Source organism: Chelonoidis abingdonii, chromosome 20 (assembly GCF_003597395.2).
Source record: "Chelonoidis abingdonii isolate Lonesome George chromosome 20, CheloAbing_2.0, whole genome shotgun sequence".
NCBI lineage: Eukaryota > Metazoa > Chordata > Testudines > Testudinidae > Chelonoidis > Chelonoidis abingdonii.
Genome location: NC_133788.1, coordinates 18,083,548 through 18,155,636, shown reverse-complemented (window position 1 = coordinate 18,155,636; position 72,089 = coordinate 18,083,548). Strand labels below are relative to the sequence as shown.

Here is a 72,089-nt window from a genome sequence, read left to right as displayed (position 1 = left end):
CAAATTGTTTCAGTGTTAATTCCAAAGCAAGGGTCAAGCCAAGACTAGACAGACTCCCATTTTAATTACTAAGATATAAAGATGTACATTTCTTTTTCATCCTGCTAAATGTAAACTAAAGACATAACAGGTTGTTACAGGTGCATCTACAACCACAACACCAGATGGTCAGACAAATGATCCTAACTTTTTCTGTTTGTTTGTGGTTTGTTTTGTGTTTTTAAGTATGAAGCTGAATCCACAACTGACTACACAACTATTCTCATGTGGCCATTTCCCCAGTTAACTCTTGAGCTGCAGCTAGTTGCCTTGAAGGATACACTGCACTAAAACAGCTGTGTTAGATAACTGGTGATTCTCACAGTAATTTCAGATTTTCTGTAGTGTATAGAAGCCAGGTGCTGACACATAAACCTAACCACACCTGATCTGGCGATCTGGAACTGAGGCTTAAGTTCAGTATTTGTTTCAGTGGGATCACAGGTCTCAACAGGACTTCAGTAGCCTGCCACTGAGTATTATCTCAACCCAGCAACATGCATCTTTCAAGCTTTTTTTTCCCCCTTTCATTAAGCGTACACATGAAATGTAAGACCAAGTTTCCTTTTGACAAAACAAGTCCAGTGCACTGTGTTTATACCAGACTCCAATATTCCAGATAATCCAATATGGTGGACAAAAAGCTATTTTTCCTAAATCTGATGCACTGAGAGCACATGCCACTTTATCAGTTAAAAGGCATAATGCATTGTTTGTTCTGGACAGCATTAGGTTTTCTCCCTGTCCAAAACGCTGCAACAGCTTCCCAAGCCCCTGGTTCCAACTGCTGCTATCCCTCATTCAAAATACTGCCATGGCTCCCATATGTTCCTTGAGTCTCCCCTCCTCTTCCCTACCTGGCCACTGAGAAGGTGCCTTCGCTCAATTACGCTATCCTATGAAGTCTATATAATCTGTTTTAAAACCACACACAATGCATACCAGGGGTCTTAGTAATGTTCCTTTAAGATTGAGGGATTGTCAGTAGGATTCTTTATAAATAGGGGGTTTTCTGACAGTTATAGGACTATTGCAAGGCAAGATCAAGATGACCCAACTATAAAGGCAAAGTTGTACATCAAGTTGACAAATTATTGACCACTTTATTGTGCACTAAGTTGACAGTGATCAGAAGAGGAATACTGAGATGAGATAACAACACACAGTTGCATTCACCACTCAGAATTATACCCGCACTGCCTGTAAACAACATAATCTCTCCTACATGTTCAGCAACAGAGGAACAACGGGAAACTGCTGTTCCGTCCAAGTAATGTAATTCAACAATAGTTTTCTCGCTTCTGTGGATCTGTATCCCAACATTTAAATTTAAATCATATAATTATATTCTCAGTGTCAACGTCCGTCTATCACATAGCTGTAACTGTGCACTAACACCATCACCTGCCTGATAGTTATAGACACATATAGCTCTTCCCACACAGTATCTGTTTGTTTTAAAAGGAGTTAGATTTTGGGATGTCCTTAACAGCAGAAGACAAATGTGCTAACATGTACTAATACTTTTGGCACAGACAGCCCCCAAATTAGAAGTGGGTAAACTGGTTCACAGTGTTAAAAAATCTTCATCGGGCTTTTTATAGACAAGGCTACATACAATACTATACAGCAATGGGCCAGAGCAATTTAGGAACATTATTTTGAACCATTACGGTGACGAATTTTAAATGGGCAAGTTGAAAACTTGTTTGGAGACATGTTAAGACAGGTACCTACTCTTTCCACCTGTGAAAATCCTTCCGGGCTTGACAAACTAGAAATTTACTCATTACTACAAGTTAGTATTAAACAGGTGTCACACATACAAATACCCCACCCCAACTGACAAAACAGACACCACCTTGGAGTTTGTATTACAAAGGAGTGCAGCCAGCCCAGTGTGCACAATAGTGGGCAAAAGAGAAATGTTGAACAAGAACAACAGAACAAAGCCCGTCTCTTGAAGAAAGGACCTTGTGGTTATTCTGTTTTGTTTTTTAAACACATTCATTCAGACCAAAACAGGATCTCATTGTTTAAGATCTCCTCCAAAAGACTCAGACAGCAGACTACACGGAACTCAACCCACATACCTTGGAAAGCATGGAATCAGATAAGTCAACTCTGTCAGGAATGGAACAGCTGGTTCCAGGGAATGCAAGTGTTCTAAGCCTGCCATTAAACTACACATAAGCTAGTTGTAGTCACTGTGTAGCAAGATATTTAATAAAACAACAAGATGGGGAGTATTGTTTTCACACACCCCCAAGCCCTTCTTCCTTCCACACAAAATATCACTACAACCCTACATAAATTGTGGAACGGTGTTGGTTTGTTTTTTAAATGGGCAAAACAGTGTTAGAAAAACTAATAACGTTACTACAGTTGTGCAACTACATGGTAGAGTATTAAAAAATAAACTTTTGTTTCTGGTCTCCCCATGCTGGTTTTCTGACCCTCTTTCCTCATCGATCAACAAAGCATTTGCTACACACTGCCGCAGTTTTATAATCCAGTGTAATGCTCCTCTACCTCAGCTTTACTCTGCCCACAAAACAAAGACAGATCCCTCTTGCAGGACCCTGGTCGTAGGCTTGGAAATATCTGAGTCAATGGCTTATTGGCTGTAACCATGGACAGTCACTCAGGGTATGTGTACGCTACAAGCACTACAGCGGCAGCCACACTGCTACAGCGTAGTTGCTTCCTACATTGCTGGGAAAGGTTCTTCCCATCACTGTAGTTAATTCACCTCTCCAAGAGGCTAGATTGCTGGTATAATTCTTCCATCAACCTAGCTTTGTCTATATTGGAGTTAGGCTGACTTAACTATGGAGTATTTATCTGAATATTTTATTAAATGAAAACCTCTAGTTTTCTTGCACCTGCCGCAAAAGCTAGCAAGTTTGTGCTCCAGAAACCAGGGAGGACGGCCTACTGCAAAACTTAGAGAGGAGTTATAGAACTACCAGCAAAAGGCAGTGTTCTGTCTTTTGCTGTCCTTGAAAACAGTTTAGAACAGTTATACATCAGAAGCTCTGTTTGTTACTCACCAGTTGTTGCTCATAGCGCTTCCTACATCATGTCAATAGTTGTTTGTTTTTTTTTTTTTTTTTTTTTTTGGGGGGGGGGGGGGAGGGTTACACACGCTATGAAAACCACTCTTGGTTACCACACTTAGCAGGGAGACAACTAGAAAACAAGCTCATGATCTTTTTCCTCCATTCTCTCTCCCCATTGTTTTGATCCATATCACCACCCTGCTTCCCGTCATGCAAGCCCATAATCTGGGGGTTACCTGCCACTTCTCTCTTTTCCCCAATATCCAGGCTTTGATCAAGTTCTGCTACTTCTTCCTCTATAATAGTTCTAAAATCCACTCCTTCCTTTCTGCCCCAACAGCCACTTTTCCCCCACTCCAACTATGGCAACCTGTTTTTTTCAGGATCTTTCCAACACTTATCTTACCCCTGAAAACCCTGCTCTATCCAAAATGTTTTTGCAAAAGTCTCAACTGTTACTTCAACCGTGTCATTCCCTTTGAATCACTTCATTGGGTCCCTGCTGTGTAAGTGCATGGAAGCCTAATTTATCCTGGACTTCAAGGCCCAATATTCACAGTGCTCCTGCCAACAACTTTGACCTGGTCTCATTGTGTGTTCCCTCTCCCTGCCAGCCTTCATACCCCCTTTGTCTTCATGCTTTTCTTCCATGATGTCCCATATGCATAAAGCCTCCTCAGACTAATCAGTAAGCCACAATCCTCACCACATTTAAAATCCTCATGAAATTTACTTCTGCAGTCTCACCTATTAAAGGAAACATCACATGCATGATAACATCATCACCTAAATTTTTCCCTCTTCTCTTGCATAATTAGGACATTCACTTATGTCATGCTGTATTATTAGCTTGTACGGTCTTCAGGGTAGGGACTGTGCTCTTTGTTGTGGAACATACCAAGAATATTTCCGGATATTCAAATAGTACAACAACAAGTAACAAATAATAATCCCGGTTGCAGCAGGCATGTTTTGAATCCTTCCATCAGCAATTAATGGGCAGAACTGGAGAGGGAGCAATTGAGAAAAAACGTCAACCAGGTCCTTAGAAAGGGACCCATTTGGTCTCAGGGCATTCTAGGAAAGGAAAACCTGGAAGTGACCACATGCACAACTCCATAAAATAACAAGATCTAGAGAACAGATTTAGCAGGGGTTCCAACTTGCATTGTTAGCTCAGCTTCACAATCACCCTCTCCTCTTTTATCCAAAGCCTTTACCTAGTGCCTTTCTATCCATCACAATGTCTATCCATCACAGCATGGGGTCCTTTCCCTTCCCCATATCATCTTTACCAAATGTCTTGATTGAACCAGAAAACCATTTTCCCCCCAGAGACACATTTGCAGCCTCTCCACATGTAGACTGAAACAATTATAATGATAGAGTTAGTGTCCTGTTTCCAGCAACAACGGAGGGAAACTTTGCAAGCATGTAACTCACCAGTATGTTTAAAAAAAGGGGGGGGGGGATCGAAAGTGAAGGAAGAAAGAGATGGCTGAAACCGGGGTGTGTTTCCCATTCTCACTAATAGCGCATAGAGAAACTTGGTGGGGTCTTGTTCTCAGTGCAGGATAATACTGATCTGTTTCCAAATGGTGTGAGAATAGGACAGCACGGGGGGTAGACAGGTGCTGCCCTTTTACGCCGGGTCGAGGGTGTAAATTGGAGGGAACAGGGGGAAAGTAGCAGGCAGAGAAGTAAAAAGGCGACTGCTCTGCTCCTAAAAGGGGGGAGCGATCACTGCCCAGCCAATTCCCAAATGGGAGGGACAGGGGGGAAGCAGGAAGGGGGGAGGCTACCGCCCTGATAACGGTTCGGAGGGGCGGTGAAGATTAGGAGCAGAAGCTAGGGAGAAGTTGAACAGATCTGGCAGCGCCTGTAACTTACGCAGCTTTTTCCACATGGCCCAGTGGCAGGCAATAAAGCCTTTGCGCAGGGCCGCGCACACCTCGGTCGGCTCCGCGGAGCAGAATCCCTTCTGCTTCTTGATGAAACCCCAGAGATTCTCCCGAGCGAACTGGGCCGCCTCCCTGCCCCCGTGCCCGTCACACACGGCGAAGAAGGCCACGGATCGGCGGAGGCACTGGCTGGAGCCGGGGGACTGCTCTTCCTCTTCCGCCGCTTTCGGGCTAGCGCCTCTCCTCCGGCAGCTTGCGGACAGGGGGTCGTGCCTCCCCCTGGACTCGGCCGCCCGCTGGCTTCCAGGCACCGATCCGCCCTTGTAAGGGGGGCCCTCCTCCCCTTCGGCCGGCAGCTCCGGCTCCACCACGATCTGGGTCACATCCTCCATGTATTTCCTGCCTCCCTGGTCGGAGAACACGCTCACCCCCAGCGAGTACAGACCCTCCATGGGGGGACGCGGGAAAGGGCTGGAGCCGCTTCTCCGACGGTAGCAGGCCCCCAAAGAACCAGCGCGGGGTCTCCAGCCGAGCGGCTCTAGCGCGCTCCCCCGCCAGCAGCTCCAGCAGCGGCCGGTGACTATTGTTTATGTTCGAGGCGCTGTTTGGGCATGTCCGAGATACCGAACGCTGCGCTCATGTAACAATTCCCGATGGAACCTCCAGAACCTGAGAGTTCCGAGGCGCAGCGCCCCCTGCCACACGCCAGGGCTAACTGTACCTCCCGCGCCGCCCTTCGAAACAGCGCCCCCTGCGCCAGTCCGCGACTCGGGCCTTGCAACAATCCTCTGCAGTGCCCCCTGCAGTGAGCCGCGGGCAGCGAGGGGCTTTGGCCATTTATCCACCCTGCGTTAAAAGCTTCTGCTGGTCCCACGTCCACTTCAGAGGCTTCTCTATAGGGTGATCAGATAGCAAGTGTGAAAAATCAGGACAGAGGGTGGGGGGTAATAGGAGCCCATATAAAAATAAGCCCCAAATATTGGGACTGTCCCTATAAAATCAAGACATCTGGTCACCCACTGACCAGTTAACAAGTATGAAAAATCAGGGCGGGAATAGGCCCCTGTACAAGACAAAACCTCAAATATTGGGACTATCCCTATAAAATTGGGACATCTGATCACCCTAGTTCTCTATTAAGATTTAAATTTTAATTTAACTGAAGATTGCTATAGTACCATAAATGTACAGGCATTTTACAAGGAGGGAGTACAGCTTTATTCAATAGGATGCCAGCTACCAAGTCAAAGTCCTGAAACTTACTCCTTGCCATTGGCATCTTTAAAAATCTTTCACTCTAGTCCCTGATGGCTTTACCTCACCTCACTTTGAAGACTGACTCAGCCTTGCTATCACAGTAGTAGCTCCTACAGGGCCCATGGAATAGGGTCCTCAATGATAGACTGAACTGCTAGGGATGGATCCTTGGTTATATAACAGAACAAGATCTGTAAAAAGCAACAGAGTGTCCTGTGGCACCTTATAGACTAACAGACATATTGGAGCATAAGCTTTCGTGGGTGAATACCCGCTTCGTCGGATGTGGGTGTTCCACTTCGTCGGAAGCAGGGGTCCCCAATGCGGTGTCTGTGGGCACCATGGCATCTAAATGCACCCGCATACTTGCCAGTGGATGAGCATACACTGAAATGCCGCTGAGAAGCAGTGTCATCCAGAGGCTTCGCTGCCAAAATGCCACACTCCTGAGTACTGTAGCTATACTGACCTAACTTCTGTTGTAGACACAATTAGGTTGAAGGAAGAATGCTTCCGTCAAGCTAGCTCCAGCGCTTGGGGAGGTGGTGTTCCTACAACAATGGAAAAACCTCTTCCATCACTGTAGGTTGCATCTACACTACAGGGTTATGCTGGCATAGTTATGGCACTATAGCTATGCAGCTACATGGCCACATTGTACATAGTCATAACGTAGGGAGGGCTAGTTTCTACAAAGGGGTTTGCACCAGTTAAAGTACATTGGTTTAAAAATAGATTTAAATTAAACCAGTGCAACATTGGTGTTTAGACAAGGCCTAAGGTGTGCTCTGACATTTTGTGGTAAGGTAACCTGTAATACTATTGTTTTAGCAGCTCAAGCCTGGTTTACACTATGAAGTTTTCTGGTGAAACTTGCCTTCTGTCAGCATGCGTCCATCTTCAGTTCTGATAAAACCCTATACTTCTGCCAGTAAATGTAGACCCCAGCAGCATAAGTTCTCTACCAGCACTCTTCCACCAGTACAATGCCCGTGTGGACACTCCATGGGCTGTACTCCAATAAACAGCCCTCCAGCAACAATCCCACAATGCCACTGTCCCCACATTAGTAACCACCTCTGTGACATTTTTGAACTCCTCTACCAAGGGGTCACAGCAATCAGAAGCTACATACGTACACTTTTAAATCCCCAGCATATTTTGGAAATGCCTTTCTTCTTGCTATCCCATCTTTGCAAGCAAACAGGTATAGCTCCATGTAAAGCTAAAGCTAAAACTGCAGCTAAACCTTTTGCTTCTGCCTGTTCCAGGAAAGAAATCCTGGATTTCCTCAGTTAATGGGGGAAGGAGCAGTGCAAGCACAGCTGCAAAATTCCCACAAGAGTAAAATGTTGATTTGAACAGTGCCAAGGAGATGCAGAAGCTGGGGTACAGCAGGGATGAGTTCCAATGCTGAGCAAAGGAGAAGGAACTCCAACAGTCCTACCAAAAGAAGGGCAACAAAAAGGTCTGGTGTTGCTCCCTAGAGCTACTGCGACTACACAGAGCTAAATGACATACTGAGCGGGAACCCCACCACCAATCTGTGAGTGGCAGTGGATCTTCTGTGATTTCTGGATGACGGCACTCCAGAACTGTACAGATGAAGAGGAGGGAGGACATAGAAGATGCAGAGCCAAGAGAGAGCCAGGGGCTCTTCTAGTCCCAGCCAAACCCAACCCAACCCAAATGAACCCAGAGACTGAACCCACTGAAAAAGAAGACTCAGGAATGTGTAATTTAATGTTCCAAAGGTGTGAATGCTGGTATGTGTTGCCAGTCCTTTCCCCAATTCAAGGAGTATTTGACCTTGGTAAATAAATTCTCAGTCCTCTTTTCTTTGGTTAAATATTTTCCAAGCCTTCCACGTTATATATGATAAGTGGTATGCAATATATTCAACTCTAATTCAAGTGATTACATCTCTAGTGATAGGGAGAGAGAGAGGATATAAACATTTTGAGTTTGTATTGTTACTAATTTAAAAATAATGAGGGACTAGATGCCTTAGGGGTTTTGCAATGGGAGATGGAGCCTTTCACCTCTAGAAAACTGGTGTTCAAGTTAGCTAATTAGCAATTGGTGCTTTGACAACAGTGAAGTGCAAATGTTAAACCCAGCTAGGTTGATAGTGGCCAGAGGTTATTTATCCTCTAATTGTTGCTAGGTGGCCTAAGTGAAGTGAGTTGGAAGTCTCGGTAGAATTGCTAATGGGCAAGTATCTATGGGTGCATCTACAATGCAAATTAAGAAATAATTGTAGCATGGTAGGCACACCTACACTAGCTTTAATCTAGCTAACATGGATAACAATAGCCGTGAAGATGCAGCAACACAGACCCCATCATAAGTAGCAATTTGAGTATATACCCAGGGTCCCTGGCAGACTTGAAGTGAGGCAGCTAGCTCACACTGAAGCCTGTGCCACAGCATCTTCATTTCCATTGTTATCCACATTAGTTAGATCAGGGTTTCTCAAACAGGGGTCACCACTTGTATAGGGAAAGCCCCTGGCGGGCCAGGCCAGTGTGTTTACCTGCCCGTCCACATGTCCGGCCAATGGCGGCTCCTACTGGCCATGGATCGCTGCTCCGGGCCAATGGGGGCTGCTGGAAGCGGCTGCTTCTAGCAGATGCCATTGGCCCAGAGCAGCAATCCGCTTCCAGCAGCATTGGCCCACAGCAGCAATCCACAGCCAATGGGAGCCGCGATCGGCCGGACCTGTGGACAGGGCAGGTAAAGACACCGGCTTGGACCGCCAGGGGCTTTTCCTACACAAGCGGTGATCCCTGTTTGAGAAACCCTGAGCTAGATTAAACCTAGAGCACATATGCCTACTGGCTCCACAATTACATCTTAAACTGAAGTATAGGCATACCTTTAATCACAATTACCTCCACTAGGGTGACCAGATGTCCCGATTTTATAGGGGCAGTCCCGATATTTAGGGCTTTTTTTAATATGGGCTCCTATTACCTCCCACTCCCATCCCAATTTTTCACACTTGCTATCTGGTCGCCCTAACTTCCACAAATAGCATCCCTCCCTATTGTTAATCTTCCTCAGAGAAGCTAAGGACTGGAAAAGCCTGGAAACTGATCTCCACCTTGACACCCTTCCCTGTCAGGGTAGGGATGAAGTACAATTAGTATGGGGACGTTTGTACTACGTGTTCTTTGGACAAGATGTTTCCATCTCGATGCTGGCAGTTGGACACTGCACCAATCAACTGCAGTAATTCACTATTTTAAATAAACACAAAATACAAGGTCACATACAGCTTCCTGGTATCTAATTGCTTATATACAGATAGAGAAAATTTCACAAGAAATTTGAGAGTAAAATGATTGAACTGTTTTCATCTCACTGCTTAAAAATTATTCAGAAAGAGGTACAAGATGTCCAGGTGGCCAGACTACAGAAAGACAGCAGTTTAGATTCTCTTTTCTCCACTCTAGAACGTTCTATATGCCCGAAGATCAATGCATTCTTCTCTTACTATGCTGACATTCTTTCTCAACGTCAGCATAAAGAAGAAAACTTTTTCTGACAAGAGGAATGTTCACACAAATACTCTCCTTTTCTTTGTGTAATTTTTATGGGAACCAATGCATCAGACTGCTGGCCTACAGCTTAATTATTTCCTGTTAGAAGCTTACAATTTTAAACTGCCAACAAATTCCCCATAATAGTTTTAAAGGTTCCTGTAATGTCCACATCAAGAAGATAGAGCTCGTCCATATGTTAGGCATGTAAATGAAGTTCCTTCCCCCTTCAAAATAAGCAGACTATGTTACAAATGCAAGTAGAGTATTTTTACATTTTTCCTAGCAAGTGAATCCAATAGTTTAAATATCTCTTTTAACACAACTGCTGAAGTATGAACAAACATCTCAATCATACCAAAGCTTAAAGCCCTCATCTTGATTAAGAAGCTTCAGAGAAAACACAAATATGGGAGAATATTGTCTAAACATTTTGAGAAATCTCACTTTTCACTGGCATTTTAATGAAATACTTCAATTATACATGGGTATAATCTCATCTATGTCAATATGTCAACTGGCTTTATGCAAGTATCTTACCTTTAGAAAATGAATGTAAGGAACAACATTGTTTTGTCAGGAGATGGACTAGGTGAGGACTTTTCCATCTGTAATATCCAGGATTCTTTTTTCCCCTGTGAAACAGACAAAGCACTTATAGAGCACCTTTCACCAAAGAATCTCAAAATACCTTAAAAGTTTTTGTCTTTTTGACCCAAAGTAATCTAAGGACCATGATAGGTATTCTAATTACAGCATACTTCCTGAATGAGGGGAGTTAAAGAAGCCTCCCATTTCTTTCTGTGAAGTAGATATTAGATCTATTTTACAAGTCGAAGAAAGTGAGGCAGAATGGTTAAGTGATTTAGCTAAGGTCACAGAAATAGTCAGTGACAGAACTAAGAAAGAAGCTAAGAGTCCTGACTCCTAGCTTGCTGCTCTAACCATGAGACTCATGTCTAGCTTCATAATAGCTCTTTAGTATCCAGGGCTGCCCAGAGGATTCAGGGGGCCTGGGGCAAAGCAATTTTGGGAGCTCCTTCCATAAAAAAAAGTTGCAGTTCTATAGAATACTATGTCTTTGTGGGGGCCCCTGTGGTGCCTGGGGCAAATTGCCCCACTTGCCCCCCTCTTTGAGCAGCCCTGTTAGTATCTATTTCATACATGCATACATACGTCTTCAAAAAAATCTCTATTCACAAACACACATATATATATATAAAGTGGCAACTAAAATTATATCGATGTAATTTGTTATATCGATATAACTTGTGGTATTAGTTTTTCAGGAACCATCACTTTGAGTTCAGTGCCATGGTAAAAAACAAACTCCCCTCTTCTTTCTAGGCTTACGTACTAAGTGGTAGAACATTAATTCAGTTGTTCACAATGATTAAACTTTCCTCCACATTGCCAAAAGTGATCTTTTTCCCCCCATGTACATCAGCTGAGGTAGAAAGGGAAACCTGAGCCTAACAGTTCCACCAGCTTGTCCAACTTTCAAGTACGTAAGGAATGAATTTAAATAGTCCAATGTTAGCCAGAAGTGATAACTTTTTAGTGATCTAATCTTAGTTTTGGAAAACTTTAGGTCATAGGAACAATAGGTTCAAAGTACATCAGCATGAACTCATGCCTCTATATTTCCACCATAGAATCTCTCTGTCTGCAGTTATTCCAAGGGGATTTAGATGATATTGTGGCAATCAAGGTTTCATTTGCACTCAGAATACATTATAACCAGAAGGTTGTGATCTGGTTTCCTTTTATGACATTCCCATTCTCCTCAATGTTAGGCTGATCAGTTTCTTCGCTGATTTTTCAAAGGCCAAACTGAAACATGGAAGAGTAAATGAAGACATGAGATGTGATATGTACTTTGTATTTTTTAAAAATTAACTTTTCATAATCCAAGGTATTAGGGAAAAAAGGAACTTTGTTTACAAAACATTTAAAAGATGACAGCATCTTTTGTCTTTGTTTATTTCCTATTTATCTATATAAACACACTTAAAATACCAGGGACTATATAAGTAATGGAACTCTTTCTCCTCTCACATACCACAAACTCACGTAAGGCTCTTTCTGAAGATGGGTCTTTGCTCCACAGTCAAAGGCCTGATCAGTACTAGCCTGGAAGGAATGGCAGAAGAACTACTGACTTCAGTATGAAAAAATATGCCCTTGACTGACACAGTTATGCCAACCTAACCCCCAGTGTAGATACAGCTATATCAATGGAAGAATGCTTCTATCAACGTACCTACCATCGTTCAGTGAGGCGGTGTTCCTTTACCAATGGAAAAACCCCATCGGTTGGAGTAGGTTGGGTCTTCACTATGGATTATGTCTATGTATCTACAGAGACTCCTATAACTTGTATTATAGTAATAGACCATTGATGTTGATTTTCAATAAGTCCTGGAGCTCTGGGGAAGTTCCAGAATACTGGAATAACACCAATGTGCCAATTTTTAAAAAGGGTAATCAGGATGAATATTATAGGCCTTTCAGGCGGACATTGATCCTGGGCAAGATAATGGAGCAGCTGATACAGGACTCAGTTAATAAAGAATTAAGTAAGGGTAGTGTAATGGAAAATAGATCCCATCAGACTAACTTAATATCTTTTTTTGACGAGATTACAAGTTTGAGTGATAAAGGTAATAGTGTTGACTTAACATACTTAGACTTTTCCAGGGCATTTGACTTGGTACTGCATAAGATTTTGATTAAAAAACTAGAACAATATAAAATTAGCCTGGCACACATTAAATGAATTAAGAACTGGCTACTAGGTCTCAAAGTAATTGTAAATAGGGAATTGTCACAGAGCAAGTATGTTTCCAGTGGGATCCTGCAAGTATGAGTTCATGGCCCTATGGCAGTGTTTCCCAGACTTGGGACACTGCTTGTGTAGGGCGGGCCGGGCCGGTTTGTTTACCTGCCGCGTCCGCAGGTCTGGCTGATCACAGCTCCCACTGACCGCTGCTCCAGGCCAATGGGAGCTGCTGGAAGCGGTACGGGCCGAGGGACATATTGGCTGCTGCTTCCAGCAGCTCCCATTGGCCCAGAGCAGCGGTCAGTGGGAGCCGCGATCAGCCAGACCTGCGGACACGGCAGGTAAACAAACCGGCCTCACCTGCCAGGGGCTTTCCCTACACAAGCAGCGTCCCAACTTTGGGAAACACTGCCCTGTGGTATCTAACATTTTTATCAATGACTTGGAAGAAAACATAAAATCATTGTTGATAAAGTTCGTAGATGACACAAAAAATGGGGGAGTGGTAAATAATAAAGAGGACAGGTAACTTATTCAGACACATGTAGGTGCAAGCTAATAATATGCATTTTAATACCACTAAATGTACATGTATACATCTAGGAACAAAGAACATTGGCCATGCTTACAGGATGGGGGACTCTATTCTGGGAAGCAGTGACTCTGAAAAAGACTTGGCAATTGTCATGGATAACAGTCAAATATGAGCTTCTAGTGTGATGCTGTGGCCAAAAGAGCAAATCGATCCTGGGATGCACAAACAGGGAATATTGAGTACAGGTATAGAGGTTATTTTATGTCTGTATTTGGCATTGATGTGACCACTGTTGGAAAACTATGTCCTGTTCTAGAGCCCATAATTCAAAAAGAATGTTGAAAAATTGGAGAGGGTTCAGAGAAGAGCCACAAGAATGATTAAAGGATTAGAAAACATAACTTATAGTGATACATTCTAAGATTAAAATCTATTTTGCTTAACAAAGAGATGGTTAAGGGGGCCTTTAATACAGTTTAAGTACCTACATAAGTGACATGATATGCCGGAATAGTCTCTGTACTGTAGACGTACAGACTTTGGTAACTTGGGCATGCATAATTGTTATTAATATACCTGCATCAAAGAGGTCATTGAATGATACCCATTCTACTTATAAATTAATAATATGGCTTAAAGGAATATATTATTTTTTAGCAACCAGAAGATTATTACAAAATAAAAACAGATAAGCAGTGTATGTAAGCATTGCAGAACAGTTACAGTGAAGAAAGTAGGTCAGCCAGTTTCTATAATTAAAGCCACCTAAACGAAGAAAGCAGGCATATTTGTCAGACATAATAAGGCCAAGTGACAAATCTCAAACAACAGAATTCATAGAGATGGAACATAATGCATGCTAATAAATTGAGACCAGGAAAACAAGCTCAAAGTCAGACTTGGATAACATTATTAGAATTAACCACACTCCTGCCAATTGAACATTTTCCAGAGAGTTAAGAAATGTATATTGTACATTTATCAATAGTGAGAAACACACAAGTACAGAAAATCCACAGACAGCCTTTCTAACAAGGTTAATAACCATTAATGTAAAATTTAAAATAGTAAAAAAAACAACTGACTTGTTGTGCAATCTTTATTTTGGAGAAGTTCTATGGCCTGTGTTGTACAGGAGTATAGACTAGATCAGTGGTTCTCAAACTTTTGTACTGGTGACCCCTTTCACATAGCAAGTCTCTTGAGTTTGACCCCCCTCAAAAATTAAAAACATTTTTTTATATATTTAACACCATTATAAATGCTGGAGGCAAAGCAGGGTTTGGGGTGGAGGCTGGCAGTTCATGACTCCCCATGTAATAACCTCATGACCCCCTGAGGGGTCCCTACTCCTAGTTTGAGAACCCCTGGACTGGATGATTAGTGCTCCCCTCTGGCCCTGAAATCTATGATGCTTGGGCACGTCAATTGCTTTCTCTCAATCTGTGAAATGGATAGGATAACCTCACAGAGCTTTAATGAGGGTTAATTAATTTTTAAGTATTTTGAGGTTATATAAAAGACTATTCATAAAGTCAATTAGGAATAAAGTAATAAGTATTATTAAATGTACTGTACTTGCCCTCTGTATAATTCTATTGTACCTTAATTCATTTACTCTTAAGGGGTGAAGGATATGCTACAAAATCCCAACAGGGGAAGCTCATTCCTATCCAGTGAGGATGTATCCTGTTATCCACTCTGCAGAATTATCAGACAATAACAGACATATGCAAGCCAACATTTTGAGAGACAACAAAAGAAAGGAGAAGAGAAATAATGGTTACTGATACTCTATCAAGGGAAAAAATCCTAAACGGAAAATATCCTCTTGCAACCTGTATTTGAAAAAGAAAACCCTTTGACAGTGACATCTACAAGATTATTGGAAACAGATGAAAGCCCAATCCCTTGGAACTTTTAGAAAGGATAAAGTAATATGTTGTTGGCAGCAATCCTACATTGGCCATGGCAGGTTGGACTAATCCTGGATCGAGGCTGAAACACCGTTTCTGAACAGTTATAGCTACAGGGCCAGCTCTAGGTTTTTTACTGCCCCAAGCAAAAAAAAATGTTGTCTGCCCCCTACTCCAGCCCTGGGGTCCCCCCGGCAGTCCCCTACTTCCTCAGCCCTGCGTTCTCCCCCACACACATACTCCCTAATGCCCCAGCACTGGGCTTTCCCCCCAACCTGCACCCTCCTGCTGTCCCAACCCTGGATCACTGGTAACTCGCTCCAAGGGCAGGTCATTCAACAAGAATTTTGGAAGTGCACAGAACACAGACAGGATTGGTTCCCATATGGTTACAGACTGCAGTAAAGTGGAACAATTTTCAGCTTGTGTGATTGGAGGATATCTGGATGCATATTATAAGACTGTCCTACATAAATGAGGAAAAGTTGAGGTGCCTTTATTATTCTTTTGTTCCACTCTTTCTTTCTATGGGGAATTTGCCAATGCAATATTACTGTCTTCCTTGTAAACAAATAAAACTAAAAGGCAATGGCTGTTGAAAATAGCAATTCCAGTCCTAAAAACCACTGGGAAGCATTTCTTGCTCAATTTTATCCTACTTTTTCTACAGCAAGTTACAGTGGATCAGTATATTTGATTTGGGAGAAATGAAGTAACAGCTGCCCGAATTGAGCTTGAGCACTGCTGAATTCTGAGGGTGTTCAAATCTGGAAGGCAGGTGCTAGATTCTCTTTCTGAATATTAGCTATATCTGGAAAGGAAAAGTCAATTTCTACTTCCATGGCTCAGAAGTTGAAATCCTTCTAAGTGCCTGGTACTGTATCTAAAGCTGCCCAGGTCCAGAGCTTCCCCTCCCTTACTTTTCATTTTAAATTCTAGTGAGATCCATGTACCTCCCTTGCTAGGGTTCAGATAAAGAGGAGCACTGTCCATTTACTCCACCCAATTCCTTCTTTGGGGGCTGCAAGGTGAGGTCAAACCAATATCCCTAATCCAGTCTGGGGAAGTCTTCTGAAGGCGGTACCTAGGGCAAAGCCTTCTACCCCTTGGGCATACTTGTTTCCCATTCACAGTGCCACCCGTTTCGACTCACAGTAAGCTGCAGCATAGCTCAGCTACCTCACTCCTTATCTCTCCCTTTCCTGTTGATAGCTGCCAAGGGATTGCTGGGAAATGTAGTTCTTTCCCTGCTCCAGGGTTGGCTCTGTAGGCAGGGAGCTAGGCAAGGAACTACAGCTCCTATGCTGGATCCCAAGCCAGGGCTTTTTGCCGCCCCAAGCAGTGGGGAAAAAAAAAAGCCACTTTCTTCTTCGGCAGCATTCAGCAGCAGGTCCGTCCCTCTGAGAGGGACCAAGGGACCCACCGCTGAATTGCCGCCGAAGAGCCCGACGTGCCACTCCTTCCCCTTGCCCACCCCATGCACCTGCTAGCTGAGCTGGTGCCTGGAGCCGGCCCTGTATAGATCTGTGATTTTATCTATCTATGTTTGCAATAAAAACATTTACAATATAGAAGTCTCTAACTCAAAAGTCATGGTTCTTAACTCATGGCATTTAATTGCAGACACTGATCCTGAGCCATAGTAATCCACTGTAAGACCTACATTCTGCAGATTTCTGAGAATGTCTGTTGTGCATATTCTTACTTTCTGCCTGCATTTTGCTTGGGTAGGTGGCTGCAAATAGGCTTCTTTTTCAGACTAGATGATCCTAATATTCCCTGTGTTCCTACAATCTATAAGTCTATGAACCGTGGCAGAGAACTAACTATCACAATCCTTAATAGGACGGGTAGACCCTATAAGGATGGCAAGTTAGAGAAAATAACTCTGAAACAACACAGTAAGGAGAAAAATGGGACAGTGACTAATGACAGCAGAGAGACAAGGTGGGTGAGGTAACATCTTTTACTGGACCAATGTCTGTTGGTGAGAGAGACAAGACCATACAGAGCTCTTCTTCAGGATAGTGTTATTTCCATAATCAGTCAAAGTTTGCATCTACAGCAGGGGGAAAAAAGCTAGATTTTACCCTGTTTTAGCTAACACATGGTAATTTATACACTGTTATATTCCAGTAAGGACAAAGCAGTTGCTGTTTTACATGTTTAGCAAGCTGAGGTAAAACTAAGCTCCAGTGCCTCCCTAGTGTTTATGACCTCAACCTGCTAAAACTACAAATAATCTTGTCTACACTATGTATTAATTAATGCATAGTAAAAAAAACAAAACGAAACACCCTTTCTCTTAGTGAAGACAAGGCTGAAGGGTACTGGGGATCCACATTTTAGCTCATAACTGAAAAAAAAGAAACGAAAATTACATTTCCAGGTTAGGAAGTTACTGAATATTTAGAGCCAGGACCAGTCTTTTTGCTTGTACTGTATGTTCTCTCTCTTCCCCCCACACCCCTTGTTTTATTAGACTGTACCTCCTTCATAGCAGGGACAGCCCCCAGTGTTTTTTGGATACGAATACGACACTAATAAGGAAAATAATGCAGAAGTCAATTTGGTGGGGCCAGAACACAGGGCATTGCATGGCACCGGTGACTAAAATTCACAGCTGCTTCTCTCCACAACCAGAGCCGAGTTTTCCTCTCCCTGACACCAGTTTGAGGCCCGCTGTATCTCCAGGAGTTCCACTGGCCTGGCATCTTCCCAGCCTTTCTTCCCGACCAGCTCCCTCTTCCTCCCCACCCAAATGCACCTCTCTTCCCCCTCTCTGCCCGAAATGCATCCTCCTTCCCCCCTCTGCTCCCCACTTCCTACTCCCCCCAGGACCCGCTCACCCCGTCTCCTCACTCCCCAGCACCTCATCCCCCACCTGGCGTCACCACCTCCCTCTCTGCCCCTTCACCTCCCCCGGGCGCCCCTCTGCACTTCCCCTCGTTCTCTCCCGTCCCTCCTCCTTCCCTCCCCAGACCTTCTCCCTGACACCTCCCCCCGGCTCCGGCCCAGCGGGAGCAAATCATCCCCCTGCCTCATCTCCCCACCCCCTCGCCGTGCGCGCTCTCCGGCGCCGCGGCCGCTGGATCCTCCTGGGCCTCCCTGGGCGCTGGGAGCCCCCCGGGTGCGCGGCGTGGGGGGAGGTGGAGCGGGCCGGGCAGGCAGGCGGGGGGGAGGCGGCGGCGGCGGCGGCTCCGCACACCCAAGATGGCGGCGGTGGAGCTGGAGTGGGTGCCCGAGACGCTCTATAACACGGCGATCTCGGCCGTGGTGGATAGTTACGGGCGGGCCCGGCGCCGCGACATCCGCTGTCTGCCCGAGAACATCCAGTTCGACGTGTACTACAAGGTGAGGGGGGCCGGGCTGGGGCAGATCCGCTCCCCGACAGCCCGCTCGAGGGCCCCTCCAAGGGGAGGGCCTCAGGCCCTGCTTGTCCCCGGGGCTCGGCGCAGGTTGGGGGGAGAGTGCGGGGCGATCGCAGCTAGGGCCCTGGGTAGGAGCTCCTGGGTCCGAGACTCAGTCAGGGCCCCGGGCTGCTGCTTCTCCTTCCCCGGCAGCCGCAGGACGCCGGACAGGGAGGGGGATAGCGAGGGGCTGGCTGGGGGGTGTGTGTGAACCCAAATGTTTTTGGCGGGAGGACATTGGATTGTGGGGGAAGAGTGAGCCCTATGTTGGGGGTAGGAGGGGGAGAAGGGAGGCCTTGCCTCATTTTTAGAGAGGGAAACTTGAGAGGGTGAGCTTAGTTTTTCAGAGGGGGGGAGTCTTTCCTTTTGTGTGTTGGGATTCTGGGTAGATGGGTGGGGGGAGAAGAGTAAGATGATGCTCAGGATAGAGGGACCATAATCACCTCCACCTTATCTCCACTGACCTACTGGGGAAATAGCAACCAGGTGAAAAGGTTGGGACCTTGCTTTAAACCACTTAATTAATTGACCGTGGTCTTGTCATTTAGGGGGAGTGGGGAGACTTCTTCTTCTTCCCCTAAATCTAGAGTCAGTATAAAAGGTGTATTCACTTCAGGGGTGACATCCACTAGATTGGCATTTCATATCAAAGAAGTGTTCAAAATGAGCATCTTAGGAAGCAGGAGGTTCTAGAGCCCTCTCCTAGGGCCTGAGGTGGGGCATTGCCTTTTCACTCTCACGTCAGAAAGTTTTTAAAGAAATGTAGTCTGTTTTAAAGAGAAAATAAACATTTTTTTCAGAAATATATTTGAGACAGATAATGGCCCTCTTATCGGAATAGAGTAGCAATATTCAGAGCTAAGGATGATCACTTGAGACAGGAAAATCTTTCCTACCAGAGAGTAACAGGCAAGGAAATTGACATATGCTAGATATTATTCATCTGCATTATGTGTTAGGCTAAGTGATATGGAAAAGTCTCTCTCATGCATACACTCATAGATAGTATGGCTGTAGAGAGTGATTTATGGATTATTTAATTCATTTAACATGGTTTTCTGACTAACCTGAAGGAGCGCTTTGATTTTTTTGTTTTTGAAACTGCCAATAGCTGTAACCACTGATAATCAGAATTTGCTGGAGCTCTCTCTCAGTATTTTTTCACAGGCAGTGGTTATATTTCAATAATCACTAAAGATACACAAAGAACAGAGGCGTTTAGGGGTAGTATTACTTGAAATTCTTTTATTATATTCACTGCCTTTATTCCTGAATCCTTGAAACCTGATCTGTAAGGGACGTTAATAGGTAACTGACTGACTTTTACTATGTGTTCAGGTTGAATCTGATTCATGTTGATTGTTCTTTTTCCATTACGGAACAATTCAATCCATCTGATTGATAAAGAGACTTCTCTCTAGTCTTCCCTTTATGCTCACTTAAAGGAGTATGTTGCCCTGGTTGAGAGCGGCGAAGAAGTGAACATGCAAACCTCGTTCCTGTGTTACCTGTTCTCAAGAATGATTTTTCTACCACACTAATCAGGGACCTTTGGTACTAAAACACCAACTTGCATCCAATTAAAAAAATATATTTTTGCTAAAGACTATACCAAAAATCAAAATTCAGAATCTCAGGAATCTGCAAAATGTGTATAACTTGAATTCCCACTAAATAAAATATTGGTTTATGTAATTTCCACATGTAGAGTAAATAAAACTACATGACATGTTTGTTGAATGTCTTGCATAATAGTTTGTATTGTCATCTCTGTTTTTCACTTTGTGTAAGTCCTTAAGTATGATTTAACCATGAATGTAACCTAATTTAGACTCTGATGCTAGAAGAAACTCTGCACTCGGGCAGAGCTCCATTCATTTCGGTGGTGTTGGGGGTGGAGGTTTGCATGAAGCTCCTTGTAAACTCAGGCCCTAGACTGTAAACAATTTGGAGCAATGACTGTCTTTTTACTGCGTATCTCTAGAGCACCCAGTACAATGGGTCCTTGATTGATGTGCCTAGGTACTGTTGTGGCTGAATCAGATTATGATAGAGTTGACCAGAAGTATGACTGAAGTCAAACCGTATTATAACCATTGGTTTTTTGGGGAAGGGGGTGATTTTGGTTTGTTTTAAATTGCCAAGACTTTCAAATGCTAGTGATTTTCAGTCCCCAAGTTGAGATTGTTTAAGGAGGCCTGATTTTCAGAGGGCAGATGGTTATGTGCTTTTAGTGTTCAGTAGGAAAACCAAAATTCACTAGTACTCTAAGGGCTTGTCCACACTGTGCGTTATTCCTCACCACTTGCCAGTAAATTCTAATGCGCACAAGCATCTTGTGTGCTAACTGGCCTACGTGGACCCTGCTGATGCATGCTAGAGTTCCCTAGTGTGTGTTAATAAAGTGCTGTTTGAAACAAGACTACATTAAAGCACACAAAATAACTTCTAATGCCTCTGCCATCGTGTAGGCAAGCCCTTAGAAAACCTTGGCTGGGTGTTCGCTGTATTTACATAATTGTTGGTCCCATGGAGATAGGGTCTCAGTGAACTGCTAACACTTTTTACTCCTTAGTATCTATTCTCTAGAAGTAATTGAGGAAAAGTAATTGTCTGACTGATGAGCATTAGCAATATTGAATATCAGCTAGTATGCAATGGAAAATAAATGCGTAAATGGCATATACGTGCTTTCAGATTTTGGAGAGAACCTCTTTCTGGTTGCAGATGTTTAAAGGGATGAAAACATTTTATATCTCACATTTGTGATTGCAAATAAGAGTTAGATTAATATGCAGGGGTTCCCCAAAATCCCACTGAGTTTGTAATCATTTGTGTTTATGAAAAACTTCACTGCACATTCTGCAAAAATAAGTGTGGTAACATTCCACCTTCATCAAGATTATTAATACACCTCTACCCCTATATAATCCAACCCGATATAACATGAATTCGGATATAATGCAGTCAAGCAGTTCTCCAGGGGGCGGGGCTGCACACTCCAGCAGATCAAAGCAAGTTTGATATAGCACGGTTTCACCTATAACGCGGTAAGATTTTTTGGCTCCCGAGGACAGCGTTATATTGGGGTAGAGGTGTATTAACTAACTGTGACCCTTCAAAGCTGTAAATGTATTTTATATATAATGGCCAGTATAATCACTTGCAAAACCATCACTAGCTACACCATTTATAGCCTCAAAACTTCAAAATAGTTCTGCTGTTCCTTAAAGCTCCAGGTCTCCCAGCCGGTTCACTTGAAATAAGAAATCGTAGGTAGGAATAATGGTCAAAATAGGGAAGTTATTTAAAGCCTTTCATGGGTCATTGAGAAGTATAACATTTAATGGGTTGAGGCCTAGGACCCGAAAGACTGTCTCTTTCCCTGTGTAGTATAGCAGCACTAGAAATTAGCAGAGAGACTCAAACTGACAGCCCTCGTATTTTAAAATGGAGGGAGGAAATTGCTGGCAGAACTTGTATATTCTCTTAAGCTTTTCAGGGAGTTGAATCTAGTTGCGGTGGACTTAAGTGTTTAGTGGGCAACTTGTAATAAGAAGCGGACTATCCTAGGAAATTACCTGGCCAGCACAGTCCTTTATATGAAGAATGTTTATCCTCCTACAGCACTATTAAACACCTCAACAATTTATTAAAAACATGGCAGTGCCGCCTTATTAAATGTAAGCGAATCAGCAGTGCCATATCAACATGACTTTAAGGGAAACAGCACTTGTCTAACTGGTTAAAGGCAATTTTGTGGATCCATTATTTAGATTTTCAATAAGTTTTTGAAAGTGTTCCTCATAAGTGACAATCGGGGCCAGCCATATGGGTCAGTGGGTGATGTAGGCAACTGCCTAGAGGTTAGGGGGGTGCCATCCAAGTACTTCAAGCTGCCAGGTCTGGGCTGCCGAAACAGGGGTGAGTGCAGACCAGCCCAGGGCTGGAGCCTTTGGCCAGGTGGGGCCAGCTGGGCAGAGTGCAGGCAATGCCAGTTAGAGTTGCCAGCTGTCAGAGCAGGTGAGCCAGCTCCTAGGTCCGCCTTTCTCACGGACATGAGTGGTGGCTGAACACCTGGTCTCCTCCTGCTAGATCAGGGGTAGGCAACCTATGGCACAGGTGCCAAAGGCGGCATATGAGATGATTTTCAGTGGCACTCACACTGCCTGGGTCCTGGCCACTGGTCAGGGGGCTTTGCATTTTAATTTAATTTTAAATGAAGCTTCTTAAACATTTTAAAAACCTTATATACAACAATAGTTTAGTTATATATTATAGACTTAGAGAAAGAGACCTTCTAAAAATATTAAAATGTATTACTGGCATGCGAAACCTTAAATCAGAGTGAATAAATGAAGACTCGGCACACCACTACTGAAAAGTTGCCAACCCCTGTGCTAGATGATCGGGGAGTATATGGCCATGGGAGCTCCTGGGCTGAGAACCTCCTCCCTGTGCAGCCCACCTGGGCTCCGCAGCCCGGAACTGATCCTCATACCCTGCGCCCCATGCTGCTGGTCTCAGGCTCAAAGAAATGGAGCCAAAATACAAGTTCACCCACGGCGTCTGGGCCTGGTGACGATTAAGGAAAATTATGGTGGAGTTAGGTGCAGAGTTCTAATGTAGGTTAAAAACTAATTAAAGAAACACTAGCTATCAGTATTTTTTTTTTAAAAAATTACATTTCTGTTAGAAAAGCTTTAAAACTATTTTATTACAAGAAGTAACTGAGATTACTTAAAGGGAAAATAGTTTTCTGCTTCTTTCAGTTTCCTTTGTGCACTTACCAGCACTTTGCATATCCTAGTTTCATTGTTTCACTTATATAATTTATTTATGTCCATTTCCCCTGTTTGTGGGGTCTTGCATGGGGCAACACAGGAGAGAAAAACATTGATTAAAATATGGTTGTGAAACAAAAATCATTGACAAAGATATACAGCAGCAAGTGAAATATTTGGAACAACTTTCAACTATTTTTTTTAAGTTGTCTATATTTCAACTGACCATGTTAATTTTGAGCAATAGGCATTGTAGTTGTGATAAGTAATGATAAATGGAGCTGATATTGGTTTGTTCCAGGGCGGTATTGGGACCAGTGTTTGATATCAGTGACGTGGAGGAAGAAGTAGATAGCAAGCCAATGAAGTTTGCCAATGATACAGTTCTTCAAATTAATGAAACTTTGGAAGGCTGTAAGGAGCACTGATTCTTCACAAATCAATAACATAATGGGACTCAACAAAAGGGAATATGTATGGGGGCGGTTTGGTCAGAAGAATCTAGTATTCGCTCTGACAGATACAAGATACTGCACAAGCTGGACCAATGGTCTGATTCAGTCAGGCATTTTCTACGTAAGCAATGACATATATGATTTTTCTGGCCAGATATGCTTTTTTTCTGGACTTCCTTGCTCATTTGGTGCGTTTGAAGATTTGAAAACTGTTAATTGTAGTGTTTTCTTTTTTACACTCTTAGACTGCAGTTTTGTACCAATATAGACTAATGAGGCTGACTTGTGTGGTTTGTGTTAGTTAACGTGGAATGTTCTCAAATGCTTAGGCCTAGTCTGCACCTCAAACTTAGGTCAACCTTGCTATGACACTCAGGGGTGTGAAAAATTCACATGCCTGAGCTGTGTAGTTAAGCCAACCTATATCCTGTTACAGATACCTCCAGGTCAATGAAAGAATTCTTCCATAGGCCTAGCATGGGAGTAGGTTTACTGCAGCAAAATCCCCTTCTGTCCCCTGTAGCAGGTGTTCATATTGGCGTAGTTGCAGCTGTGCACTGCTGTAGTACTTGTAGTGTAGACATAGCCTTGGGTTCGCCTTTCAAAATTCCCTTTTAAAAATGTTTAAGTTGGGCTAAATTGACTTGTTAATATCATTCTTCTGAGGACTTCTGATGAGATCCTTAATCACAGGAACAATGGGGGAATGGTATTAATTTTCTTCAACCCATTGGTACTTAAAAGTTTAACATTCAGTGATTGCGCTACAATAAAATTAATTTGTACTATGAGAATAGCTATTTAGGGAAAAGCAATGTCACTGTAATCACTTTGTCTAATGAGGTAAAACTTCCAGAGTGTTTTTAAAAACCAATGGTAGGTTCTGAGTTAGCTTAATCTAGAATTCCCATGATCCATGTTTTGCTGTAGCTGAAGTACCATGTTTTCTTACTGTGTGTTCTGCTAGTGTAGAAGAGGAACACACACAGCTAAAAAAAGCTGTTGTATTATATCTGTCTAATCAGTTCTCATTTAGAGCAAAACAACATGAATAAATAGAAATTTGCTGAAACAGCACATGGCTTGCGATAGAATGTCAACTGTGCTTTGTGACAGTATTTAATGATTCTTAGCAGCGGTGATATTATCCTGTGGTTGAGTTTGCTTGAATCGTGTCTCTCTCTGAGATGACTTTCCTTGTTGATGAATTACAGTCTTGTAGAAAATGTTTGTAACAAAAAAATCTTGTTTTGTTCCAGGGCTCATGACACCTGGGCAGTTAACTTAGTGAGAGAGGAAAGGGTAGATAAACTGTGAAAGCAACTGCAGCTATTCTTTCAGATTGAGGGTTTCTGACCAGAGTAGTATAAACAAGGCCATAAATAAGCACTGTCTTAAGTGAAGGGAAAAAGCCTTAAGTTGATGGGTTACTTTTGTAGGATTTTTGCTGTGAATATTGTGTGTGATTTCATAAAGATTTTATCAAACCTTACATTGTGCAGTTTTAGCATGCTGTACTTTTGGGGCATAAATCAAGTGTGGAATGGAAAAGACTGTTTTTTCTCCCCACCCCTTTCTCCTCCCCACTTATTCAAGAAAAGCACCTTTCAGGAGAGCAACCAATGCTAGCTAGCATGGAAAGATTCATAGATAATCGTAAGCCCAGAAGGGATATTGTGATCATCTAGGAAGACCTCCTGCATGATAGATAGGCCCTGGGAATGCCCTGAATTCCTGTTTGATTTAGGACACTTCTTTTAGAAAAACATCCAGTTCTTGATTTTAAAATGTCCAGTGATGGAGTGTTTAATCTAAATTTGGCTAGCTTATACTTTTAGCTGATGGATCTTGTTATACCTTTTGTCTGCTAGACTGAAAACCTTTTTTTATAAGATATCTCTTGCCCCAAATCTTCTCTTTGATAAACTAAATAGATTGAGTTCCTTGAATCTCTTGCTATAAGGCATGTTTTCCAATCCTTTAGTCATTCTTATGGCTCTTCTTTGAACCCTATCCAATTTTTCAACATCCTTCTTGAACTATGGTAATCAGAACAGGGTGGAGTATTTCAGTAACAATCATACCTGAGCCAAATACAGAAGCAATATAACTTTTCTCCTCCTGAAGTAAAAATGTATCTGTTTGTAGCTATCCTTGTCTCCAGATTACATTGACTTTACACTTCTCAATTTTGTCCTATTTATAAACAATATTTTAATAGTGTTGGAAATGAGTATAGGAAAATTCTTTTGAAGGGGCACACTAAACTTGAAATCTAGCAGTTTAAGGGAAAAAAATAAAATTTGACGTAGTACACCTGTTCCAAATGTCACTACCAGTTTTTTAAAAGTATTTTTTCCTATCCCTGTGAAAATGTTTCTCTCCCTTTCTTTGTTAACAGTTGCACAAATAGAGGAAACTGACTATTCATGGGAAAGAGTGAAACTGACTGCATACAAAGTGCTGTGAAATGTACGCAGTAAATAAACTAGAATAAAAAAGTTAATCTCTGTAATAATCCTAGCTGTTGCCTATAATAGGTTTAAAAATCATTTAATAGTGTGGGGTTTTTTATCATGACATGATAAAAAGTAAGGTACACAAAGCGGTTTCTTTAGGAAGGTGTTTTACATGTCAGATCTTCGAACATCCACCTTGGTGGTCACATTGTTACAACTTCTGTAGAAGAATATAATTTTATAATGTATATCCTTTCATCATGAATGGTCTCAAAGCACTCTGCAGGCCTTTTATGAGAATCATCTAATCTTGGCAATTGTAAGGTAGAATTCAGCAACTATTTAACAGCATACAACACCATGTTAACACCAGTGGGAGGAGGGAGGCTGAAAGAGGGATAGAAACTACAAGATCCAACTCAAAGGTTAGGGGCGTGTTGAGTTGAAAAAAAAAATGTTGCTTTAGACTAGTAGCTAGTACACTTGGTCTAACAAGAAGCACCACAGAATAATAAGAACTTGAACTAATTAAAATTTTTTTTTATTTGGGGTGGGGTGGCGGGAGAAACTCATCCAGTTTTTTTTACCTTAGTTTTTTTTGTTTGTGTCTCACTGAACGGCTGCAACATCATGAGCAAATGCACAATAGTACTGTACCTTGGAATTTGTTCACTACTGACTTGGGCTCTGATCCTGCAAAAATGTATATATGTGAGTAGACCCATTGACGTGAATGAAACTTTTAAAGCGCTTAAAATTGAGTGTGTGAGTTTGCAAGATCATTGCCTTTAAGTGCCAACTGCATTGCCAACATCACGTTGTCTGTACAGAGAGTTGCCCTGATTTAACCCCAGGTGTGAATTTAAACCAGTTTAGTTAATAGTGCAACCCCCTGAATGTCTTAAGCTAAACCAATAAAAGCCACTATTAAACTAAGAAAATTGCCCGATTTATTAAACCAGTGCAAGTTTATTTGTAGAGAAGACCTTAGTTTAGCCTCCTGAGGTTTCCTGTCCAAATACTCATGGTCTGTTTAACTTGAATTTTGGCAAGATCATAGCCTACCTTCTTAGTGCCAAGAAACTTTTGGCACTAGAAAGATTAGCTAGAAAATTAGCTAGAAAAGTGCCAAGTTGGGCCTGGTCTACTTTTAAAATTAGATTGGCCTAGCTACCATGACTCACAAGGGGGATTAGCTACAGCAACAGAAAAACTCTTTCCATCTCTGTAAAAAGCGTCTATGTGGTGCTATAGCTACAGCGCAACAGCTGTGCCACTGTAGTGCCCATAGTGTAGACAAGCCCTGTTGGATTTCCCTGGCCATTGTAAATGGGAATGAAGATTAGTGTGCATTCTAAAGTTAGGTGCAGTGTTTTGAAAATTTAGCAACTGTAGCTAAAATAATACATAGATTTCTAAAGGTAGTCTGTGCTATAGTGTCAAGCGATTTTTTTTTTGGTTTTTTCCTCTGAAGGCAGGTTAGCAACTGTGGTGTATATCATTTTGACAAGACAAATGCTTTGTTAATTTTTTTGCAGCTCTTTCCTTTGTTTTAGTTATAGACAAGTCTGTTGTGCTCTTCACTGGAATATTGGCATATCTGACAATATTAAAGATATGTCAAATTATTTCTAGAAATATAGAGCATTCCATTTTTCAGGCTGACTTCATATAATTTGATAGGGTGGTGATGGTTGACTTTCTTCTTAGTTTCCCTACTATTATTTTTATAAACAATCCTTTGTCAAGGGATCCGTGTGTGTGTGTGTGTGTGTGTGTCTCTCTTTGTGTTGTGGGGGTGGGGAATCCTCATAAGATTGAGCAGCACGTAGCTGATATGATAAAGTGTCTTTTTAAAGAGATTTTTTCCATTTTAGTACTGAGTAGTGTCACTCTTTGAACTCCGGAAAAACATATGATAGTCTTCTATTTCTCTGCAATTTTTTGATTATTACATTTAAAAATACCAAGCCAGGCGTGAAGTGCCAAGACTTAATGTTGCTGTAGCACAGTGGTGTGCGACCTTTGGCCGGCAGGCCACATGCGGCCCATCAGGGTAATCGGATTGCGGGCCACGAGACATTTTGCTGACGTTGACCATCCGCAGGCACGGCCCCCCGCAGCTCCCAGTGGTCGTGGTTCATTGTTCCCAGCCAATGAGAGCTGCGGGAAGCGGCGGACCAGTGTGCTGGCCGCCACTTCCTACAACTCCCATTGGCCAGGAATAGCGAACCACAGCCACTGGGAGCTGCGGGGGGCCATGCCTGTGGAAGGTCAACGTCAGCAAAATGTCTCGTGGCCCGCAATCCGATTACCCTGATGGCCCACAGGTTGCCCACCACTGCTGTAGCACCTTTATTTTTTGATACAGTTGGAAGCCATTCTAGACGAGTCCTATGTAATTTTTCTGTCGATGGCTGCTAAATGATCTACCGCAGTAATTGATATCTTTAAATTTCTGCAATGACTTCTAAGGGAGAAAACCCGAGTTAATTGTTGAACATGAGTTTACATTTAAACGCCAGCTAGTTTAAGTTTGTATCAGGAAAAAGTATTTCTTTAAAGAAACAAATATTCTCAGAGGTTCAGGCCTACAACAGTGCTTGATAAGGGATATTTCCCTTGAACTTGGCATTTGTTTCAAATAAACTAGCTGGCCTTGTGACCATGAATTCTCAGTCTCTGTGTGGGTTTCCAGCAGAGAACAATTTCTTCCTTTCTTGGGTCACATGGTGCAGGTTTGAGATACTTGGATAACAGTGAAAATCCCATTTCCAAGGTTTCTGAATGTGTTTTTTGCTTTTTAGAAGGAGTGAATCTTGTAGAAAAACTGCCTACTACTTGACATAATTGGAAATCCCCCTTTCCTTTCTAAATCAAGTATCTGTTACCATATGTATGAAAATGAAGCATTCATACCACCACAGATTAAGTAGACTTAATCTAGGTTACTTCCTTTAAATTTTTTGCTGGTAGTTGCAGTAAATGGATGGATAGTAAATATGCCAAGCAGTCAGAATTTCAGGTTACACTAGGGAAAATGAAAGTTTGTCATTTGAGTGGCAGGCATGCAAGTCTATGCCACTGAAACAGGAAGAGAGATCTGCAGGAATCAGTCGTGGAAAAGCAAATATAAGTAACTTTTCCAAGCCAAATTATACATGTATTCATCATTTTAAAATCACAGTAAAAAATCTATATAAACGTATTGACTAAAAACGGCACATCTTTTAATCAGCCTGTAAATCAAAATGCAAATAAAATAAAAGTGAAATTTTACAGTAGATACCTTTATAAGATTGTGTAGACGTATTTTGGAAATATTTTTATAAAAAAGATTTTAATTACAATTGATGTTTGGGACTGCAGGGCTGGAGGTGGCTGTTTTGAGTTGATGATGCTAGCAGTGTGGGAGTTCCAAGGAAGGGACTAATGCTTTTTAACCTGCTTTAATAATGGCTTGCCAAAAAAGAAAATAAAAACTTGTATTATTTTTTTTTAATGAAGCTATGTAAATACTGAAGACTAAAGTAGTATTTGTGATTGATTGGTAAATCAATATTAATGCAGCTTGGAAACTTTTTTTAGTTCCTTTCACAAATGACTTCATTCAGCAAGACACCTGCCTCCAGTGTTGTTTTTGAAATTCCAGTTGTGATTTGAGCGATTCCTTAACTACGGAAAATAAACTTCAGATTCTTTGAGGTAAAGTTCTTACTTCATTGACTTTTAGACAGCTAGGCTGAGGAAAATGGAAGTATTTACTTTTATGCATTTATTCTAAAACAATGTCCGCCCTCTGACAAAAGAGGAACATTTAGTAGTGCAATGAGTTACTCCTCTTCTTTGATGACCTTAACCTTTTGAAGTACAGAAGAAATACAGTACAGTATGTATCTAAAGGGTAACATATGAAACTTTAATTCATTTAGAAAGGGTTGAGATATTTTTGCAACAAAATAGGTGACTCAAAGGAAAATGTGTTTGTTGCAGTTGACATTATTAGGTCAGAGAGTTTTCAGGTTTGTTGGAGGATTTATTAAAATATCCAAACCTGCTGTTTTCTAGAATCAACATTAAGTGCTCCTATGTATATACTTAAAAAAAATTCTGTTCATTAAAGGTGTGCCGATCCTATTTACGTATCATGTAAAATGAGTTTCTCTCCTTGTATTAATAACTAATAACTTGATTTTAAAAAATTAAATTTAATCTTCACCATTTATGTAGCTTACTTTCTGCTCTGCATTCAGGTTATACATGGAAATGATCAGTCTGGTTTTGGTTAGGTTTCTATTTCTCATGTATGAACACACTGATGTTATGTGTCTGGATACAAACACTATAGGAAAAAAATATATATCCCAACAAGTCTGTTTCAGTGTTATGTAATTTATATAAAAAATAAAACTATTTTAGCTTATCTTAAATTTTGGACTAAAAGAACCTGACAGTATCTCTTAACTAATTTTTGCCCCCCACAGAACTAAGTGTGTTGATGAGCACAGAAAAGTACATAATGTAGTAAACAAACCAACTTGGCCTATGCTCCACAATAATCAGAGAATTGGCAAGCAGTGACTAATTTTTCCCAACAGTACAAAACCGTTAAAAGAATAATGCTGATTTGAAGTTGTTCATATTTCTGAGCTACAGTGTACAGTAAATAATAAATCTAAAATTGTTTTTAAAATACTTCTTTCTACAGACTTTGAAAGAAAAACGTTCACATCACTACAGGTCAAAAATGTAATTGGCTAGGGAGAATGACTACTCACATTCATTTGGTTTATAGTCAGTTTCAGCACTGGATAAAGTAGGGACACCTCAATTGTCAATATCCCTTCATGTGCCACCACTCATTTTATAGAATGGTGTTAGAGCAATTCTGTTTAGCCTTTGAGATCTGATGAAATCCCAGTCTGCGTTGGTATGATTGCAAGTGGACAATGTGTACATCTTTCCATCGTGGAGCATCTCGGGAATCAAAGGAATTGGTAATCATTTTTTAAAAAGTTTACTGATTTGTTGGCTGACTGGATTAATGTGTGATCTTTCATATAGCATTCAAAAAGCAATGTGCTGGGATTATAATTGAATTTTGAGATTTGAAAACCATTCTAATGCTTCAGAGTAGCTTGGTGGATCCCCCTGTTCCACCTAGCTAGCACTCACTGTAAGCGTGAATGGTGCAGTTGTGTGATCAACTGTATAAACTGTGTCGCCCAGTGAACTGATACCTTTGTGGTCATAATTGGTTCAATAAAGGAACAAGAGTAAGGACAATAGGGTATATTGGATGTTTTAGAACAGAGTGCTGGGCAACTCCTTTTGTGACTTACTATCCACCTTATCTCTTTCCTTGAAACTTTACATCTGTTTTTCTACAGAATACAGTGATAGCACATTATTGTTTGTTGGTAACTGAACTTTCCCTTGTGATTATTTACCCTTGTTCTAGTCAGTCGGCTGTAGTTCACAGGTGGTGTGGCAAATAAAGATTTTAGAATAATATTTTACTATTAATGTAAAATTTCGGTTTTACTATTAATATAATTTTTAGTAGATTTCATAATTTTAAATTTTTCAATTTTTTTTGCTTCCTCCAGCTTTACCAACAAGGTCGCTTATGCCAGTTGGGTAGTGAATTTTGTGAACTAGAAGTCTTTGCAAAGGTGTTACGAGCTTTAGATAAAAGGTAACTATCTTAGATTATTGCTCAATCACATTTCCTTTTTAATGTCTTGCTTTAATCCCATTTATTGGAAAAATTACACAAAAAATGTTCTTGAAATATGCATTTCTGTATCTTTTCCATAGCTACTTTCTGGTACACACACTCATCTATGACTCTCTACATTTTGGGAGTTGAGTATCTCAGGGGTTCTAAAGAAAATCTGATTTTAATCCTGGCAAGGTATTTCTCCACTCTGTCTAGAGCCAAAAATGGTCTAAATGTGTATCTAGTGGTTGGGGTGGCTAGCAAGACTTCAAAGGTGTCATTACATTACTTTGCCTGGTTTCTGTTGTTGTCGGGCTATAGAGGCAAAATTTCATGTATTGAAATAACTGACTTTCCAAGCCATTTCCGAAGTGGGCAAAGCCCTCTTGGGTATTTTGAAATGATTGATATATCTTGGGAGAAAGGTTGAAATTCAGTTTTCTGTTCTGAGACTCTCCCCTTTTCCCCCTAGAACAGATCCAGCTTTCTCTCCTCCCCCCTCCCCAAAAAGAGAATATAAATGGGTGTGTCGCTAGATAGACAAACACACCCATCCGTACACATCCTGTATTAAGGTTGTGTTTACATACTTCAGGAGAAAAAAAGGGCATGTTGTTGATATAACAGTATATGGTCAGTGTAGAATATGTTAATTCACATTGTTAATTCTGCATTACAATGGATATCTATACATGCCAGGGCAATGTAATTGTAATGTCTTACTGTAAATGACCCAAAATATCAGTAAATAAAATTTTCCTCCTCCCTGCCCCCCCAATATGCTATTCCATTGTCACTGTCTTTATATCATTTAGGACAGAGAGAAATTCCTGATTGCTGTTTTTAAGTACTGTAATGGCTAAAACAGAATATGATGCTTAGGGCAGATCACAGTTAGGGTTGTCACTGATTTTTGTTGTTGTTGTTGTTAATAGTCCTTTTAAAATTATATTGCAATGCTTCACAAGGCAGCAGAGGGTTCAATGGAAGGTACATGTGTTAAATGATTCTAACAATCATTTAGAGAGGATAGGTAAAAATGTGGAAAAATAAGAGCAATATGTGATACCAAGCAAAGAAATGCACGAATACAGTGGGTGTGTAATACAGACACACACACACACCTTTAAAACTAATCTAATTTTATGGACCAGCTGATCTTTAGCACTATATAAAATTGCTACAAGTAAACTGACTTATGCCATTCTTCAGAGCTTAAATATGTCTGCATTTTACCTGGGTGTTCAGCTCTTATCCTTCACTCCTGGTCTTAAATTTGAAGAATGTGCCCCTCCCCTCTGGTCTCGTATTTTACTGATGAATAGTAGAACTCCACTCCAACTTCACAGAAGGGCTTTTGAATTCCAGATCACTGTTTCTGTCACATCTCTTCATTTTTAGGTAAATGGGTAAAGCCATTAAAATCTTTGTAGCATTTGGTCCCCTCTATGAATTTTCTGTTAGTTTTACTTAACTAAAATATGCTAGGCATGAATCCTGTGGTGGCTTTGGCAACCCTCCAATGTTATGCCTATAAAAGCTCTGTGACTGCAATTCTTAGTTCTCTTTACCCCACAGAACATATGTTGTATTACAAGGCTAAATGCAAGCTCAGCTTCACCCTTTCTGAAAAATCAGATCAGTAAGAATATAGCAGATGTATAAAGGGTCTGTCCCTATATGCCCATGTAATTCCAGATGTGGCTGTCTGCCAAAATGATAGGAAAAACTCCTCAGATTGGGGAACTCCATCTCTCTGACAGTCCCATTTTGTTAGACTTGTAACTGGCCTCTTGAAGCTGTATTTTCCTCTGTACCCGCAATAAGCATTGACCTTTTAAAAAACTATCACCTTTCTCCTTATTATATTTTTCTGGTCTTCGACTCTTAATAACCTCCTTTTACTATTCGTTTCTACACCATTTTAATTAAGAATTTTGGAAACAGGTTTCCTAATATGTTTCACATCTGTGAAATTGGCTTTTGGTTGAAGTTCAGAATGATGGATTATTTCCTGTTTTTAAATCTGTTTTAAAATTTTGTTTGCTGTTTTTAATGGCATGTGTAGGTGTCTTTTGTTTAAGACACCCTGCACTGTTAAATCCACTTTGTAATGTACAATGCAACAACTGTATACTACTGGTCTTGAGGAAGATGGGTCTGGGCACTGTCTTCTGGGAATTTTAGATATTTTTTAGTATTTATGACTTACTATCACACATGAGTCTGTAATACTAAAGAACCAACTGACTGGAATACTTATTTTTTTTTAATTAAATAAATACTATTTTCTTTCCTTTCAGACACCTGCTTCATCACTGTTTTCAGGCTCTGATGGATCATGGAGTAAAAGTTGCTTCTGTGCTGGCATATTCATTCAGTAGATGGTGCTCCTACATAGCAGAATCAGACTCTGATGTAAAAGACAAAGCAATCCAGATTGGTTTTGTTTTAGGTAAGTGGTGATGAAGAACAAGGCTATTTAACTGTGATGCTTTAGCTTAAATTAAACTTGAATTAAAGGCATAAAAGAATAAAGTATTTTAGAACATCTTTAGAAGATTACATTTGGACATGGGTATGGAGTTTGAAACAGTTCTATAATATATTTTATATATAAATATACATATATTTTTCCTGGTCAGGTTCTGATTCAGTGGAGTTGTTCTTAAACAATACCCTGTTAATTACAGAGAAGGGATTAGAAATTTGGCAGATATTATATTTACACAGTGTGAAGACTTGTTATTAATTTAGTATATATTTTTGACAGAAAACTAAGGGTGAGAAATATACATAATACCAATAAAAAGAACAGGAGTACCTGTGGCACCTTAGAGACTAACACATTTATTTGAGCATAAGCTTATGTGGGCTACAGCCCACTTCATTGATGTATGCAGTGGAAAATACAGTAGGAAGATAGTATATACACAGAGAACATGAAACAATGGGTTTTACCATACACACTCTGAGAGTGATCAGTTAAGGTGAGCTATTACCAGCAGGAGAAAGAGAAACTTTTTGTAGTGGTAATCAAAATGATCCATTTGCAGCAGTTGACAAGAAGTTGTGAGGAAAGGGGCTGGGGGGGAAATAAACATGGGGAAATAGTTTTACTTTGTGTAATGACCCGTCCACTGCCAGTCTTTATTCAAGCCTAATTTAATGGTGTCCATTTTGCAGATTAATTCCAATTCAGCAATCTCTTGTTGGAGTCTGTTTTTGAAGTTTTTTTGTTGTAATATTGTGACTTCTAAGTCTATAATCGATTGACCAGGGAGACTGAAGTGCCCTCAGGCTGGTTTTTAAATGTTATAATTCTTGACGTCTGATTTGTGTCCATTTATTCTTTTACGTGGAGACTGTCCGGTTTGGCCAATAAGTTATATTTTGACTGAAGATGAATCCTTCCACATCTGCATTTCATCTCCTTCAGACCAAGGACTGTTTTAAAATGGAGTCTTTGAACCCAGCAGGATCTCCATAATATGATTGCAGTTTTATAGAACCTCACAATATTTCTTTGTAAAGTGATATAGGAACATGTCACTGCAAGGTCATCCTGTCTCCAAATTATGGTAGCACTGATTTCTTATATCTTAATTTGGGCACAGGATACCCACTTCTTCCTATTCTTTTACTCTTAATCTGCAGTGAAAGGGCAGATTAGTACAAATTTCACAAGGAGTTCCAATTAAGAAAAATTCATCTTTTACGATGATTCAGTGGTGTCCAAAGGTTTGTTTGCTCTTGAATTTCCAGGAGGGTTCCTATCAGATGCTGGCTGGTACAGTGATGCTGAGAAAGTGTTCAGTTCCTGCCAGCAGTTATGTTCCCTTCATGATGAGATGCCTCACTGGTGTCGTGCAGTAGAATGTTGCGTAAGGTAAGCTTGGACTTGAACTGCTTTGAGTCCGATTGCATAAATTATTGTAAATTTTAGGTCTTGTTTATGTTGAAGAGTTTTGAAGGTGTTTTACTGCAAACTTTTTTTCTGGGGGCGGGGGGTTCATTACATCCCTGAGTTCTTGGTAGCAACCTGCTGTCCCACTGCCCATTATGGCAATATCCACCATAGGCTTTCAGAAGTGATGGATAAATACATTACCTGGCTATTTCTCATAAATGGTCATTAGTGGAAAAGTTAGCACTGTAGACTTAGATTTCTGAGTTAACATTGTATCAGTTTGTATTCAGAAAGGTCTTAAAGGAATATGTTTTTAAATGAAGGTTACGTTCTACGGAAAACAGAAAAAAATCTGCTGGAAATTCTATGAGACTCTGTCCTTTGAGTCAGGAGTTTCTATGCCTACTAACTCTTTGGTCCCTGGTTCTCACCATAAATAATGAAAGGTACTAATTTTCTCTTGATAGCTAGAGGATTGTCAAGGATATTAAATAATCTGACATGTTTATTTGTATTACCGTTAAGTGTATAATATATCACAACACTGTGCACAGTACAGCCCACACCAGGAAACTATGTATGTTTCATCAATAGGACTCCGCTTCAGTAGTTTTCAGTTCAAGACGTCCTGAAAGGCCAACATAAAACTATATACAATTAGTCTCTCTATGCTGCAAGAATAACTATGCACTAGCAAAGTTGTATGCCAGGACATGGTTTTGCTTTCTTTTTTTTTTTTTATTGCTTGTGTGGACAGCAAAACAAATGCCTCTCCATGTTAGGGAACAGTATCAGAACCCACACAATTATAGAATCATGTTTTCTTTTCATGTTAGCAACAAAAACCCAAATGTGTATTACAATATGGATGTCCTTAAACATGTTGGTTAATTATGGTCACATGGGGACAACCATGGTTCTTGTAGTGCAGTCAGGGCCGGCTCCAAGTTTTTTGCTGCCCCAAGCAAAAAAAAATTTCCTGTGTCCCCCCTGGCCCCACCCCAACTCTGCCCCTTCCCTGCCCCATTCCAACCTCTTCCCCAAATCCCCAGCCCTGCCTCATCCCCTGGGTGTTTTGCATTTCCCCTCCTACTCCTCCCTCCCAGGCTTGCCTGGGAGGGAGGGTGGGAGAAGTGGCGCAGCAGCATGCTGGGGGGAGGAGGCGGAGGTGAGCTAGGGGGGAGCGGTTCCTGTGCCCTCCACAGGGTTACTTCCTGCAGCCCTCCCCACGCCCACCACTGCCGCAGCTCACCTCCACTCTGCCTGCTCCCCTGAGCGTGCTGCCGCCTCTCCATTTCTCCTCCCTCCCTCCCAGGCTTGCCATGTGAATCAGCTGTTTTGTGGCAAGTCTGGGAGGGAGGGGGGAGAAGCGAAGCAGCGGCACGCTCGGGGGAGCAGGCGGCTGTGGAATGGCAGTGAGCTGGGGGAGAGGGGGAGAAGTTTCTCTGCCCTCCCCGGTTACTTTCTGTGACCCTCCCCATGCCCCCCACCGCCGCAGCTCACCTCCGCTCAGGGCTGGCTCCCAGCTTTTTGCGCCCCAATCAAAAAAAAAACAAAAAACGAGCCAGAGTGACGCCTCAGTCACATGCGTGGAGCGCTAGTGTCTAGAGCTGGCCTTGGTTAGGCCCTTAGCTTTCAGTATGAAGTCCCTTGATCAGAAACATAAGAGGGGAAACGGTTCTTTACATTCAGCCATACCACAAATAATAAAACACCACAGTAGTTCAGGCAGTTCAAATTGCAGACATATCAATTAGCCAGGCTAAGAAACCCTTTTTACAAATGCTATATACAATAAATAATTCTAAAAAATCCTTTTTTGGGGGAGAGGAGGGGAAGGGGGAGAAATAATTACACACAACTTCAAAGGCATGAGACATTTAAGTAAATTAGTGGGTGTTACCATTTGATCGCTTTGCACTGCAGAATTCCCTGCTCTTACCACTGTGCCTGTATATTAGAAAGAAGTTGGATTTTTTTATTTTCTTAAAAATGGAAATTTAATCATATCTTGCCTTCAGATCCCCCAGGTATATTGCAGGCAAATGTGACATCAGTCTCCTCAAAGTGTCTCCTGGTAGTCTGAAAATGTTGGAATATAATCTGTGCCAGTTTTTAATAATGTGACACTAGTTACTTCACCTTTCCTGCACTTTAAATATAAGATTACTTGTACACAGCTTTTTGCAATTTATCCTCACAGTTCACTGCAAAATTACTATAGCAGGGCTTTCTTGGTGAACCTGAGCAAATAAAATAATTCAAAGACTAACCCTAGGGTGTAAAGCCTCACAAAAGAGTATGTAGCTTTGTTCTTTACAAACTCTGTGATCATAAGGCTAGTTTTTACCAAGTTTTAACTTGTTAAATCTAATTGCCATATTCTGCCTACAAAAGGTTTTCCAGGAAGCCAAATATGTTTAAATATAGAACAAACCTTTTTTGCTGTTTCTCCCAGCATCTGTATCTACTTCTCATTGGAGACAGTGGGGACTATCTTGTTCAGTCTCAAAAGGAAAGATTTAGCAACAAATCTCTGTGAGAAGGTACACACAGAATCTGGAACCTTCTAATTTAATTTGTTCTCAACATAAGACGCAAAGAATTTCAAACTACAGAAACGTGGCTGCAAAATTAATAATCCTTGGTAGTCAGGGACGACATGTAAGGAAGACATAGACATGACTACTCTGTAAAAATACAATTGCATTAAAATAGAAAGATGCTCTGAACTCCTCACCAGTGACTTGGGAAAAACTGTTACTTCTTTATTTTTTGAGCATCTAGAAATGTCATAAGCAAGTTAATAAGTACAAATGTGATCACCACCCTAAAGAGCAAACAACGTAAACATGACACGAATTAGGGAGATAGACATGTGAGTATGAGGAGGAAATGAAAAGAGGCAATAAAAATACATTTACTCATTGAGACGGGTGTATTGATGGTCAGGTTCCTATTTCTAGTTTGTGAACACATCTTACCGTGATACTACTTGTAATTCTGGTGTTGGACTTTTTATTTATTTATTTGTTTTTAAGATCTGACATATACTGAGAGAGATTATTCTGTTACACTGAGGTTGAAGGGTCTTGGATCCATGTTTTCCCAGCTGTTTGCCTCATTACTCAGCAAGAGAGTTAGCAGCTGGACATGTTTTTGTGACAGAAAACATCTAGACTGCTGACCTGTTATCTAGGACAGCCAGCGATACCCGCTTTGGGACAACAGCTCTAATGAAGTTGCTGGGAAAGATTAAACCTGAAAACTGTAGATAAAACTGAGGATCTTAAGCCTACGCACCTAAGTAAGGAACAAAAAGGGAATCTAAATAAAGTATATAGAGTCCAGTTGGAACTGGTTTTAAAGTTTGGGCCTTTTACGCAGGATATTATAAATAGCATTAGGTTTAAAAATATTTAAGGAATATGGTCTTGCGTTACTTTGGAGTAGTGTGTGGAGTTTGCTTACCACATATATTAGAACTAGTGGCACTGGCTGTAGTAAGTTAATATGAACAACACACAGAAACATTTATTTATTTTATTTATTTATTGCTATGACACACTCTTTCTTCTTCTCTATTCTGCAAGGAAACAAACCAAAAGGAGCATATATGTTATATGCTAAACTACATAGCGTAGCCAGTTGGTCTGGACCTCCCATTTCCTCCTCTTTGGTTCAGTCTCTGCTAACTCTTCAAATTGCTATAACAGCTTCACTTTGATCTGCTAGCACTTAGTGGTGTCTACATTTCCAAAAAAGGGGTGTGTGCATGCACAGGTAATTGTTTTTTCTTTTAAAAGAAAAACATTTTGTCAAATAAAATCAGAGTATTCTCAAGAGGCTAGTAAGCCAGACATTCAGAAGGTCACCGGTATAAGCTTCAGAGGTACTTTCAGATGTCCTAAGGCATCTTATTCTAGTTCTGAACTTGATCTTCTAAAATCCCAGGCTTTTGATAGGGATTTACACACACTCACACACAATTAGATCAAACTACAAACCCCAGCTGGTATATTAAAGGGATTTATTACCTTTGACTGAAGCCTCCAGATTACTGGTTATTGCCTGTGGCCAGACACTGGTTTAGATGCACTAATAGAAGTTGACTCACCACAGCAGATCATGTGACTCCAGATTTAAAGTTTTTTTTCCTTGTCTTGTAGTGGCTCTCAGAACCTGATGACATACCAGAACAGAAACATTTAAGTTCTTGGAACACCATGCCTTGCTGTATCTAATGACACACAACCCCAGGACCTTTTCAAAATTAATTGACTTTGCTGTTTGTGCATCATATTCCTTAACTATTATGTTTACTTGAGCAAATATTCACATCTGATTAGGTTGCATGGTACATGTGATAACAACATTGTAACACTGGATCAACTGAAATTATTAGCCTGTAAGATTCCTGTCTCATTTTAGATAACATTTTTTCTTTAAGAAAGGTTTTTATTTTTCCTTTAGCTGGCTTTGTGCGTTGCTGATGCATAACGTGACATTGCCAGATTGAGGACTGTGTCACTGCAGCGTCCTTCCCGCAGCAGTCTGTTGTTGACTGTTAATCTAATGTGCTGACGCAGTGGTGCAAAGTTGCATTTTCTTCCTTGTTCTAATAATTGATTATAGTTCATTATTGCTTATGGTAGGAATTGCATACATATACTCCTCTGCCTCGATAGAACGCGACCCGCTATAACGCGAATTCGGATATAATGTGGTAAAGCAGTGCTCGGGGAGTGGGGGGCTGCGCGCTTCGGTGGATCAAAGCAAGTTCAATATAACATGGTTTCACCTATAACGCGGTAAGATTTCTTTGGCTCCCGAGGACAGCGTTATATCAAGGTAGAGGTGTATTTCTGTATATGCAATGCAACATTATGATGATATTTTGAATATCTGCCTAGTTTTCTTGCTAAATTCACCTGCCTTCAGGATTTCAGATGAAAGTTTTACTTTATTTTTCTGAACTTTGATTTTCCTAAACTAAATATTAAATTTAATAAATGCCTTTGTAACAGAGTAAACTTAGTCTTAAAGAGACCAAGGTAGGTGAGGTAATACCTTTCATTGGATCAGGAGACAGGTTTTAGGATGACCCTGCAAATAGTTTAATTTTAGCACTTACGGACACCGAAACTCTGATGGGGAGAGCTGGGAGATGTAAAAAAATGAGTAGTTTCACAAATCCTGTGTAAACACTCGAGGTCTTTGAAAAGTACTATATGCATATAGGAGGTTACTGGTTAAATTAAGCAGAGTTAATATGCATAATTTCTAGGAGTTTCACATTTTATTTTGAGTTTGGTTTACTGTTGCTAAATCGTCTCTAGTCACTTACATTCTGAAATAAGTGTCTACTGGTAGACTAGGATCCAAAATAAATTGTTTTAAATTCACATCTTTTATTATATTCATGCGAGTGTGTATATAGACCACCCCTTATATGTGGGTTTTCCTGTTTTACACTTGGTGACAAAAGTTGGGCAGTGTGCAATGTGTTTACTTCAAATGGTTTGATTCATTATCTACTTGTTGCATAGCTTCCATTTTGCTGCTAGGTTTGTTGCCACCCTGTTCCATGTGAAGGTTTTTATACAGGCAATGTTCCTTATTCTGTATCACATTTTCTATTTTTTCGCTTTGTTGACATTTTGTAAATATCTAGTAGTTAGCTGGAAAGTTGGTATCTCTTTGTCAGGCTTGTTCTTTCTTTCTTTGTAGCAGTTCATATGGTTGGAATACACCTGCCTTGTGCTTGGGGCTCTATGATGAAATTTTTAAGTACATTTCTTTATCTGGAATTAGTGTTAGAATTTACCATGATGCATTTCAGTAGGGTGAATAGTTTATAGGGAGAAGCTCTGCTGGCTGCCTGCATTTATAGGGTGCATTTGGCTGTATTACATTGTTGTTGCAGGAGGCGTTAAAGCAATGACTTCAAAATTCTCTATCTAATGATCACAGAACCTTGGATTTTGAGGAGGAGGAGGATCCAGACAAAAGCTTCATCTTTCCCCTTTTTTCCCCTGCCTGGATTATGAGAAAATCCACCATAACCTCATAGGATGTGTCTACACTGCAATTAAAAAGCTGCCGAGTCAGGCTTGCAGGGCTCAGGCTAAGGAGCTGTTTAATTGCCGTGCAGATGCTTGGGCTCAGGCTAGAGCCTGGGCTCTGGGAAAGCTCAAAATCTACACCGCAATTAAACAGTCCCTTCTCCCGAGCCCCAGGAGCCTGAGTCAGCGAGCATAGGCCAGCCACAGGTGTCTCACTGCGGTATAGATGTACCCATACATAGAGTGCTATGTGGCTGCAGGGCAGTTGATTGACAGATCACATTATTTTTAAAGGAACAGACCTTGTTTTCAGTAAGTTACATCTTTCTGCTCCACTTCACTTGTTTGTATTTCCTATGGTAGGTCATCCTCCTGGTTTGCTCTTTTTTTCTCAGTACCTGTCAAAATATATTGCCCCTTTCCTAATAACAGATTTTCAGGATGTACAAAGGAGATACTCATCACATGTTCTAAAAGGCAGGCATCTGTAGCTGAGGAAGCACAGCTGTCTCTTTTCTTAGCCTGTGCCTGGATAAGGAAACATTTCTGCCTTTAGGCGTGGAATATGACACAAGACACACATTTCTAATGTATAAAAAGGTGAATAAACATCAATTTAAACTTACAGAAACCTTTTGTTTGTATTTTAAATAGATGATTCCAGGAATTGTTGTTAGCTTACACAGAGAGAGAGCAGACTTCAGCCCTGCTGCATTTGTTGTCTGCAAGTGGTAGCTCCATCTCCAGAAGCCATTGTTAATCCTGTAGATTGAAATGTACCAGGGCTAGAATGGCACATAAGGAAAAACCTTGCATTTCGGTTCTGTTTTTTATGGGTCACCCAAGCCTTTTTTCTCCCCAGTTGCATCTGTCCCTACTAGGTGGCTGCTACAGGGTTATCATCAACTCCTGTGGGTGATTTAGGATGATGGATACTACTGTTTCCCTTCCCTCATTTAGACCTCTTGCAGGCATTTAGCTATTCACTCCCCACACTCATTGAGGATAAACTGTAAACTTGTAGTTAGCTGCATCTATAGCCATTTAATAACAATTGCTGGCCAGGCAGGACAAACAATTACATAATTCTTCCACTTCCCAACAGCTTAGAGAGTAAGAGTTCAGAATTTATATTACTAGATACATTTCTTTTGCTGTAAATACATTTAAACTCTTTAGAGAATTTTTCTACCTAATAAATATAGGGTCCTATGTAACTCTGTACTTTTCAGTAGCTTTCACTGTTAACCTAACTTCTCCAAACTCCTAGACATGTTCACCTGGAAACACTTAGTAATATTTGGAATACAAAGCATTATCTACTTAGCTAATGTATTTCTAGAGCAACCATGATCATAGCAATTAAGGATAAGTATTCTTTTGTCTTTCTGAACTAGAAGAGACTTCTTCCAATATAGTGAAGATTATTATCACTACTACAATACGCACTCAAAGGCAGCAGTGGGTTGTTGTGGGCATGTTTCACACAGAGCTTAGATCAGGACCAAACAACATTATCATCCCTGCCTTTCCAAATAGGGAATTTATCTTTCAAATTAATATGGTTTCACGTGTCAAGGATGTGATGTAAGCCTCTTGTAGAATAACTTCCATGTGTATGTTTAAGAGTTACAGTGCTGTTTAAAATAAGGATTGGATACATTTGTAGAGAGAATGGAGAGGTTTCGGAGAGGCAAAGAAAATTAGCAAATAGTTTTTACTTCACCATAGAACTGTGATGTTGGAGATAGTTGTATCAGTGTAGTGCCGAATGGATTTTATTAAGGTTACCAAAGAAAAAAAAGCCCAGTTGTTGGAATGTTTTAAAAATATCTGAACCATTTGTTGTTATATCTAAGATATACAAAACAATTTTTACTGTTTGTAAGAGTCAACAGAAAACATGGCATTGCAGAACACCACTATCTGATATTTCTTCGGCAGCACTGGATTCAAAGCAAGCATAATTTTATGAGGTGACAATAGCCCAAGCCTGGTATAATTTAGGCTATCAGACTACAGATCTTTGATACTGCTGTACATTGAAGTCAATTATGGAAAGCTGTTTAGAAATAGTATAAACTGTTCCAAGACTATTTTAATATATTTTCCTCAGATTGCTGCATGTACGAAATGGCAACTGCAAATACCACTTGGGAGAAGAAACGTTCAAACAAGCTCAGTCTTATATGGACAAACTTGCAAAACATGGTCAAAAGGCAAACAAAGCAGCACTTTATGGGGAGTTGTGTGCACTGCTCTTTGCAAAGAGCCACTATGATGAGGTGAGTGGTGTGTTTTTCTTCAGGGGAGTTCTCATTAACCCTGTTGTTATTCCCTGTCACTGACTGTGGGTAGTCTGGGCTGGTTTTCTGACAACGACTTCTGAACAAACAAGGGTGTGTGTGTGTGAGAGAGACAGAGAGATTAACAGAAAAATATTTTGTTTACTGAGGATTTTTTTTGTATTTCCTTTGCTATTTGCGATAGACTGTGTTAGAACAGTAATTGGTATGGTAGTGGGCACTGATACATATTAGATTCTCTGATCGTATACTTTATTTTTATCAATTAATATAAACCACAAGGGGACCAATGTTACTTTAATTGGTAAGGTAAAACTCCCATTGTTTTATCAAAGCCTTGCCTGAACTACAGACAGGCTGCAGAACCCAGAAGTACTGGTAACATGCAGAAAACTGTCATGCTATTTTATACAATTTAGAAAGTGTTTGGTTGCTCCAAATAATTAACATGACTTGGTTTTAAGAAATACATAAACATAATGAAGAAACTCCCAAAATATATATTTTTATATTTGAGGACATTTTAAATTGTTTTTTTCCTCTTCCTCATGTTCTTAAAAGCTGTTCTAGTATTTGTGTATATCTGGTATCTTACAGCCAAATGCACATTTGCCTGTAATTTCTTGTGCTACATATTTCACAATAATTACACAGATAACTACAGTAGAACCTCAGAGTTATGAACACCAGAGTTATGAACTGACTAGTCAACCACACACCTCATTTGGAACCAGAAGTATGCAGTGAGGCAGCAGCAGAGACAAAGAAGCAAATACAGTACAGTACTGTGTTAAATGTAAACTATTTAAAAAAATAAAGGAAAAGCAGCATTTTTCTTCTGCATAGTAAAGTTTTAAAGCTGTATTAAGTCAGTGTTCAGTTGTGAACTTTTGAAAAAATAACCATACTGTTTGTTCAGAGTTATGAACATTTTAGAGTTACTAACAACGTCCAATCCCAAGGTGTTCATAACTCTGTGGTTCTACTGTATATTGCAAAAAACTGCTGTGAGTTTATGGATGAGAATAGCAGAGCAAGCTGAGTATTTTGTATGAATCTGATTTCAGAAAAATTGTATTAAACTGTGCCTGCTTTCAGTTCCCAAATATTTTAAACCTGACCAGAAAGTCCTAATATTACGTGCATTGGTAAACTTAATGTAACAATAAAAAATTACCATTTTCCTCTTGCCTGAATAAGATAATGCTTTGTAATGTTACTGCAGAATAACATCTGGAAAGTTAAAAATTAAATTAGGCTTGCCTAAGATTTTTCAAATTCAAAGGTTAGAAAACACTTGAAAAAATTAATCTCTGAATTATCCAAGTATAAATTAAGTAAGCATTTGTAGTTGGGCTTTCCGAGTAGAACCTAACATGTATGTGTTTGCTCCTTTTCCTGCTAAAAGGAATGTCTGTTTAGAGAACAGTACAGGGCCATGATAGTGTGTACAGGACTACAGTCTCCAAGGGGTTCTGAGTCCTGTTCCTGATTCTGTAGCTGACTCTTTATATGAATTCAAGGAAGTCATTTAATCCCTCTGTCTTTTTTTTTTTTTTCCTGGCTGTAAAACGAGAAATATTCTGGAATTCAGGCTTAAGTAATAGCTTTAAAGCAATTTAATTCCTAAATCAAAAGGTGCTTTAAAAAGTTAGTCTTTTTTATTATGAGGGTCAAGTTATATTTCCTTAATGTTTCAGCATAGTTGAGTTCAAAGTTTATTATGTTGATATCTTTTTATTCCGCAGGCTTACAAGTGGTGTATAGAAGCTATGAAGGAGATCAGAGTTGGCTTGCCAGTAAAAGTAGTGGTGGATGTCTTAAGACAAGCTTCAAAGGTGAATTTAACATTCAGATTAGTAGCATAGTTACAAATGAGATCTATCAAGGCAGGCTTATATTAAATTAACATATTTTAAAGTATATGGAACACTTGGATAACCTGTTCCAGTTCGATGGCATGGTATCTTGTTTGCCCAGTGACTTTACCAACCTCTGTTTAGTGCCTAAAACCAACTACTTGAATTTTGGATCAGCGAAGACTTGGCACATCATTTGAAATTATACACTTTAACCTTCCTGCTGTGAAAAACTGAGTTATAGCTGATTTAAGGAACAATATTATCTACAGGCAGGTCTGTGCATAGATCTACTGTGTGGCATGTTGGTGTGTAATGATATAATCCTGAGGTGCATTAAAAGTTACCTAGTCAGCAGTACACATCATCAAGGGCCACATGGACACTTAGTGGACACCACACTCGAGCGCTTAGATCTGCACCGCAGCATGCCACGCAGTGAGTGGGTGATGTAGAGAGTTAGCTTGCTCCCCTATCTTATCATATGTAGGTGAAATGCAACAGTTTTTTCTGTTTCAAGTGCTGATTCCCGAGGGTATTCACTGTGTGCATTGTGCGTCTTGGACCAGAAGTTCTTCAGTAGCAGTGTCCATTGTTCTGCACTTGCACGCGATGCCTCCTTGTGCTGCAGATTACGGGCATATGTGGCGACACATACTACCTGACCACTCAGTTGCTGTTCTGCCACTCAGAAGTTGGGGGCACAGGATCCTCCTGTGTCCATTTTCTCTTCTTCCTCTTTTTGTTTACCTGTAAATAATTGCAAATAGCATTTGGGGAGATTTTCTTGGATTAACTTCACAATTCTTTAGTAATCATGGTTAAGGCTGTAACTTAGTCACGGAAGTCATGGAATCCGTTACTTCAGCCTGAGGTGGTTGAGAGCTGCAGGGTCCTCTGCCACCTGCTGGGGCAGGAAGCTGTGGGGTACTTCCACCACCTCTGGTGGCCCCCAAAGCTCCCCGCCACTGGCAGCGGCAGGGGAACCCTCCAGCTTCCAGCCGCCAGGGGTGGCAGGCAGCTCTAGGCTGCTATGGAGGAACCCCTGAGCTCCTAGCCTCTTGCGGGCAGCCCCTAGTCCTTGCAGCTGCCCCGCTTGAAGTAGTGTGGGGATCCGCAGATCCCCCTTTTGTCAGGGATATTTTTAATAAAAGTTAGGGGCAGGTCACGGCTTCTGTGCGTTTTTCTTTTTTTCCCCATGACCTGTCCATGACTTTTACTGAAAATATCCGTGACGAAACCTTAGCCTTAATCATGGTGAATATTTTGAAACTGAAGGTACTAGTAGGTGAATAAGTTAATATCTAGAACAGACATGCTTTGAAAATACAGTCTCAAGTAAACTTTATTTCCTGTTGTTGTTTTATTTTTCAGGCTTGTGTTGTAAAACGTGAATTTAAGAAAGCTGAACAGTTAATAAAACATGCAGTATATCTAGCACGGTAAGTAACACTACTGAAAATACCATCTCAAACTATCCTCCATTACTGCCACTTGTTAAGATTTTTGTCTTTCCAGGGAGCATTTTGGAGCAAAACACCCAAAATATTCAGACACTCTATTAGACTATGGATTTTACTTGCTCAACGTAGATAATATATGCCAGTCTGTTGCAATCTATCAGGTAAGTTGCAGTGTCCTGTGTCTTTGTTCCCTTTTTAATGTTGATAGTAATTCAAGTATTTCCATTTGAGCTCATGTAACAGCTGTCTGGGGTAACTGAGAATTTAGTTTTTTGGGTTTTTTTAAATACTTCAGAATTAAAAAAAAAAAAAAAAAAAGTCTAAGAACTACAGTACTGTATACCAAATATTTCTGAAGTGTTTGCTTTTTGCAGTAGGACTATGTGTACAGATGCATGCACTCCTCTTTTTTTTCTGGCTTGCTAATATTTTGAACTAGAAGTCACTAGTCAAATAGGTATGATCATATTCAAATATAGCATTTTTTGGTATTGGTCACTTATTTGCTTCTCAAGTAAATCAAGTAACAAACTTTCTTAGCTCATGTCTGTATTAAAAGGTAAAGTAGCGTACATTTGCACACATTTTGGTTTGAGTGATTTATTTCAGTTTAGCATAATCTAGTGGAAAAACTAAACCCAATAATTTAAGACAAGCTAGCAAAGTGTTCTTGAAGTAGAGTATGTTGAAGTTTTTCTGTTGTAGAAATACTTGTTTATTTCTAGAAAGTCATTTATTTTTTTCCTTAAAAAATAAACAAACTGACTAATGTGTCAGGTGCATTTTACTATATTACCCTAACAAAAGGAGAGAGAGTAAACTTGTTAGGGTGTCTGTTTGCAAAGAGCTTTATGTAATTGTCCTGTCTTGGAAGCTTGAATTATACTTTCAGATAAGCATTTTGCATTTAGTTTTTCAGTTATCCTTAGTTTTAGAGACACAAATTGAATTCCCACCTGAGTTATGAATTTCTGAACCGCAGTAAGAATGGCATCTCAACACGCATTTTCTGTTCAGAGCTAGTATTTCTTTAGATTTAGAAACATGATAGTAATTCAAGAAATGTTCACAATATAAGGGGCTTTTCTTGTGACTATTTCAGACAGCTCTTGATATCCGACAGTCAGTTTTTGGAGGTAAAAACATCCATGTAGCTACAGCTCATGAAGACTTGGCTTATTCTTCTTATGTTCACCAGTATAGTTCTGGAAAATTTGACAATGCACTGTGAGTACTGTGGTTGTTTTAAGCAGTGAGAAAATGTTGGTCCCTAATTTAGTGCAGTAAATGGGAAGAAACGTACTTCGTAAATAGTTTGCAAATGGGCTTCTTGAAACCAATTAAATAGCTCTAATTCTTATAAAGTATAAATTGGGTCTATGTACTTTTATAGATCCCTTTTTATTTGGTGATGATTTGACCAATGAACTTTAGAGAATAAGAAAATTTAATTTAAAAATGTATGTATTTGAACTTGTTTCAGATTCCATGCAGAACGTGCTATTGGCATTATCACTCACATTCTTCCTGAAGATCACCTTCTCTTGGCCTCTTCCAAGAGAGTTAAAGGTAGCCTGTTTAGTTACAGTACTGGAGCACTGTTAATTTAATGCCTTATAGGTGGATGTCAGTTATTGAGCTGTATTTTATTTCTGTTGTCCTATAGAGGTAGTATAACACTGATACTCCTCCCCCCTTCTGCCCCCACTACTAAGTAACAGTTCTGTTAATTGGTCTGGCAATAAAAATGGTATCTTAAAGAGTTTTTCATAGAAAGTAAAGATGCAGGTAATTTTTCTTGTATTTTCACCATTGTTTTATACACTCATAGCTTCCCTAGAACTCTACATCAATTCAGTGCCAAATTCTATGTGGATTTAAAGGGTGGGTTAGCCAAGTTGTATAGAGGTTTGATATGTCTCTCTATTTGGCCTGACGGTGTTGTGGAGGCCTTGTCCTCCACCTCCTAGCAGCGTTTCATCTTTCTTTTTAGAAACAAGTATTTAGTTTTAGGGCACTGGTTCTCAACATGTGGTATGCATGGTCTCAATTGGTCTCTGGAGCAGATTTTTGTCACATGGTGACTGTCAGTCTTCAAGCAATGATGATTCTTACTAGGTGCAGCCCAGTTCAGAGCTCTCATTTGATGTCTGGAGGCTTCTTTTGACTAACTCAAGCAAAAAAGAAAGTACTTCTCTGCATTTTGCACAGCTGCTTCATTACTTTCCCAGATAGGTTTTGTTGTAAATGCAACTGTGATCAAATTTGCAGATGGCAGCAAATATATAGGGAGACCAGAACCAAACTGTGAAGCAATCTGGAAAGATTTAGAGCAGTGGCAACTTCAAATGATGAGAAAAGATTCTGTACTAATAAATGTTACGTCTTACAGTCAGGGAGACAAAATAAACTTCATCAGTAATATGGAAGATGTAACCTACTGTTGTGACAATAGCATTAAAATTAATTTATTTTAATACTTCTCCTTCATACTGTCATCGTTTTAGTCAGTGTAACCAACCGCTGTAGTTGCTGAAGAGAAGGGATGAGAGGTTAGAATGGAGGTATCCGCAGGAGGTTCTCTGTCTTAGGAAGTGAAGCACAGTCTGGGAGGTAGGGATGTAAGAGTGAAAATCGAGAAGATGAATGTGAGAAGTCCAAGAGGAGCTTAGAATATATGAACAATGTGAGAGGCTGTTGGTGTTTGTCCTAGCAAATATATGAAATAGTCTCCTGGCTGCAGGAGTTTTGAACCTGAAAATATACTGTCTTATTGGATGGGGGTACTTCTCTCTCATATCTGCTTTCTTTTTAAACCAAAAAAACCAGACTTCAGTTCCTGGATGGGGAGCACTGCAGTTGAATCCCTTACAATCCTAGGGATAGGGGAGAAATGCCTCTTGCTTTTGTTTAGTATCCCTTTCTGTCTGACCCGGTAATGGCACTGATGGGCTTAGTACAGAGGCGGGCAAACTTTTTGGCCTGAGGGCCACATCGGGTTTCCAAAATTGTATGGAGGGCCAGTTAGCGGAAGGTGTGCCTTCCCAAACGGCCAGGTGTGGTCTGATTCCCGTCCCATCTGACCTCTCCTGCTTCTTGCCCCCTGACAGCTCCTCTGGGACTCCTGCCCCATCCAACCTTCCCATTCCCTGTCCCCTGACCACCCCCGGAACCCCAGCCCTTGGCTGCCCCCCAACACTCAATCCAAACTCCCCTCCTTCCTGACTGCACTCCGGGGCCCCTTCCCCATCCAACCCCTCCTCCTTCCTGACAGCCCCCAGAACCCCCACCCCTGACTGCCCCTAGCCGCCCCATCCAACTCCACCTCTCATTCCTGACAGCCCCCTGGGGACCCCTGCCCCATCTAACCACCCTTTCTCCCTGTCCCCTGACTGCCCCCAGAATCTCTGCCCCTGACTGCCCCACACCACGCCATCCAACCCCCCCTCTCATGCCTGACTGCCCCCTGGGGATTCCTGTCCCCTTTCAACCCCTCTGTTCCCCACCCTTTGACCACCGCAATCCCTGTCCACATCCCCTACCACCACCTCAAATTCCCCTTCCCTCTATCCAACCCCCTCTGCTCCCTGCCACCTTACCGCACTGCCTGGAGCACCGGTGGCTGGCAGCATTGCAGCCACATCGCCCAGCTGGAGCCAGCCACGCTACCATGCAGCTCATAGCACCGGGTCAAGCTGAGGCTCTGTAGCTGCGCTGCCCCAGGAGCTCACAGCCCTGCCGCCCAGAGCATTGCGTGGCAGCGGAGCGAGCTGAAGCTTCGAGGGAAGAGGAACAGCAGGGGAGGGGCAGGAGCTCAGGGGCCGGGCAGGAGGGTCCTGCAGGCTGGATGTGGCCTGCGGGGTGTAGGTTGCCCACCTCTGGCTTAGTAGAAAGCTGTGCCTGAGGCTTGAGGAATAGGTTAGCCTGACCTACAGCCTTTGAAGGGATCGAGAACATTATCTGAAAGTTGCATTGCACATTTCTTAGGTAATAAAAGAAATCAATTAGTTCTATAGTGGTATAACTTCTAGTAGTGCTTTCCTGTAGCTATTGCCTTCCTCTCTCCATTCCAGCTCTTCAGTCCTTTCTGCATGTACAAATATTCATTACTGTATGTGAACTGGCTTAATGGTATGGGCCAAAACTCTATGAAGTCTTAATTTGCTGGGGTTTCCATAACTGAAGAACTGCTGGAAACAAGAGTCTGTGTATACAGTATTCCTTATAATGCCTAAACTACTTTTTTCTTCCCATGCAGTTTGCTTTGAAGTATTAGTTTTGACAGGGAAGGCTAAAACCTATTTCAAATGCTGTCTATAGCACAAAGATATGTTTGTAAAGTATGACTAAGCCCTTGTAAAAATTACTGAAAATATAAATCCTCAGATGAGTTTTATGTGGACTTGAAAAGCTAACGGATACAAAATCCAACCTATATCTTAGTGGGAAACAATTAACAGGGAACACAAAGTCTGATAGAAAGTCTCTTCAGTTGTATATGGTGGTGGTTTGTGAATATAACCTTATGGGATTCGTCTTTCTATTGCTGATATCTCTGTGTATCTAGAACACATTAGCATGATTTTTTTTCTCTTCCGTATTCAGCACTTATCCTGGAGGAGATTGCTATTGACTGTCACAATAAGGAAACTGAGCAGAGGTTACTTCAAGAAGCTCATGATTTGCACCTATCTTCACTCCAGTTAGCTAAAAAAGCCTTTGGGGAATTCAATGTACAGACAGCAAAACACTATGGCAATCTGGGCAGACTTTATCAGTCAATGAGAAAATTTAAGGTAAGACCAGATGGCTGTTAAATTTCCCAATGAAAAATCAAAGTAGCTATTACAGAAGTAGCTCTAAAGGTAGCACAACTTATCAGCACAATTTATCAATTCCATCGTAATAGATGAGTATTACCATTTTTTAATGCTCTTCTGGTTGTTTTAACCTGACTGTACCCATGGGTGCTACCTTCTGAGATGGAAAAAATTTCCTAATACTTAGCTCTTCATCTGTCCAAAGGATTGTACAGATATTAACAAAAACTACTTTCTTACACAGCAAGGCAGTGTCAGAGCCTAGAGATCCTGATTACCAGTCCTTTGCAGACTCCACTGCATTTCAAGCCTTTTGTAGAATCAGTGTTATGGCATCCTCAAGATTAGCTGTCAGTTACACCACTTCTTTTTCGTGTGATGTATTGGAATCTTTGTCTTTTGTTTTTGTGGGAGGGTGTAATGTCTGTCCTGGCTTATTTATGTGGTTTTGGATCTTTCAGGAAGCAGAAGAAATGCACATCAAAGCAATTCAGATTAAGGAGCAGCTTCTTGGTCAAGAAGATTATGAAGTCGCCCTATCAGTGGGACACCTAGCTTCTCTCTATAACTATGACATGAATCAATATGAAAATGCAGAAAAGCTTTATCTGAGATCAATAGCAATCGGTGTGTAATTTTTAGAACAAATTACTGTACTGAGCAGTGATGATAGAGTAAAACAATGGTCTTTGTTAATAAAAGTAAAAATGAATAAAGGAAGATTGATGCAATACATTTGCATAATGTATATGTGGATTCAGTCCAACTATGATGCTTACCCTTGAACTGCAAAAAATATATTTTAGTGTTCCATGAGAACCCAGTCACTAGTAGCTACAAAACAGTAGCTTTTAGTTTTTAAACTAATCGATTCTTGAAACGTTTAGGAAAATGCCTGTTTTAGAAAGTCCAATTAATTATTTTGGAGTTTAACTTGTTGGACCGTTACCTACAGGTTCATTTTAATCATGGTTTGAAGCATGAATTGTAGCCAGAGCTTTAAAGAAATGGAAAACCGATCTGCCCAGCAGCCCTTTTATGATGCAACTTGCATTCCCCTTCCTGGCTCATCTGCCACTTGCAGTGAATTTTGCCCAAGGAAACATTCAGTTAATAATGTCAGATTTACCACAGTCTTCTAAGTTAGTTCAGTTAGTGCTCATAATTCATTGGGGTGAGGCAAGGTGAATAAATGGCATGAGACACCCCTCTGTAGATTCCCTCTTTTCATGTTGGGTTATGATCACAGTTGAAATCTGGTTGAAATTGCCCCAGAAATTTAGTAGGGTATTAAAGTACAGGGGCTGAAGTGCATGGGGAGTAGTCACAGGGAAACTTAAACATGGCACTCCTTTTATTAAGTACTACATTTGATTCCTACTAACAAAAAGATGATGAATATGCAGTTCATATTATCAAAGGCAAAATGACCTGAGAGATGAAGAATTAAATGTGGTTAAATTATCGTGTTCTTCAATTTTTGTTTTCTTTTGGATTTCTTTAGGAAAGAAGCTTTTTGGCGAAGGTTACAGTGGACTAGAATATGATTACAGAGGTCTCATTAAACTGTACAATTCCATTGGCAATTATGAGAAAGTATTTGAATATCACAATATTCTGGCCAGTTGGAACCGGTTGCGGGATCGGCAGTTCTCAGTTACAGATGCTCTGGAGGATGTAAGCACCAGCCCTCAATCCACTGAAGAAGTAGTTCAGTCTTTTCTGATGTCTCAGAACATTGATGGACAGAATAGCTAGAGAACTTGGTCAATTAATTAACCAATTAAGTTTTTTCCCCCAGATTACAAGGGAAAGTCATACTGTGAAATCTAAACCATGTAGTTCTCTGGGGGCTGGAATTTGCATTGAAACACTGGTCTAGTCCATTGAAGAGTGCCCATACAGATGAATATGAGTTAAGTTCTTATCAGCATGTGTATGGCATGTTTAGTTTGGCTTATTGAATTTGAATACCAAACACCAGGATCCCCTCCCCCGTCTTTTGCAAAAGAAGCTACTTTGCAGGAAATCTGCAAATAAACTAAAATAAAACTGTTTAAGAGTTAAGAGTTGCATTCTTATTATGAAAGGAAGGTTTCAGCAAGAAAATTCTTCCAACAAGTAGAAATAATAAATACTCTATTGTAAGAAATGAAAAAGGTGTTTATACTTTATGCATCGTAACAGAGCTGATGATAAATATTAACAAAAGAGGAAATGCCCTAGCTTTGTTTGCTGCCTTATGAAGAAAAGTGGCAAAGAACCACTCCAGAAAGAAATGTATGTGTTTGTAAACCACGCCAGTTTGTTATGGAAGTAACCTCCGTGTGTTGTTTTTAATCATCTGAATTGGACCAGCGTTCATCTGTAAGTGATAGAAGATCCAGTAGACCAGCAATCCAAATTTCCTTTGGTACAGTACAAGAGCTATAATAATTTTCCATAAAAGGACCAGGAGAATCAAGAGTGGACCAGCCTGTCTAGAAGAGAGTCTTTGGACCAGTGGCTTTAATTTAATATTTCTGCCCCTGCATTCACTTTTACAGTAGAAATATTTCATTTAGATGTACGATCAGTGATAATACAAAAATATATTCATGTGATAGATACAAAACTAGGAACTGAACGTTCTTTAGCAGTTGCGATGGCATGTTTTCAACTGGTAAGCTTATACAGATATTAAAATGTCAGTGCCATAAGCAAAAACTAGAAATGCTTAACTATTTGCTGCAGCCATTCTTTTCCTTTTTAAATGGGCTTACTCTAATAATTGAGGCAGTAACTTGTTTATACTGACTAATAGTTTTGTATTATAATCCAGTTCAATTTTATGTTTCTGAAGATCACACCTTACTGTACAGTTTGCAGGGGTCAGTGGAAAATGCCAAAAAAGCACAACAGGTCATTTTTTGTGATGCTTCATTTCTACATTAAACAATAGTACAACCAGAAACTGATTCCTCTATATTAATTTAAAAAGCATAAGTCAGATGTAAAGACCCCTTAACGATGCCTATCTCACTAGCTTGTCTTAATTTTTGTTTTGCGTTTTTTATTGTTTTGTTTTGTTTAATTGAACCAAGTTTGTTTTAATGTTGAGGTAATACTCAAAATTTGAAAAATCTACGTAGCATAGCAAACTAGAAATAAGTCATTGCTTTTACCTCAATTCTTATTATAGTGGCACAAACAGTGCCTCTATAGTTAAGGGTCTGTCAGTTTTCCCCCCTATTTTCAGGGGTTTGTAATTTGGCTGTGAAAATTCAGTCCAGGTTGAAGCATGGCAAGCAAGGTTCCTACAGTACTTGGAGTGAATTTTTTTATTTGTTATGAAGGTTTTTTGTCTTCAGAAGGTAAGAGTGCGGAATACAAAAAAATAGAAGGTAGTGATTTCAGACACTTCTTCGAACTTCTATCATTTTAATAATGGCTTTGGTTTTAAACTGAACAGTTGCCGGCCAATAGTCTGTAAACTAGTGCCTTCAGGTATTTTTTTGAGGGAGAGTAAGACCAAGTTAAAAAATCAGTTACTTAATTTGGAAATGTGGCTTTAGTGCTAGTGTAGTTGTGATTCTTTCATTCAAAATAAGGGATGGCATATGCACAGCAGCAGAATAACTAGTAGCATTAAGACTTCAACAGCTTTTAATGGTTTATTGCAGTCTCTCAAAAGCCAGCTTTTCATAATTCTACATGTAATCTTAAACTGTATTAGATTACAGTAATTTTTGTTCAAATGAAAATTAGACTTTTTTAAATGTCCCCAAACACATTTGTGAGATACATTGCAACTAAATAAATATTTAAGTCCCTAAATATTTGTTTATACTTTAGGAATAATTATAGACTATCAGGTAAATAATATGCATTAAAATTAATACATTGTTGTGAGAGTTTGTTCTCATATTTTTAAACTTTTTAAATAGTCACTTTAACACTATTTAAAATAATACCCTTTCTTTTATTTTAAACCTCAAAAAATCAGGGGAAAAAAGCTTAAAATTCTGTCCAAAACAAAACTAGCGATCTATGTATTGCAGAAGTACGTAGAAGCCTCAAACTAGTAAGTAATCTTACATTCTCTGCAGATTCCATATGCTCTGGATTCCTAATTTTGGGTCTCTGCTTCTAGTTTGTAACTAAAGAGGGAACTCCCAAGTTCTCACGGTTTTGTTTTTTATCCTGAGATACTGGTAGATGTCCTGTGCACTCACCTTTGCCACTTTCTCAGACTCCTTTATTGTTCTATCATCAGTTCCTTTCTAACCGGTCAACAACAGTTTCCAAAAAATGCCACAGTTCTAGTATCATTCCTGCTCCTCTCCTGACTAACTTAATTTTGCTTCAGGGACTCTTGTCTTCCCTTGTTGCATCAAGCCTAAAATTTAGATTATAGACTCTTGGGGAGCATGGATAGTGTCTTATTAGTATTGTAAAGTATCCACCTTCTCTTTTTCCCCGAGTGGGTTTGCAACTGGGAAGTTGGGAGGGCACAACGTGGTTCTGTAAAGTAACGTCTTTTTTCCCCCGATCACCTAACAAAACATTTTGGTTCTTTTTTGACCAAGAACTTTTTTTTTGCTTTCCAGCACACACTGGCTATATTTCAGCCAGTGCAGCAGGTGCATTATGTGATCACTCAGATGGAGATGCATGTGCTGTTGAAGCAATTCCTGTATTCCGTAATGCTCGTGGGGTTTTATCTAGGGTGAACTTGAAACCCTAAAAGTTACCCAGAATTTTTTTCTTCTTCCAGCAGGCTACATGGCCTAGAGAAACATGACTTTAAGCCCTTGAATACTCCCAATTCAGTAAAACTACTTGCATGTTTTGGTACATTGCTGAACTGGGCCCTAACGGATTATCTGATTGCATCTCACAGCTATGACCTACCAGGTCTGAAAGTCAAAGCATATTACTTGCAGAGCAGAACAGCTGCGGCTGGCAACTGCAGACTTCTTAGTACAGGAGGCCTACAAAACAACCACGCGGCCTGCTCTAAGTGCTGTACCTTGGCATCGTGACTTAGGCTGCCTTGTTGCAGAACTTATTCCGCAGCTAGTGTTCCTGAAACTTTCCTGACGCCTGTAGTTTTCTGTTCAGGATCTCTTTTGAGTTGCCCCTTCACGTTACTACAGAAGTCTTAACCTCTTGTGTAGTTTGTTGGACTATTGTGTTTTGACATACACAACTTGGTGGTGGTAGACTCATTGCCTGACTTTCTTTTACCGCTGCTGCCTGTTGCAGCATGTTGTTGACACTTGGTTTAAAAAGTAGAGCGATTTTTGGGCCTCTAGGCTCCTGTAAATGGGAATGTAGTGTGTGAGATATGGTCAAAAAAAATGATTTGTCCTATAATTCTTCATCTGGCAATCTGTAGATTTTCCTTCATTCACCTTTAAAATTAAGGAGGTCTATTCATGCTTTTCTCTCACCCTGTTTTGAACGGATGTTATTTTCTAGTGGCTGTAGGTATGGGGTTGCAATTTAGGAGTACTTTTGCCACTTGTACATCAAGCAGCCAACCATGAAACACTAGGCAAGGCCGATGCATTGGCAATTGGTCTGTGCAAATTCCACTGGCGAGTTCCTCAAAGGGTCAACAATCTTGAGGAGTTACTGCGTAATTTTAGGCTTGAAGTGGAGACCCAACAGTGGGAATCCAATGAAATACTTCTTCCAAAGAACTAAATTTACAGGTAAGTAAGTTTTTGTTTTTGTTTTTTTTTAAATCATCTGCAATACCTTGACACAAGGGTGTCCAGGACAGAATTTCAGTCTTTGCTCCGAATTTCTCAGCTTTGGGTCTAAATTTAAAGCTCTAACATTTGTTTGACTGTAGGCTTTGGTTTTGTGAATCAGTTTTATTTGTAATCTTCTATTTTATGCAAACACTGCAATTTGTAAAGAAAGGGAAGAAAGTGATGTCAGGGTTTCCTCAATGCTTTGTTCCTCGGTTCTTAGAATCAGAAACCATCTCCATCAACTGTAAGAATGGATGTTTTTTCCCAACCTCAGAAGGAGTATTTTTTTATGGAATGAAAGGAACAAATGCTACTTTAAGCTGGGCAGGGGGAAAAAGTCACAATAAGATGTTTAAACACATATCCCTCTGTTACTTGAAGTAAAATAGCTAGTAACTATTGCGCTCCAAATGGTTGGTCACTTACTTTGTGATGTTATTTACAACCAACAAGTGTCTGCCTTTCTCTTTCATAGAAGTCTTGACATGCACTCACTACTTTGTTGTATAGATACCAATTGCTCAATCTCCTTTTTTTTTTTTTTGCACACAAGTGTTTTGTTGATAAATAATTTTGAAAGGTTTTTTTTTGTTGTTGAATTCTAACTTATTAGGAAAATAACGTTCTTTTCATAACTTTTTAAAAATTAAATTTAAAAAATGCTGTGGTCTATCATTTGCTAACGGTGCCATTGTGCTGCTGCTTATGGTACAGAAAAATGCACATTTTATTTAATTATCTTTCTATAGGCACACATACTGGTAGAGTTATGAAAAAAAAGGAAAACACATCGTGCCTAAAACATGATTGAATATGTTGACAAAACCTTCACTTGATTTTAAAAGTGACTGGATTTTACTTTACAGCATGGTAGCAAAGATAGTTGGATGGATATTGCTATTATTGGTCTCTAAACAAAGTTTCTAACCCTGTTGCCTGTGCAGAAACTTTATTAACTTTTTTTTTTTTTTGAGAAGTGTTGCTGGCCGAGTGCTATTTGCAAATCTGAATATTTTGTTCGTTGTGGATATTTCCATGTTTGACACAAATGGCCTGTTGCACATTTCATTTCTTGGCCTTTTTGGGGATTCTTGCTGTGGGGAGGAGGAGGAAGGATTTTATTCAGAGATCTGGACTATATATACGCATTTGACATCACTGGTAACGCTTTTGTCCCCAAATCTCAGAAGTGTTTTAGGCAGTGAAATAGGTTTCCCTTCACTGATACCAAGATACATGTTCTAGGGTCTTGTTAACAATATTTCATTGCAGTCCTAGGTATCTATAGCATGAGTGGCCTTAGTGAATTTGTTGAAGTGCACATTTTTTTTTCAAAAGTACATTTTAAGATGAAAAATATATACTATATAAATATATAGAGAGATATCTAGAAACTTGGTTTGTGGTGCACAAGTTAAGTGTTGGATCACAATAATTGTCGCAGGTACCATACGTGTAACTTTTTCTTTTTATGTATATTCCTGTATGGGAAGCAATGTTGCCATGGTAACTAAAACTTTACCATTTATTTCTTACCTTATGATGTGAATGAACTCTACATTTTATTGACTATTACCAGGTTCAGTACTATTTTTATACTTGTACTACAGGGGATTTTAACTTAATAGCATTCTAAAAAGATGTTGCTTGAACTATTTAAAGCAAAATACTAAAACGAAGACCACCTTTTAAACCGGAATCCCCACTTACAGTGCCACAGTAATTTATATGAACATATCTTGATCATTACTAGACTTTGAACACCATTCTATTTGTTGTGTCAATAACCTTTCGTATCCTACTTCACATAAACTGCAGTGCCCAACGTTATTTGTAACCATCAAACCATACTGAGTATGTTTGTAACCAGCATTGTGATATTCTGTAATTGTATTGCTAAAATGAATTATTGACCTAATAAACGTAGTGTTCCTGCATTCATAGTATTTGCCTTGAATTTAGTTGTAATTGTGCCCTCCAAAAAGTCTGTTCTTTTCCCCTCTATCCCACAGACTCCTGTAGAATTGAATAGTCACCTTGCAGATTCCATACCTTTTTAAGCAAGTTCCACTGATGGAACAAAATGCAGTACCCTTCTGTGATGCTGAAGAGTGCATTACCGCACAGTTTCAACCAACAAGTGAGCGTAATGCTTAGCATTCTTTCTTGGGAGGAAAGCTGTGAATATTCTTTGGGTTCCAATATGTACAACTCATACTTAAAGAAGAAACGGATACTAAGGGCCTGATCTCCTTTTGAGAAGTGTAACATTAACTCTGTTCATCAGTTTAAACTCTAATTGTGGTTGTGGCAGGGGAGGCTTTTTGGGTTCTCTCTTAGACTTCATACTTCTTAACCAAACCTAACTCACATTTCACTGTAAAATAAAGTTTGAGGGTTTTCACATTTATTTTTTGTAAAGAAACATTATGTGGCATCTTTATTTAAGCCTTAACTTCAGCCTTAATTACATTTTTTGCTAGAGCTACGTAATATACTTAGATACACTCTCTCTCTCTCTCTCTCTCTCTTGTTTATCTGTATATCTTTGAAATGGAATAAGATTTAAAAGATCACAGACTGCAGAGGGACAGCAAGTTGTGTGGGGGTCATGCCTTACCTTTTTCAGCTATCCCTCAATGCAGTTTAACTTTGGTTTTGAAAGGAACAAACTCACCATTTAGGTAGAATCTACTTGTTTGCCTGTCAGTGTTTCTGGAAAAAGAATACTAAATTAAACCAACTCACCTGCCTCCAGTGCACTGATTAGTTTTATAAAAGGAATAGGATATAAGGTCCTGCAAGTATTTTGGTTGTAGGTAGTAACAAATTGTATTGCCTTTTGGCATCCTGTGCCATGTATTGAGTACTAGAAGTGACTTCTTTTGACATCAGGCTGTTGTGACAAATTTCTAGTAGTTAAAAAAGTAAAAAACGTGGACACTTGGGAATTACTGTGTATGGAGTATGGGGATTTCATGGTTAGACTCCTGTTTCATAGGCATTCTCTGTTTGTTTTTAGACAAATGATGCACTTTCAGGCCACCAAAAGGTTTCATTTCTATTTATTATTACTGTTTTAGTACAGTACATGTAATGTGCTAACTGCTGTCCATGCACAGAGAGTCCATCATTAAAAGTTTACAATCTAAGAAAATTTCAACAGACTCCCTGTGGATCCAGGAAGGAGTCTGTAGTCTTTCTGACTAGTCCTAATAGCAACTGGCTAATTGCTCTTCCTTTTCCCTTGCAGAGGGAGAGGGTGCTATTGCTTTAAACAGAACACTGCAAAATCTTAGGACTGGATTTTGCAAGGTATTGTAGGTGGCTAAAGATGCAGTTGGCAACGGATAAGATTTTCAAAAGCACCTACCTAGCTGCCTATTTCTTGTTGATTTCAATGACAGTCTGCCTAAGCAGACCTACTTGCTTTCTCTTCAGAGACCAATAACACTAATTGCCCACAGTTAAGCTATCACACAGTTCTTTCAATGCAAGCTCATTTAGTCTTCTGGTAAAAGCATTACAGATAAAAACAATAAAAGAATCTACATGTGTGCTAATAAGCTTACCAGAGATCACCCCAATTCTAACTTGAGCTCTGGCAGGAGCAGTCCAGTCCTTCAGAACCCCACAAAGCGGTCTCTTCTGTGGTCACAAGTTCGTAACAGCCGCAGCTCAGAACTAGCACACTCATGAAAAGTTTAGTCCATCCTTTACACGCTTTGGGGGTCTTTGATATGGAATTTCCAGGAGCAGGTAATTAGTAAAAAAATGGGTTTCTCTCCTGAGGGTGTAGTGTCGAAAGGCTGGCTTCGCAGGGTAGAATTTGCATTTTTGTCCTCCCAAGCACTTTCTAGAAAATCCACGTCATGCGTATTGTCCCCAAAAGTCCTTTTGAAGTTCCTAATGCTTTCCAGATATTGCTTTACTTGGTCTTCTAGAGAAGTTGCATACAATTCCACAATAACACATGCACGATAGCATTTTTAATACAGTGGATCCAAATTAATTCAGTAACGTTTACCCTAATTCCAGAAGGTTTGTCCAGGATATTGTCAGTCTGTTGCATCTTCCTCCTAAAAGAGTGGGTGTAACTAGCGTTCTGGTCAGCTCCCTAGAGAAACCCCTTGACTTATCACCTAAACAGGTTGTAGTTTTGTTCTCTATCATAATGTCACTTGTTCAGATAACAAATGTTCCTCTGGCAAGCCAGCATACATCCTTTAGATTTATGGCGTTAAGCTTTCACACACCCCTTATTGTCCCCAAACATTTGGTGTAAACTTGAGATATGGTCCTCCCGCTTCTACCTCCCATCTGGGAAGTGTGTGTGATGTCTTTGTCCTTCAGGGATCAGTTCCAAGATGAGACCCACACCCTGGGAAGAGGGAAGTCACCTCCAAGAAGCCCTGAGACAGGTGGAAAGAAGCAGTTTACTATTCGTGCCCAAGAATGCCTGTGACACTGAGTCGCAGCACAGTGCTGACAAAAGTGTGGTGTGTATTTCTTTTTATAGATAAAGAGGCCTCACAGGCTGTCATCCCTACACCTTTTGTTATAACTCAAACGTACTTTAAAAGAAAACAGGAAAACTAGAGAGGATTTCAGGAAGTTCTTTATGTACAACAGATGTGAACAACTAAGATGGAGACTGTTTTGTGCTCATGTTGGTGTGCTGAGAATTGAAATCTTTTAATAACTTGGCTGGCCACCAGATGTCACTGCTGCTTTACATGTGTTCACTGTTTCGTTTCCTATCCTTGCTGGCCTGATTAAAACTATTGAAGTTTTCCTTCGCAGCTAATCTCACTAAACGTAAATGATTTCTCCTTTCACTGTCTGCAGCTTTGTTTCTTTTACTGTGATCCACATTATGGTCTGAATTTTTTTTTTTTAAATTTTGTGAAAATCTTGCCTGAGTTAATAGTCAAAACCATAGTACAATATTTCCAGGAATCCCTGATTCATCTTTTTTTAATACTGAAAGGTAAAGAAGATCTGAGTTAAAAAACTTGTGCATCAAGCTTTTAGACCTCTTGCAGTTATGAGACCACTTTAAAACTGTCAACTTTTGCCAACGCCTCAAATTGTAGATTATAATAGAGAAAGTAACAAGCCTGTGTTGATGCAGCTGTGACATTAGGATACAGAATATCAGGTTGTGCACAGAGATGACTAGTTTAGTTTATATTGGACGTACTAGATTCAACTGAAATGAATACTAGCCTTGAACTTGCTTTCTTTTCTTCCTCCCTTTCCCTGCACCATCTCACCAGGCATCTATATGAGATGCTTGACTTTGGTAGGCCTCACAGCCTTGCTGGTGGGCCCATCTCTAATTAACAAGACACTCCCCACCCCCAAGGTCCATTGGGTAACTCCCAGAATAATTTGTGAATGAGCAGACTTTAACCGCAGTCAACATTATTTAAACAAGTGTGACATTTTCAGGGCATACAACATTTTTTGATACTGTGATGAAGCTATATCCAGTTGCAAACCTGCTATGTGGTATATGAAATTGAAAAGCTCAGAACCTTCAACTAGAAATATAAGTATCATCTGAAAAATAAATATGCAACAGTCATCCTGGGAAATTTCATCTTCTACAGAAAGAACCACTTCTGCTGTCCACAAATTGTTTATAATTCCACTGGAATGCCTTGATGGAATTATACCCTTGTATTACATGGTTGCTTTCCTGCTATTCTATATAGTGAAAACTTTCAAGGGACTGTTGCCCAGTAAAGTTGACTTTTAGCATCAGTTACGCTTGCTGCCTCTCCATCCCTGGCTACCTTTCTTCCACCATATTTCTGTTTAAATTTCACAGGGGCTCCTGTGTGAATGCGCTTAATTTGCCTGACCTTCTTGTTGTTTGGCCAATTAATCAGGTTTGAGCCCCAGCTCCAATCCCCAATGAAATCAATGGGAAGTCTCCTGTTGACTTCAATGGGCATTGGATCGAGCCTTAAGTGTGCATATCAAGCCCTAGATGGCTCTTGCGTGCTACGGTGAAACTCCTAAAAATAATACAGCTGTCCCCTCCATCACAAACTACCTGCCCCCACCCCCGCAGGCAAATGGAAAGAGGAGAAGCTAAATCGTCATGATTTAAGCTGCCTGCTGCAAACTGGGGGGATTTAAAAGTTCCGAAAATAGCCACAGGGGAACTTAGACAGACATGTTCCTAGAGAGAATTCAACAGACAAAAATTACCTGCCCCAGGCACGCTTCAGATTAAATACAGAGATGATGAGAAAAAACAACTCAGCTGCTCTTGGGTTCCTTGGCAGAACATAGGGCAGAATTTTATTTTCACTTGTAAAAAGACTAAAAGGTGCCCATTCCAGGCCATAAGCATGTTCAACACGTCTTTACAAACTCTCCACCTACTGTACAGCCAAATCCAGCAACCAACCCTCACCACAGACCAGAAAGAATCAGGCAATCCAGTATCACAAAATTATTATTCAAATACCAAGCCCTCTGCTAATATCAACCGTCAGACAAAAGCCCCAATAAAACGCTCCTGCAACCAGCCAATGGATGACAGCACCAATGTTTGCTAAGATTGCCACTGCTGTCATTTGCCCTGTATAGCTGGAAATAACGGGAACCAATGCTGTGCTAGAATAAGGTTCACTTCATCAGAAGAAAATGTATGGGCTACTCACTGTATTAATTTATTTAAAAACAAGTTGCTTCCAAAATGTTAGTAAGAATGATGCTATAAATACAATAGGTTTAATATTTACCAATAAGGACACTACAAACTTCTTTCATTGGGTAAGACGCAAGGTATTTACAAAGGATACCATGTATTCTTACATTTATAAAGACTGTCTTTAAACTTCCTTTCCAAGATCTTGTTTTGGTATTTGCCAGTTTCCATGTTACTGCAAATATTTACCATGGATTTTTTTAATTCTTAAGAGCTGCTGGGTGTGGAAAAATTCCTTGACTATGGAGGCACTGTATTTTTCTTTCTATGCTTTTTGTCCATGAGGCTTGCTGATGGTGCAGGGTTTGTCAGATGCTCTCTGTTTGTTGGTCTTTGAAGAAGTCTTACAGAGCCTAAAAGAGAACCAGGGAGAGAACTTCTGTAAGCTTCGGGGGTTATACATTCTAGCCAACAAAGGAAACCAAAATGGATTCTGAGCCCTGAACCATCCAGTTAACAAGCAGTATCCACATGCTTTAGAACCCTCCTCACACAGTTCAGTTCCTTACTCTAACCATATATATTTTCCCATTCTACTGACATAGTTGAGGCATATCAGCTCTTGTTAGACTGACTGACTGCCAGAAATTGGGACTGGATAACATGAGATGGATCACTTATTAATTGCCCTGTTCTGTTCATTTCCTATGAAGTATCTGGCATCGACTGCTGTTAGAAGAGAGGGTACTGGGCTAGATGGAGCATTGATCTGGCCAGTATGGCCGTTCTTATGTTCAAATCATGGTGTTACAAGTCATGAAGAATAATTAGTGATGGGGCCTTTCAAGAGAAGAGGAATTTAAAATTCTTGAAATAATTATTACATATGCATTGTAATTGTACTTGGCATTCCCAAGAGTCTCACATCTTCAATGCATTTAACAAATACACATGAACAGAACTTCATGACAGTTCTCTTGGTTAGCGAAGTAGTGTTAGTCTCAATGCACAGAAGGGAAGACTGAGCAGCAGGAGACTGCCCAGTATCACAAAAAGAGTCAGTCAGGAGTGTCTGGCCTCTACTTCCATACTCAATCCCACATGTCATACTGCTTGCCTAGGTCATATATTTCTTCAGCTTTTCCACTATCCCTTGATGGAGTCCTCTCTTGTCAGGGCCGGCTCTAGGCACCAGCATTCCAAGCATGTACTTGGGGCAGTCCTTTTCAAGGGGCGGCACTCCAGACTTTTTTTTTTTTTTTTTGCTTGGGGTGGCAAAAAACCTGGAGCCGGCCCTGTCTCTTGTTGCTTTAGTCCTTGCTGATGATTTCTGTTTGTTCCACACTATGCTGAGTGAGGGCTTTTAGAGGTGGCGCTCCATACAGTGCATGGAAGAAACTTGAAGGAGAGGGGAAGAAAAGACAAGGAAGAGGAAGGACAGGAAGTAAATGAAAGAGGATGAAAGAAAAGGGAAAGTCTCTCGCGGAACTGACTAAAATTCTAGCAGCTCGAAATAAATATGCTTGGGCTCAAATCCCCTCCTGGATACCACTGGGGCAGGAAGGAATTCTCCCTTTCAGGTTTCGTCTACACTAGAGTTAGGTTAACTGATTTCACTCATCATTAGCCAACAAGTTTGTAGATGCTTGTGGCTTACCCTGGGCTCGGCCATAAGGTAAAGCAGTCTCGCATGTACAAACGTATTAGTTAACTCTAGTCAACTGGCAATCGGTTGACTCAGGTTAAACTCAAGTGTAAGCAAATACTCAGCCATTGGATTAGCAGTGGAGTGACTTCACCATCACCACTGCTCCCTTGGGGTACAGTGGTCCTTGCTGCTGTTTTCCCTCCCCACACATCTGTTGTTGGGTCAATGGCTGAAAGGTCTGGATTGGTTCTACCTCCCATTTGCACATCCCATGAGTCATCCATTTCCCTGCGCATTGCTGGTCATTCAAATCCACTGCCTCTCTGTATATCTGTATTTGGAGTGAGAATCAAACAGTTGCCTGGCTTGCTATTTGCTTCATTTGCTCTCAGCTATGCCTAGCAGCAGTACCTCTTCTTTGTCATACTTGCAGCCTCTGAGTCACCTTGTAGACTCGTTTGTGATGGCTGTGACTGGATCTGACTCAGCTTCTCTTGCATATTATTTATGTCTCCGTGGAGGCCCCATGCATCATACAACTTAGTCAACTTGGTGTTTTCGGGCATTGGAACTGAATCAGGGTTTTGTGAACTACAGTACAATTTCTACAAATAAATAGAAAAATAAAAAATTCACATAACACAAGAAGGTGGCATTAAACAAAATTTAAGTGTATGACCAGGTGCTCATGTATTGATTCCTCATGCTGGAAAACGAGTTCTTGGGGTAACTATCGTTCTATTTGCTTACATCAATGTTTCTAGATGAGAAACTACTAATCAATGCAGGTGGTTGTGTTTTCTAAGGTTTAGTTTAATTTCTTTCTTTCATGGAACTGCCTTCAGAGATCCCTATCGTGGGATTTATGCTCCCTGATGTATAGATCCAAGAATCTATGGAGGCACCAGAAGGTGGATTTAAGTTAATAGAAGAAAAAAGTTGGAGCCTACTATTAAGCTATTTCCTGTATCACTGGAGGGATTCCACTTTCTTCCATTCCTGAGTCTTAATCTTCCACCAAAGCCTCCCAGCACTGCCCATCCTTGCAGCTAGTTGACTAGAAGCTAACCTATTTTTCTGACTCTCTACTGTTTCTCTGAACCCCAGCCAGCCAAGAGGGTGAAGACACTATGGTTCCTGTTTTAAAACCAGAAATATATTCTGAGAGCTCCACTGATAGGAGAAAGAGACATACATACACACACCAACTGCTGAGTGACTAGCTGCATCCTCTGGGCCAAATTCATCCTAGGTTTAGACAGATGCAACTATACATGCATCAGTGCAGTTTCACCCACATCTATGCAGTGAAATCAGGATCTTAATTTTGACCACCATAGGGTTTCACTGAGCATTCGTGATGTCATCTGTATGCAGAGAAGCTTTGCTGATTGGTTAGCCTGGAGTGTCTAAACTCATGTCCCTATCTTAGCCCTTATAGAAAAATCTTTTAGAAGTAAACAGAGATCACACTGGTAGACTTCTATAGAAATGCAATAGAGCTCTGTAGAAATTACAGGTTTTTTGGTTTTTGTTTTTTTTTTAAGCAAATGACAAGCCTTTGAGCCATCATATAGAATTATATACCAGCAGCATAACTGCAACATTGCAAACGTTCATGCTCTTTGGCATCTTTCTTAATGTCCCAGCTCCTGGAGCCAAGTGATATGAGAATTTTGGCTGGCTTTTTTTTAAGCAATGAAAGTGTTTAACCCTCATGGTTGCTGCCTAGGCTCAGTCTCCGGTGTGAGTGTCCTTCCACGTTACATGAGAAACAAAAAACTAAAATGCACTTGCACCCAGATCCTGTAATGAGATTTATGTGAACAAACCCTGTGTGCAACAGGGACACCAACAGCACCCCCAGAGCCCAAGCAGCAAAGCAGCCTCTGCAACCAAGGTTTTGATACCAAAACAACCCAGAGTGGCTTGGGTAAAATGACAGTTTACATTTGGTTTATATCGTCTGAGGGGTTTTTAATTTAAAATTCTCTGTTAACTGTCCTGTCAGAAGCCAAGCAAATAGATTTTTAAGGAGGTCTGAAACTGCAGACAATGATGACACCTACTACATTGGAGGAGGGGAATCTTGTTGATTGACCTTAAGAAAACAGATGATTAAGGCTGGTTGGCAGATCTGCTAGTCTCCCTGATGTAGTAAACTTCATAAAGATATCAAATTAACATGCTGGCAATCTCAAGCACTTGCTAATGACAACATTGGTTCCGGATATTTACACTTGCTTGTCTAAATAATGAGCTGTTTCCAAATAATCTATTTCTGTTTTGTAGAGTGCATGATAACATTCTGATCCACAGCCTGTTGTTTATGATTTAGCAGGGCTTTGAAACCCACTGTTCCCTCCACACAAAAGACAAAGATGTTTATTTTCTCTCCCTGGCTTGCAGAACAATGGGCATTTGTCAACAGTTATATAATGTCTGCTCTGTCATTTCTTCTATCAGTCCTTATAGAGACAATCTAGTCTTAATATTACACAATAAGTGGCAGATTTTTATTCTTACATAGATTCATATTTCATACTCCTCACCATTGTAACGAAGGGCCTTCCAATGGCGTATTAAGCAATGTGAGTAATATCTGTGACACGCTGTTTGTTCTCTCATGGTCTCCCCAGGAGGAGTGTGGGCAGTGGAGCATCTTGTTTTGCACAAAGGATGAATAACAAGAGGTGATGAGCTGCAGCCCTGTAGATGAGATTTCTCACTCTTTCTTTATGGCTGGAGTAGAAATCTCCCTACTACACCTATCACAGATTCTGAAATTGGTGAGAGAGCTAGAGCCTTAAGAAAATAAGAATTACCTTTCACAAACACCTTCTGTCTGAAATCTGGCTATGCAATGTCTTTAGTATGAATTACGTTTGAAAAATGTAGGAGTGGTATACTGCTTAGTGGGAATTACGTAAACTATACAAGATGCCTGCCTGGTGTGATTAAAGGATCCCCTTAAAGCAAGCAAGCAGGAAGAACCTGGTGTAGTAGCTTTTCAGTTTGCTATTGATTTATGGATCTTACCAGAAACTTGGCCATTTGGTTGCTCTTACTGTATTTGTACAGTTTGCGCAGGTGTTTTGCATCAAGTTCTGAGAAAAGAGAGACAAATCTCCACAGCATCCTAGAGGAAGGAATGATTGAGTGAAAATGTCTGCTTGAATGCAAATTCTTCCCTACCTGTTTTTTCCCTCTTTTGGGGGTAATTCATTTCTATCTGTCTCTCCTGTAACCTGTGACATACCCATTTGTGTGGGCTTAAAACAAACAAACAAAACTTATAAACTGCACAGATGCACCCCTCCCCTGAGAACTGAAGAGTCATTCTGGGGTTCAGGATCCCAGGCAGAGGGCTCAAGTTTTCTATATAATCTTCAGCCATACAGTTAGCATTTCTCATGAAACCCTTCCTGGTTTCAATAAAGGAAACCTCTGCATGTGGTTTACAACCCTTAGAAAAGAGATGGTATTTTCACCATAAGCTCATTCAATCACCATAAAGTGGGTTGCTTCTGATAATACAAAATGCTATTTGGCCATGGGTTAAATTCACCCGAGTGAAGTTGAATATCGTCAGAATTACACCCAGATGGCCTCCATGTGTCTTAGGAACCTGCTAACAGGAAAACAACCACAGTGCTATCATTGATGAAACCGGACATATCGGTTGGGTAGAATTTATAATCCAAATAAATCTTTGGTTAAATTGTGGGCACTATGATAGACTTGTCCCATTGGAAATACCATAATAATACCTAGCTGCTTCTATAGTGATTTGCAGGCACTTAACTAATGAACCCTCATACACTCAGGATACGTCTTCATTGCAGAGTGAACAAGTTATTTACACTTGACTTACTCCTCTCGAGTTAGCCTAGTTTGAGTGAGAGCGGCCACATGGTGAAATAACACTATCTGCTTTCACCAGGCTGGTGCTGCACTCACTTGTGTGTGGCAATAAGATTTGTAAGGGAGCATCCCATGGTTCTTCCCACTGCAATAAGCTAGGCTGCTCTCGACATTCTTTCCCAGTGAATTGTGGGAGAACGTGTCTGTTCTTTGGGGCACCCAAGGGGATTTGTGGGATGGCATTGGAGGGCTGTCAGCACCTGAGTGGAGCTAACCTGCATCTACACTACAGAGTAGACATGTTATAACAGCTGATGAGTTGAACAAACATGACACCTTAACTTTTATCCCCTGACTGGCCAGGCAGTCCAAGTTAAAAGCACCACCACACTTGAGTGAAGGATTTTTGCACCTGGATGGGACTCAAATTAGGGGTAACACTTGAGTTAACTGTGCAGCGAAGACAAGCACACAGATACATCCATGAGGTAGGTTGGGGTTAATTTGTTTTCAAGTGTCCACTAATTTTGGATGCCCAACTTGGGATGTCAATGCCCTGTTTTTCAGAGGTGCTGATTACTCACAGCTCTCAGTGGGATATAATTATGGGTGCTCAGAAAACCAGACTCAATGAGTCTCAAGTGGGCACCCAACATTACAAGTGACTTCTGGAAATGTGTTTCCAAGTGATTGCCCAAATGCACACAGCAAGTCAACGGCAAAGCCAGGATCAAACCCAGTTCTTATTCTCAGTCTTAATCCAACCTTCCTTATAAATGAATGCTACTAGGACTGTATTGTCATTGCTAGTGTGACAGGATTATCTTACTTCTTCCAGCGTTTGAGTTCCCAGGATTTGCAGTAATGCTGAAGAAACATATTGATGTGATCCCCAAGTATGGTCAAGTTTTTCTTAGTGTACTTCAGTTTTTTGTCCTTGGGAAGTTCTTTGGGCAAATCCAGTTTCCGAAGAGATTTCTTAAAGGGTCTCAGAAACTCCTTGCACTGTAAAGACAAAGAGATCAGTAACAGAATATTACTGACAGAATACAGGGTTATTGCTCTAAAAGTACGTAATAGGCATCAGCCAGTTGCATTGTCCTTCGTAATATAAACATGTTATGCTGAACAGATGTCTAATGTCCATTGTATTGAGCAAGTGTAATTTATATGAACATAGATTAACTAAACAAATAGATTTATAGCTAGTGTCCTCTTCAGAGACCATTGTAGTTGCACTGTTTGGCTGAGCCCTGAAGATTCAATTGGTGCATTCTCAGCATGGAACATAAAGGACAGTTGTCAAAAGTGTGCCTTCTAAGAGTTGTAAGGGGAGGAATTTGAGGACCTGCTAATGATGGGGGATGATTCTCTTTTGATATAAGGCATAAATGTAAATTTCAATCTACAGAATTTACAGGATACCACATTCTGCAATAAGGGGAGAAAGAAAAGCATTTTATATCATTCCCTCTATTCCTGGGCCCTCTGCTATGTTGTAAATTCTCTATAGTTTATGCATTAGGTTGCAGAAGGTCTCATGACGTGTGTGTGTATCGGAGTGAGCTCACAGGCATCATTCTCTGGAATATGCTCTCTTCGCTTAGCTCTTATCTGTAGACACCATTTGTTTCTACACCCCTATCTTTCCTCCTAAGGAGGGGGAAAAGCTGCATTGCTGTTACACTAGCCCTCAGATACAAAACTGTGTTGTTTTTCCCTCCTCCTCCCCAACAGGTAGGAAAACAGCGATACAGAAAAATACAGCGATAAGCTCTCTGGGGAAAGAAGCATTTTTGTAGTGTATGTGCAGCACCTAGGACAATGGGGTCCTAGTCCATAACTTGGACTCTTCTGTGCTATCACAGTGACAAAT

General features: G+C 40.4%; 3 protein-coding genes across 4 annotated transcripts in view; 1 reads left to right on the top strand and 2 right to left on the bottom strand.

The window, feature by feature from the left end:
• Nucleotides 1-5,674, bottom strand: part of PPM1D (protein phosphatase, Mg2+/Mn2+ dependent 1D) — a 40,165-nt gene extending 34,491 nt beyond the window's left edge. The window contains exon 1 of the mRNA XM_032779328.2: nucleotides 4,992-5,674. Within this exon, the coding sequence (XP_032635219.1) occupies nucleotides 4,992-5,454 (463 nt within the window). The 5' untranslated portion in view covers nucleotides 5,455-5,674. The remainder of the gene's footprint in view (nucleotides 1-4,991) is intronic.
• Nucleotides 5,675-18,200: 12,526 nt separating this feature from the next.
• Nucleotides 18,201-58,073, top strand: APPBP2 (amyloid beta precursor protein binding protein 2). 2 transcript variants are annotated; one of them, XM_032779326.2, is made up of 14 exons: nucleotides 18,201-18,391; nucleotides 31,755-31,843; nucleotides 34,171-34,322; nucleotides 35,633-35,756; nucleotides 43,959-44,127; nucleotides 45,897-45,986; nucleotides 47,382-47,449; nucleotides 47,526-47,631; nucleotides 48,573-48,697; nucleotides 48,954-49,039; nucleotides 52,076-52,266; nucleotides 52,752-52,917; nucleotides 53,795-53,967; nucleotides 57,763-58,073. In XM_032779326.2, exons 1-14 carry the CDS (start codon nucleotides 18,251-18,253, stop codon nucleotides 57,979-57,981), a joined length of 1,899 nt encoding a protein of 632 aa, XP_032635217.1. In that variant the 5' UTR covers nucleotides 18,201-18,250; the 3' UTR covers nucleotides 57,982-58,073. The 2 variants fall into 2 exon arrangements, with proteins under 2 accessions (XP_032635217.1, XP_032635218.1); XM_032779327.2 differs by lacking the exon at nucleotides 57,763-58,073 and having other exon boundaries at nucleotides 18,210-18,391; nucleotides 53,795-54,136.
• A 6,888-nt stretch (nucleotides 58,074-64,961) lies between these two features.
• CHCT1 (CHD1 helical C-terminal domain containing 1) overlaps nucleotides 64,962-72,089 on the bottom strand; it is a 9,188-nt gene continuing 2,060 nt past the window's right edge. Inside the window, 5 exon segments of the mRNA XM_032779293.1 lie at nucleotides 64,962-65,069; nucleotides 65,072-65,114; nucleotides 66,761-66,954; nucleotides 69,389-69,488; nucleotides 71,043-71,218. Of these exon segments, the coding sequence (XP_032635184.1) occupies nucleotides 64,962-65,069; nucleotides 65,072-65,114; nucleotides 66,761-66,954; nucleotides 69,389-69,488; nucleotides 71,043-71,218 (621 nt within the window).

What these genes read in the sequence shown, in the direction of transcription:
- APPBP2 (XM_032779326.2), top strand. Translation starts at nt 18,251, where the DNA reads ATGGCGGCGGTGGAGCTGGAGTGGGTGCCCGAGACGCTCTATAACACG. An exon ending in AGTTCGACGTGTACTACAAG is followed by an intron (nt 18,392 to 31,754) that starts GTGAGGGGGGCC and finishes TGCTTCCTCCAG; the next exon opens with CTTTACCAACAAGGTCGCTT. An exon ending in AGTCTGTTGCAATCTATCAG is followed by an intron (nt 47,632 to 48,572) that starts GTAAGTTGCAGT and finishes TGACTATTTCAG; the next exon opens with ACAGCTCTTGATATCCGACA.